The sequence below is a fragment of the Bubalus bubalis genome, chromosome X (genome assembly GCF_019923935.1).
Source record: "Bubalus bubalis isolate 160015118507 breed Murrah chromosome X, NDDB_SH_1, whole genome shotgun sequence".
In the NCBI taxonomy this organism is placed as follows: domain Eukaryota; kingdom Metazoa; phylum Chordata; class Mammalia; order Artiodactyla; family Bovidae; genus Bubalus; species Bubalus bubalis.
This window is the reverse complement of record NC_059181.1, coordinates 92,420,769-92,492,857: the sequence shown is the minus strand read 5'-3', so window position 1 is coordinate 92,492,857 and position 72,089 is coordinate 92,420,769. Positions and strand designations below refer to the sequence as shown.

General features: G+C 41.3%; 3 protein-coding genes and 1 pseudogene across 4 annotated transcripts; 1 reads left to right on the top strand and 3 right to left on the bottom strand.

Annotated features, from left to right (window-relative positions):
• Window positions 1–6,292: 6,292 nt before the first annotated feature.
• Window positions 6,293–6,999, bottom strand: LOC102405240 (annotated as a pseudogene).
• Window positions 7,000–42,992: 35,993 nt separating this feature from the next.
• HNRNPH2 (heterogeneous nuclear ribonucleoprotein H2) lies at window positions 42,993–48,900 on the bottom strand. 2 transcript variants are annotated; one of them, XM_006051849.4, is made up of 2 exons: window positions 48,742–48,900; window positions 42,993–45,256 (listed from the first exon to the last, which is right to left on the bottom strand). In XM_006051849.4, the coding sequence occupies exon 2, from the start codon at window positions 45,201–45,203 to the stop codon at window positions 43,854–43,856; it is 1,350 nt and encodes a 449-aa protein (XP_006051911.1). In that variant the 5' UTR covers window positions 45,204–45,256; window positions 48,742–48,900; the 3' UTR covers window positions 42,993–43,853. The 2 variants fall into 2 exon arrangements, with proteins under 2 accessions (XP_006051911.1, XP_006051912.1); XM_006051850.4 differs by having other exon boundaries at window positions 48,754–48,898.
• A 47-nt stretch (window positions 48,901–48,947) lies between these two features.
• GLA (galactosidase alpha) lies at window positions 48,948–60,575 on the top strand. The gene is made up of 7 exons (XM_006051848.4): window positions 48,948–49,393; window positions 55,530–55,704; window positions 56,733–56,910; window positions 57,471–57,562; window positions 58,982–59,143; window positions 59,639–59,836; window positions 60,188–60,575. Exons 1-7 carry the CDS (start codon window positions 49,185–49,187, stop codon window positions 60,491–60,493), a joined length of 1,320 nt encoding a protein of 439 aa, XP_006051910.3. The 5' UTR covers window positions 48,948–49,184; the 3' UTR covers window positions 60,494–60,575.
• A 5,314-nt stretch (window positions 60,576–65,889) lies between these two features.
• LOC102397921 (60S ribosomal protein L36a) lies at window positions 65,890–69,390 on the bottom strand. The gene is made up of 5 exons (XM_006051847.4): window positions 69,244–69,390; window positions 68,732–68,837; window positions 68,458–68,525; window positions 66,510–66,632; window positions 65,890–65,977 (listed from the first exon to the last, which is right to left on the bottom strand). The coding sequence occupies exons 1-5, from the start codon at window positions 69,352–69,354 to the stop codon at window positions 65,957–65,959; spliced, it is 429 nt and encodes a 142-aa protein (XP_006051909.1). The 5' UTR covers window positions 69,355–69,390; the 3' UTR covers window positions 65,890–65,956.
• Window positions 69,391–72,089: the final 2,699 nt, after the last annotated feature.

Below are 72,089 nucleotides of genomic sequence, written 5' to 3'. Positions count from 1 at the left end.
ACCCAGATAATCACAATGGTGTGATCACTCACCTAGAGCCAGACATCCTGGAATGTGAAGTCAAGTGGGCCTTAGGAGGCATCACTACGAACAAAGCTAGTGAAGGTGATGGCATTCCAGTTGAGCTATTTCAAATCCTGAAAGATGATGCTGTGAAAGTGCTGCACTCAATATGCCAGCAAAGTTGGAAAACTCAGCAGTGGCCACAGGACTGGAAAAGGTCAGTTTTCATTCCAATCCCTAAGAAAGCCAATGCCAAAAATGTTCAAACTATCACACAATTGCACTCATCTCACACGTTAGCAAAGTAATGCTCAAAATTCTCCAAGCCAGGCTTCAACAGTATGTGAACTGTGAACTTCCAGATGTTCAAGCTGGATTTAGAAAAGGCAGAGGAACCAGAGACCAAATTGCCAGCATCTGCTGGATCATCGAAAAAGCAAGAGAGTTCTAGAAAAACATCTATTTCTGCTTTATTGACTATGCGAAAGCCTTTGACTGTGTGGATCATAATAAACTGTGGAAAATTCTGAAAGAGATGGGAATACCAGACCACCTGACCTGCCTCTTGAGAAATCTGTATGCAGGTCAGGAAGCAACTGTTGGAACTGGGCATGGAACAACAGACTGGTTCCAAATAGGAAAAGCAGAACGTCAAGGCTGTATATTGTCACCGTGCTAGAGCCAAGTTCTGTTCAAATCAATCCCCACCCAGTTCAAGAGATACACAGTGAACACAGGAGTCCTTTAGGGAGTAGCCCACAGTGCAGTTTTCCCAGAACACAGAGCGGTTGGGAGACAAAACTGGAAACCTAGTCTGGATTCATGGGATGGAGAGTACAAGCTGGGGAAGGGAGTTTGAAGTTCTCTTTGTAGGTACTAAATTGCTTCTGAGGGCGTTTGTGTAATGATATCAGGGTCCACGTCAGGGAAACTACTGTGGGAAGCTATATGTAAAGTGGCCTGGGGAGAGGCAGGTGGATGGTTTAGGAAGCCATTACAGTGCTATGATACCTGGGGGCTTAAACTACCTGCTTTCTACCCAGGAGACCCTCTCTACAGTGTGGACAGGTCAGCAGACCTTGATGAAAACAGGGGTGGGGGGGAGGGGCAGGGCAAGAGAGGTTGATAGATTTATGAATAACACATATATGAAACTAAATTGATATTCGTTTGGTCTTTTAATTTAAAAAAATCTTTCAAGCCCAATTTCAAGCATATATACAATAAGTATATGAACTGCTTAATAAGCACTTTTAAAAATAACATTTTGTTTACTCTAAAAAATGCCTTTTCATTATAAAAACAGAAAAATATGAAGGTAGATGCCACCTAGTAATCAGAATCAGAGTTGCAATTCTGAATATCTGGGCTTTGAGATCCAGAGGAAGGGGAGGAAAGAATGGAGGGACTTGGCCTTGGCCTTGGCCTTGGCCTCAGCTAGGTCTTTCCAGAATTTACCACCCACTGGCAGCAATCTCTCTGAATATAAGACATTTAGAGTTCTCTAAGCCCTAAAACTAGACATCAACCTCCTTTGTGAGTGCAAGAGAAAGCTGCATGTGTGAAGATGTTTGAGCCATAGAAACAAATACATACACAGATATACTATCAAATCAGATGCTTTATTCTACTATTTTCTTAACAAACCAGAATGTCGTGAACACATTTCCAAAATAAAACCTATGTGTACATAATTTTTGTCAGTTGGGTTACATATTTTGGCTCTTTATTAATTTTTATCTTAATAAATTTTCCTGAATATAAATTTCAAACAGTATAAAAATGTATATGTGTAAATTGAAATCATCCTGTAGTCTCATCTGCCTGAACCTCAGTCCTTGACCCAAAGATATTCACTGAAAATAGATGGATGACTATTCTTCAGGTGTATTTCTCTGTATATAATTTATTAATGCATTAATTACATATAATCAAATATTTACATTAAAATATACTAAAATGCACATATTCTTCAAAATTATAATTGTGTTATGTATATTATTCTGCATTTTGCCTATTTCACTAATATGATTTCTATGATTTGCTAATGTTTATTGGGGCCTCCCTGGTGGCTCACATGGTAAAGAATCCGCCTGCGATGCAGGAAGGAACAGTGAAAGTGTTAGTCACAGAGTCGTGTCCAATTCTTTGTGATCCCATGGACTGTAGCCCACCAGCCTCTACTGTCTATGGAATTCTCCAGGCAAGAATGCCAGAGTGGTAGCCATTCCCTTCTCCAGGGGATCTTCCCGACCCAGGGATCAAACCCGGGTCTCCCACATTGCAGGCAGATTCTTTACAATCTGAGCCACCATCAGGAACCTGGGCACAATTATTGGTTCTTTAGTGAATTTTCTGTTGACATCATTGACTCACCTGTCTGTTGATTAGTAAGTCTACCTAACATACCAGAAATGTAAATCCCACAGAGTTTGAAAATATTTTCTCTCTACTTTTCTCATAACTGTTACTTTTTTCCTACCATTCTGGGTGTTTTAAATTTTTCAATAGTATTAAAATTATACAGTTATGTAATATAAAATTATTCAAAATAAAGTTTATTTTAAAAATAAATAGTAAATCACACCTATTAGTATAGCTATTACATTTCTTAAAACAGAAAATAACAAGTGTTAGTGGAGAAATTGGAACTTTGTGCATCACTGGTGGGAATGTAAAATGGTGCAGCTATTGTAACAGTTTGGAAGTTCCTCAAAAAATGAAAAATAGAATTACAATATGATCTAGAAATCCCACTTATAGGTATACACCCAAAAGAAGTGAAAGCAGGGACTTGAACAAATATTTGTGCACTAATGTTCATAGCAATATTATTCACACCTACAAGACTTACTCCTCACCAAATTTTAATCAGGTTCCTCTGAACCTTTGTCTCAACTAGATCTCAACCTTTGAACTCTTGTTCATCTTTGAATAGCCTAATTTTTAGCAAAAATCCTGCTAGGTCAACTTAGCAAGAATCCCCACCCTCAATATCTGATCAACATGGCCTACCTTCGGCAACAACACTGGTCAGGTCGGTTTAATCAGAATCCGCCCCGCCCCCACCCCCAATCCTTATCCCTGATGTTTCTGCTTTGGTTTTCCATCCACTGACTCCCCCGTCTGCTCCTTAGCTATGAACCCATGTTTTCCCATATTGTACTGAGAACTGAGCTCAGTTATAATCTGAGGTTTCTTTACTCTTATTACAATACTTTCTGAATAAAATCTGTTCTAACACTTTAACTACTGTTAACTAAATACAGCTCTGGTTTTAACAACAGTAGCCAAAAAAGGGAAACAACTCAAATGCCTACCAGTGTATGACTATCTTACAGTGGAATCTTATGCATGTGTGCTAAGTTGATTCAGTCGTGTCCAACTCTTTGTGACCCCATGGACTGTAGTCCTCTAGGCTCCTTTGTCCATGGGATTCTCCAGGCAAGAATATAGGAGTGGGTTGCCATGCCGTCCTCCTGGGGATCATCCCGATCCAGGAATCAAACTCGTGTCTCCTGTAGCTCCTGTGTTGCAGGCAGATTCTTTTACCTCTGAGCCACCATGGAGGCCCCATAGTGGAGTATTATTCAGCCTTAAAAAGAACTGAAAATCTGATACATGCCAAATGAAAGAAGACGCACACACACACCCCAAATACTGTATGAGTCCACTTCCATGAGGCACCTGGAGTATTCAAATTCATAGACAGAAAGTAGAACAGTGATTGCCAAGGCTGACGGAAACAGGAAATTATTGTTTAATGAGCACAGAACAAGATGAAAAGAGTTCTGGAGATGGATGGTGATGATGGTTGTACAATAATCTGAAGGTACTAGATACCACTAAACTGCACTTTAAAAGGATTATAATGGTAAATATTATGTGTATTTTACAAATAAATAATACAGTCCATTGTAATAGAAAGTGTGCAATACACTGGAGAGTATCAAGCTCCAGCCCCTAGGGAGATTAGAGCACTCAGAGCCCTGGCAGCTTCAGAACACACAGGAAAAGCTTTACAGTGATTCAAGGCTTCAGTATTTATCTCTGTTAACCCAGCCCACACTCAAGTATAAGGATTACTCATTCACATGCATGAAAACTGGGAGGCGTGGCTCATTAGTGCCATCTTTTTTTTCACTGTATATATATTATCTTTACCACTGAGCCACCAGAGAAGCCCACCTCTATCCAGAGTCACTATCAAATCTTGTTTTATTTTGAAAATGGTTAACCTAAGTAAGTAGTTCTTTCTCACATTCATGGCCCTTTAATATGTCTTCTTCCTAGGTTCTATGTACTGGACTAGTGGATATATGGGGCTTCCCTGGTGGCTCAGTGGTTAAAGAATCCACCTGCAATGCAGGAGACTCAGGTTTGATCCCTGAGTCAGGAAGAGCCCCTGGAGAAGGAAATGGCAACCCACTCCAGTATTCTTGCCTGGAGAATTCCATGGACAGAGGAGCTTGGTGGGCTACAGTCCACAGGGCCGAAAAGAGTTGGACATGACTTAGTGACTAAACAACAACAGTGGCTATATGGTGCTTCACTTCTACAGACATCATAAGCCAGAGGGGAAGAGGATGGGTAAATGTGAAAGGGATTAAGAGGTACAAACGTATAGCTATAAAATAAATAAATTACTTGAATATAGTGTACACATTGGAGGAGGAAATGGCAACCCACTCCAGTATTCTTGCCTGGAGAATCCCATGGACAGAGCAGCCTGTTGGGCTACAGTCCATGGGGTCACCAAGAGTCAGACATGACTGAGTGACTAAAACAACAACAACAATGTGCACATAGGGAATATAGTCAATAATATTGGTATAAGTTTGTATGGTGACCGACAATAACTGGACTTATGGTGGTGATCACGTCATAATGTATAAACTATTGAATCACTATGCTGTGGTACACCTGAAACTAATATAACATTATACATTAATAACTCAACTTTTATAGAAAACATAGGTTTGCTTTTTTTTAAATTTTATTTTATTTAACTTTACAATATTGTATTGGTTTTGCCATATATCAAAATGAATCTGCCACAGGTATACATGTGTTCCCCATCCTGAACCCTCCTCCCTCCTCCCTCCTCCCTCCTCCCTCCCCATACTATCCCTCTGGGTCGTCCCAGTGCACCAGCCCCAAGCATCCAGTATCGTGCATCGAACCTGGACTGGTGACTCCTTTCATATATGATATTATACATATTTCAATGCCATTCTCCCAAATCATCCCACCCTCTCCCTCTCCCACAGAGTCCAAAAGACGGTTCTATACATCTGTGTCTCTTTTGCTGTCTCGCATACAGGGTTATTGTTACCATCTTTCTAAATTCCATATATATGCATCAGTATTTTGAAAATAACCTAGACTGGAAGAAACAATCATATCAAGTTCATAGAAGGAGATGAAATACAGAATCAAAATGATGATCTTTTTATAGTTGCTCTCGTCTCAGGGCTCATTTTTAAATAGGCTCTTCATAATTTATATTTTTTATTAGAGTCCACAATCTGCTAAGTAAAAGCAGCAATAAGATATTTCATAAAGTATCATACAATTTACATCTTATGAACCTATTTTCATAAAAAATTAAGTGCATATTCATATTGGCTAACCTAAAAATGATATGACTCATCTATGCTCTAAAATAATATATAAGAGATTTAGTTCCATCACTAAAAATGATCCCCTCACTACATTTTTTACATATTTTACAGCATAAAGGTTGTGCTCTTAATAAAAAAGATTCACAGACTAATTTAGAATGTAAAAAATAATTTTATAAAAAGCCCAAGAAAATCTTTCAAGTCCACTTTTATTCTCCTTTTTCCTCTTCACATACAAAACTTCTCCACACACTGCATTTCTTGCAACTATGAAGTCATTTGATGTTGGTCAGGTACCATTTTCTCTCCTAAAACTTTGCTGACATCAAAATATGACAGTTAACCAGTGTTAAATCTATAAAATATTTATATAGGGCAGCACATTAAGCTTTAGATGTTTGGCAATTAAACCACATAAAAATTGGACAAGACCCCCATTCTATATATTCAGAATCAGGTGTTCACAGTCCCTATCGGCTGCCTGTATAAAGCTCAACAGGCAACAGAGGCAACTGGCAGTTACTTTGAAAGACATAGAACACTATGATCTGGAAGCACATTATGAAGTGACCACAGTGTCATGTAGCACCCCCGCCTTTGTCCCAGGTGATCTCATAATTCTAGAATGGCAGGTCCAGCAGATACAAAATAAAGACAGACAACACAACATTTAGTCTGTGGAGACACCCTAACTCATCACTAGGCACGCACTGATTCTGAACACAATTCGTCCTGAAAAATTGTCAAGAACACCCTGATGTTTTAGATTGAGTAAAATCCATCTGCCTTGCACTTCACTGTAACTTTTTTGACAGTACTCCATGGGTCAAAGGTAATCTAGATGGCAACTAATGATTGTAGATGCCTCATATGCAGTTTTTTTCTCATAATATGGAAAATATTTTAATTCCATCGGGAAGATAAGTTAATACAGTTGCTATGTTTTCATCCTTCAAAATATATTCTATAGTTGATTCTCTTTGAAGCTTTAATCCAATTACTCTGCTCATTTTCACATGAATACAAGGGTTTCCTCTGATATAGCCAAACTCAGGATCATCCACAGCACTGCATGCTTGAAGTAAGGCAATAAGAAACATGACATACAACATAAATTGGACTTCTCTGTTCAAAAGGCACTTCATCAGGGCAAACTGTGAGATTCTTTCATTTTTCCAAGTCATATGGCTTTAGGTCTTCAATGTACCCTTTATAGGAGTCTGGATCAGACAAACTAAATGAATATTCCAACACAGTCACTAATTTTGGGAAAAAATGGAAGTCCTGGACTATCTGGTCATGGTATTTTGGAAACTCATGGTTCAGATTCTGCAACAGCCCACATTGTGAATGAGAAACGTGCAGCCAGGAACCCATGGGTAAAAAAAGAGCAAGATCAAACCTTTTTAAAGGGTCTTTTCACTGTTCAAATACAAGAGCATTTTCGTGTATGATGTACTTGTATGACTAACTCACTACTGTACATTCAGGCAAATCACATACTTAAGACTCCTCTGACTGGTTGGGGTGGCAGTGTGAGTCACAAGCCGGCTGCAGTAGTGGAAATTTTCTCTTCCTGGGAGTGGGGCAGGGTCTGGCTTCCTTGAACTGCTTAGTGCCTCCACCAGGACCTCTCAGGACAAAGGCGGGCTGTGTACAAAGGAAGCCCATGGTGCTCCGGTCACAGGCTCCGGGCTCCAGGAAAGGGTTCCCCAGCTTCCCGGCGCCACTCAGGAAGGGAGGCTCAGGTTCACTGGAGCTGTCTTAGAGGCTGCCTACTGCAACATCATTTGCTCATCTCTTTATATTTTGGTTCCTGAGAATGCTTTCATATATCATGAGAATTAGCCCTAAATAATTTCCAAGTATTTAACCATTTCAGACAAGCTTTGCTGGGATGTTGTTGTTTGTCATAGACTGCTTTAAATTTTTCAGTAATAGAATCCTTTAAAAGTAATACAGCTGGGCTTCCCTGGTGGCTCAGTGGTAAAGAATCCACCTGCCAATGAAGGAGTTATGGGTTCCATCTCTAGTTCCAGGAAGATCTCACATGCCTCTGAGCAACTAAGCCCATGCACCACAACTACTGGGCCTATTCTCTGGAGCCCAGGAACCACAACTATGGAAGCTGGAGCACCCTAGAGACTGTGGGAGAAGGCTCTGCAGTAAGAAGAGAAGCCGCCGCAGTGAGAAGCCCATGCACCGCAACTAAAGTAGCCCCCTCTTTCTACAGCTAGAGAAAGCCTGCACGCAGCAATGAAGATCCACTGCAACCAAAATAAACAAATGCAATTATTTCTTAATTAAATAAATAAATAATTTTTAAAGTAATACAGTTCACTATAAAAAATAACAGAAAAGCATTATCCTGGCCACCATTGGTTGCCCAGCGAGATTAGAGTATTCAGAGCTTGTAGCGTTGGGACACAGTGAGAAAGCTTTAGAGTAATTCCAGGTTTCTGGAATTACTGGTTTACTGAGCAGGCATTTATAAGACAGTTTCCTTGATTTACTTAACCTCTCCTAATTTCCCATAGCCTGGTCTGAATTAAGGGTTGAATAAGAAGTAGCTTGACAAAGAGCTCTTAAGATCAACGGAAATCTTGAGAGCCTGGGGCTTAATCCTTCAGCTACAGGGCTCCCCACATGGTGAAATTACAATGCTATACGAACTGTTCTGTGGACCAGTGACTGGTCCCCTCACACTTCAGGAGAGTGGAATAGTGTCCGCCACTCTCCAAGTCTGTGGCCCCAGTCATGGGCCTGGGCACACTGCACACTGTGTCGCCTTGGTTGTGACCCCAGGCCACGTATCTCCACAGTCCTCTCAGCTCGCGGTGATTTTCCAGGTACTCATAAAAGGTAAATGTCACTTTTGTTTATTATTATTCTCATCAGTAGTTCTCCAGCTGTGATCCCCAGACCAGCAGCGTCAGCATCACCTAGGAACTTGTTATAATATTCTTGGCCCTCAACCAGAGTTGAGTGTTTATACAAGCTACAGATGACACAAGGTAGTTTGAGAACCACTGCTCTAAATCTAGAAATGACTGCTAAAGTTGTATATGTTATCACCTCTCTGAACCTCAGTCTTCTCAGTGGATATGACAAAATCCCCCACTTTACCACAGTGGTGTGAGGAATAAAAGGGAAATCCTTTGCAAATGGTATCTGTTGACACTTCTGTGTTTTAAGACAAATTACCTCCTGGAGCTGGGAAAATAATAGAAAATCCTTATACTATTTCCTTTTTAAAAAATGCTGTAACTGTCCTAAAAAAATACAGTCTTTAAAAAATGTGCTTTCTTTTCCTCCTGACTTTATCTTCCAGGAGACTATAATAGTGAGAAGATCTATTTTTAAATGTCTGGCACACAATAGGACTTCAACAAACATTAGTCCTGGCCTGCCCTGCTTTCTCTCTCACATAAAACTAACATAGAATAAGCTATATTGACATACACTACATAGAATATAGATATCAGAGACAGCATCTGGAAATGTAAGCAATAGGTAAAGTATACATAAACTTGCATAATGTATGAAACTTTGGTGTAAGTGACTTCATTGTAGGAGGAGTCCTAAGAGAAGAAAATACTCCCACCATTTCCTTTTATTCCTGGTGGTTACTTGGCCATATTAGTTTAGCTAAAGTTTAACACTGGAGAGGAAGCATTTCTGCCTGATCAGTGTGGCTAGAGGTTTCACTTGAGCCATAGGCTTAATACAAACATTGCCATCTTGCCTAGAACATTGTCTATAACATACCACCCACTCAGTACATTAGAATGAATGAATGAATGAATGAATGACAGTGACTTGAGCTCAGTCTCTGGATGATCACCCATCTCTTCATACAGAGGGCTGCAATCATGACCTCTGGTAAATGGAAAGAAGCGGGAGTTTTTTAATATTATTATTTTTTTTATTTTTGGCCTCTTGACATGTGGCATCTTAATTTTCAGACCAGGGATTGAACCCATACCCCCTTCAGATGAAGCATAGAAATCTTAACCACTGGACCACCAGGGAAGCCCATGAAGCAGGTTTTGACGACCTCTGTGTATCAGGCTTTGTTCTAGGTGTTCGAGATACATTAGTGAACAAAACAAAATGTTTTCCCTCTATGCAGCTTACATACTAAATTCTAAAGGTGTAGAGGATGAAGCAGACAATATACACCATAATGTCAGGTAATGATAAGTGCTATGAATGTGTATGTGGTTATGAGGCTTAGCAAATAGAATTATCATTCTGTCAGCAGCTTAGAGAAATGACTGATGCCAGTTCTGAGGTATTTAATGTACAATATAAGTCTAGAATATCTTGTCATATCATTTAGCAAAGAAAGTGAAAGTGAAAGGGAAGTTGCTCAGTTGTGTCCGACTCTTTGCGACCCCATGGACTGTAGCCTATCAGGGTCCTCTGTCCATGGGATTCTCCAGGCAAGAATACTGGAATGGGTTGCCATTTCCTTCTCCAGGGAATCTTCCCAACCCAGGGATTGAACCTGGGTCTCCTGCATTGCAGGCGGGCACTTTAGCCTCTGAGCCACCAGGGAAGCCCATCGTTTAGTGAAGAAGCTGTCAAAGATTACTGGGGAAAAAATAAAAGAATACAGAGGTCATGTCAAAAGGACACAAGATATAACCTGACAAGTCTTCCACTGCCTAAGATAGAGCTTGAGCATAGAAAAAGACCATAAGAGGGACTTCTCTGGTGGTCCAGTGGCTAAGACTCCACACTCCTGATGCAAGGGACCTGGGTTTGGTCTTTGGTCAAGGAACTAGATCCCATATGCTGCAACTAAAGATTTCACACCCTGCATGCCACAACTAAGACCCAGCACAGTCAATAAATAAATATTTTTAAAAGACTGTAAGAGATTGAAACATATTGAATATATTTTCTAAACTGTCAAGACACTTCTCAGAAAAAAAGATATAAATGACTTAAATATATGAAAGAATATTCAACCTCACTCATAATAAGAAAAGTATAAATTAAAACAAAAATGAGATATAATCTCTCACTTATCAGATTGGCAAAAAGTCAAAGGTTTGACCACATAGTATTTGGTGATGCTGTGAACAGGAACTCCCATGCTTTGATCATGGGAATGTAAAATAGTACCACCCCAGTGGAGGAAAGAAAGTGAAAGAAAGTGAAGTCGCTCAGTTGTATTCAACTTTTTGCGACCCCATGGACTGTAGCCTATCAGGGTCCTCTGTCCATGGGATTCTCCAGGCAAGAATACTGGAGTGGGTTGCCATTTCCTTCTCCAGGGGATCTTCCCAACCCAGGGATCAAACCTGGGTCTCCTGCATTGCAGGCGGGCGCTTTATCGTCTGAGCCACCAGGGAAGCCCAGTGGAGGGGAAGTTGTCAAATCTTGCAAAATTACATATGGCATTTTCCCCTTTACCCAGTAATCCCACTTCAAGGAATGTATCCCAAGGATACACTGGCAAAAATACAATAAGGAACATGAAGTAGACTATTCACTGCAGTTCTATATATAATGGCAGAAAGTTACCCAAAAAATTCATCAGTAAAGGACTGAGAGTATTATGAAGCTGTAAAAAGAATGAGGAATATATACTCTATATTCTACTTTGGAATGACTCCTTGGTATATTGTTAAGGTGGAAAAAAAATAGGTGGAGAAAAGCAAGTATTACTATAATATGCTACCATTTATCTAAAAAGGAAGAGAGGGATAAGTACTGTCGTCTAAAAAAAGATGTACAACTTGAGAGTTGTGAGTTAAGTTTTATTTGGGGCAAAATGAGGACTGCAGCCTGGGAGGCAGCATCTCAGATAGCTCTGAGAGACTGCTCCAAAGCAGCAGTGGGGGAAAGTCAATATACAAGGTTTTGGTGAAGGGGGAGTTCAGTACCATGAAGTATTCATTTTACAAAAGGATTTTTGTTAGTCATGAGGGTCTGATGGCACCATGAAGGGATTTAGTGCTTCTCTAGATATGAGGAGATGTAAGGATTGAGATCATAAAATCTGTTCCTAAAAACATCCAACTATCTAAAGACCTGTCCCACCAGATTCCCTGGAGCACAGACTGCCTCACTCCACCCTGAACTCCCTCAGGGATTGTTGAAGGTCAACAGCTACAGCAGCCAGGCCTCCCTGTCCATCACCAACTCCTGGAGTCCACCCAAACCCATGTCCATTGAGTCGGTGATGCCATCCAACCATCTCATCCTCTGTCGTCCCCTTCTCCTCCTGCCCTCAATCTTTCCCAGCATCAGGGTCTTTTCAAATGAGTCGGCTCTCTGCATCAGGTGGCCAAAGTATTGGAGTTTCAGCTTCAGCATCAGTCCTTCCAATGAACACTCAGAACTGATCTCTTTTAGGATGGACTGGTTGGATCTCCTTGCAGTCCAAGGGACTCTCAAGGGTCTTCTCCAACACCACAGTTCAAAAGCATCAATTCTTCGGCGCTCAGCTTTCTTCATAGTCCAACTCTCACATCCATACATGACCAGAGGAAAAACCATAGCCTTGACTAGATGGACCTTTGTTGGCAAAGTAATGTCTCTGCTTTTGAATATGCTATCTAGGTTGGTCATAACTTTCCTTCCAAGGAGTAAGCGTCTTTTAATTTCATGGCTGCAATCACCATCTGCAGTGATTTGGGAGCCCAACAAAATAAAGTCTGAAACTGTTTCCCCTGTTTCCCCATCTATTTGCCATGAAGTGATGGGACCAGATGCCGTGATCTTCATTTTCTGAATGTTGAGCTTTAAGCCAACTTTTTCACTCTCCTCTTTCACTTTCATCAAGAGGCTTTTTAGCTCCTCTTCACTTTGTGCCATAAGGGTGGTGTTATCTGCGTATCTGAGGTTATTGATATTTATCCCAGCAATCTTGATTCCAGCTTGTGCTTCTTGCAGCCCAGCGTTTCTCATGATGTACCCTGCATATAAGTTAAATAAGCAGGGTGACAATATACAGCCTTGACGTACTCCTTTTCCTATTTGGAACCAGTCTGTTGTTCCACGTCCAGTTCTAACTGTTGCTTCCTGACCTGCATACAGGTTTCTCAAGAGGCAGGTCAGGTGGTCTGCTCTTCCCATCTCTTTAAGAATTTTCCACAGTTTATTGTGATCCACACAGTCAAAGGCTTTGGCAATGCTCTTGGTAAGTGCCAATTTGTGGTTGACAGTAAGTAGATGACAGAGATAGACAATGATAGATAGATAGATTCCTGACATTAAATTAAAATGATGGGCAGACTTCTCATCCAATTTCATCTGGTTCTCCCATTGCTCCCATCTTGGGCCCCTGGAGTTCAGGCTATGGGATTGGCAGCAGCAAAGTATCCCAGCCTTGCTAAGACCCCTAGGCACCCAGCCATACATCTTCCCCATTGAAGCCACCACCTAGATTTCTAAGAGGGTCAGTTTAGCTGAAGAGGCAATAAGGAAAGAGGCCAAGAGGAGATTCACAGATTATAGCCAAACCTGTCCCTTCCAACATTGAAACTAAGCCAAAAACAAAAGGCAACAAGAAAATGTGCAAGCAAGAGGCAAAGGAGGAGAAAAATGGAAATCTACTAGGACGGGGGTGGTTAACCAAGACACTAAAGACTGCAGGAAAGAAAAAACAACAAAAAAAGGAGAGCATGGCCTCTGATGCAGCAGGATGTAAAGAAGTCAAGTCAGTCTGGCATACTTAAACCGAGTCTTAAGGGTGGTCCCAGCACCTTCTTCCTTCAACAATATGGAGGAAAGGTTGTTTTTTTTTTTCTTTAATCACCTATTTAGAATATGTAAATATTTGGTAGTTCCAGAAACATATTTTTAATATAAATTTATTTATTTTAATTGAAGAAGGAAGAAATTCCACTTCATCTTATTTAAAAAGTGTGTTTATATAAGTATAAATGCTTCTTTTTGGAGGTGAAGTCATGAACTGGCTGTTTGTTTTTCTGTAAAGCCATAAATTAGTGAGATATTGAATTAAAGGAAGCTTTGACTGCCTGTGTGTCAGCTTAGCATTCCATAGACTGAAGGCAAGGGTAGTGTTTACATCCTGTTACACAAAGTCTATCTAAATGGTAATTTAGAGCCACAATTAGGCAGTTAACTTTGTCATAAATAATTAAAACCATTTATTTATGTTGTTTCATCAATTATCATATCAGAAAGCAAAGAAAGCTGTCAAAGACAATTTGGATAATGTCAAAAGCATTCGGAAACTAACTTGAAAAGGGCCACAATGCCAATTAGAATATCATTAAGAATAAAAACTGCAATCACCTCATGAATTGAAACACATCAAAAATGTTAAAAACCAATGAGTTGATAACGATTCCAAAAAATATATCCATTGGTCACCTTTACAGGATGATGCTAAGGGAATCCAAGCTGCCCCTCAGAGTGACAAAATAGTTTTCGAGAGGAATTTTTCCTTTATAGACATATCCCAACTGGTAAATGAAGAATTATAGAACTGGAACATCACCATCTTATAAACCCCTAATGAAATAATGAATCTGGGTAATGATTATCAATGGCCACTAATATCCTAGAAAAGAGACTCAGCAAGATATTCTGCACCTCGTGATAGAAACATACACAAAATTTATGAAATATTCCTGCTCCCCCAAAAATCAATCTTGAATCAGATCAAAGCTCTAGGTCTACCAGCTTACAGGAAGTATAAGGAACAAAAGAATATGCTAATCAACATTTCAGAGATATGATCAGCAAAATCCAAAATGTGAGAAACTTTACAGGATAAACGACCTTTTTCTTCAACAAATAAATTGAAATAATAATTTAAAAATAAAAACAGAGACAGGGAACCAATGAATTGAGAGACCTATGAGACATCAACGAAATACAACATATGGAGCTTATTTGATTCCTGTTTCAAACAAACTATAAAAGAAAAATTAGTCATTCAGGAAAATCGGAATACTAAATGGAAATATCATAATATTAAGAAATATTGTTAATTGTTTTATGTTACTCATATCCAATTTTTTCTTTAAAGTCTATACTGTTTGGATGGATTAAATATGATTGACTATAAATTGATAATTATTGAAGTTGGTTGGTGAGAATATGGTAATCCATTACTATCTACCTTTATGTATATATGTTTGAAAAGATCCATAAGAAAAAATAAGAAGCATACATCTATAGTGTCCCTACTATAAATAAATTCATGTCCTTACTAAGAGTTGAACTCATCCTGAACATAATAGCACCATTGCTCTAGTTTGGTAGAAATGCAATAACAAGATCAGAAAAAGAAGTATAATTAAATGAATTATGAAGGTCAAGCACAGTAAAAAAAAAAAAAACAAAACAAAAAAAAAACCATAAGCTAAACCCTTTGGCCTTCCATAGGCACTAAAGATATTAACACGATAAAAGGAATACTAGAACTTTTTGGGCTTCCCTAGTAGCTCAGATGGTAAGGAATCTGTCTGCAATGCAGGAGACCTGGGCTTGCTCCCTGGGTGGGGAAGATCCTCTGGAGAAGGGAATGGCTCCTCACTCCAGTATTCTTGCCTGGAGAATTCCATGGACAGAGGAGCCTGTTGGGCTACAGCTGTGGTGTTGGAGAAAACTCTTGAGAGTCCCTTGGACTGCAGGGAGATCAAACCACTCAATCCTAAAGGAAATAAACCCTGAATATTCATTGGAAGGACTGATGCTGAAGCTGAAGCTCCAATAAATTGGCCACCTGATGCCGACTCCTTGGAATAGACCCTGATGCTGGGAAAGATTGAAAGCAGGAGGAGAAGGGGACAACAAAGGACGAGGTAGTTGGATGGCCCCACTGACTCAATGGACATAAGTTTGAGCAACTTCCAGGAGATGGTGAAAGACAGGGAAGCCTGGCATGCTGCAGTCCTGCAGTGGGGTCACAAAGAGTAGGACACAACTGAGTGACTGAACAACAACAGAACTTTTCAGATATTTTTGCAATTGTATTTGGAGATTTACCAGATGCAGTGGTAAGAGAATGATGACAGCAAGTTAATTCTTCTAAAAACCAAATTTGATCATCTGTAGTCTCTACCATCACCCCTAGTCGCCTCCTCTGCCTTTCTTCTCTCAATAACAGCTGCCGTTGTCTCATCTTGAACCAGTCATTCAAGCCAAAAACCTGAGAATCATTGACTCCTTCTCCCTCATTCTCCACATCCAATTCTTTACCAAGAGCTGTTAATTTGCAAATAATTCTAAAATACTTCTACTTCTCTCCATCTCTACTTCTATAATCCTAGCAAATGCCACCATAATTTCTCATCCACACTACTGCAATGGCCTCTCAATTCTTTTAGCCATCCCTCCACTCTTGCCCCCTCCAATCAATTCTCAGCAGTGCAGCTAGAATGTTTGCAAAATGTAAATCCTGTCAGGCTCATTTCCCTGCCTAAATCCCTTCTATGTCTTCCGCTGCGTCTTGAGATAAATACCAGAATCTTAAACATAGTATGGCTTCCCAGATGGCTCAGTGGTAAAGAATCTGCCTGCAATGCAGGAGACACAGGAAATGTGGGTTTGATCCCTGGGTCAGAAAGACCCCTGGAGGAGGGCATGGCAACCCACTCCAGTATTCTTGCTGGGAAAATCCCATGGACAGAGGAGCTTGGTGAGCTATAGTCCATAGGGTTGCAAAAAGTTGGACGTGACTGAGCACGCATGCAAACATAGTATATAAGGCCTGCATAATCTGGTTCCTATTACCTCTCCAGCCTCATCTCCCACCATTTTACCTCCCACTCTCTGCAGTCCAGTCACAATGACTTTCTGTTCTTCAACTGCATCACACTCCATCTATGTCAAAGTCTTCATGCATATGGTTACCTCTGCCTGGAACTCCTGCTCACACCCTACTTTCTGACCCTATTCTTCTGGATAACTCTTATTTATCTTTCAGATGGCAACCTAATATCTCTTTCTAGAAGTCCTCTAATCCTAACTCCTCTGCTCCCAGATAAGGTAAACTACCCTTCCTATGTGTTAGCGGAGTACTTCTCCCATCATAGCCCTTATCACATTGCATTACAATTATTTTTTAATTTAAATAAAGTTTAATATAATTTTCTCCCATTAGACTCTAAGCTCTATTAGGGAAATACTCAAGTATAATTTGTTCACTATTTTATTTCCAGCATTTAGAGCATTGAATGGTAAAATTTACTCAAAAAAATTGTTGAAAAAAAAGAAAAATATGTTCTTTGTTGTTTTGAGGGGTTCCCTGTTCTGAAAGTGACCCAACTGCTTTATTATTAATAATGAAGAGAATGGGGATATTGGTTTAAAAAACACCAGAAGTGCCTAAGTGTTACAATATTTTCATGTCCTGATGGTCCACCTATCCACAGACTGTGAGGCGTTCTATCGATAAGGTCTATGCTAAGAGTAAGTTTACACATTATGAGTGTCTGCTGTTTAAGGCCAATTGTACTCTGCATCCATTCCTGTCCAGTATCTTAGAGACTTTGCTACATCCCTAATCTCTCTCTAATAGATCATAGTGCATGCCCAGCGACCCCACAAACTTTAGCCCTCCAGGCTCCTCTGTCCATGGGATTATACTGGAAAAAATATTGGAGTAAGTTGCCATTTCCTTCTCCAGGATATCTTCCTGACCCAGGGATTGAACCCAGGTCTCCTGCGTCTCCTGCATTGGCAGGAAGATTTTTACCACTGAGCCACCTGGGAAGCCCAATAGATCATAGTAGCATCTAAGAATGCTCTAGTATCACTCACCTTTGAAAGCTCTCCCTTGACCCATATTCTTCTCCACTCAATTTCTCAAAGTTCTTGAGAGCAAAATTTTTCTAAAGAATTATCTATTTTCATTGATTCCTCTTCATAATCTCCCATTCACTGTTCAGTGCACTCTGGAATGGCTCCTGTCTATATCACACCACTGAGCCTGCTCTTGTCAAGGGTACTGAAGACCTCTATGTTGCCAAATCCGATGGACATATCTCTGTTGTCTTCTTACTTGATGCCCTAAGAGCTGATGAAGCCCTTTTTGAAACAGTTACCTCTCTTGAATTCTGGGATATCACTGACTACTAATTTACCTCTTATCCCACTTGTCCTTATCAGTCTCCTTTGCTGGATTCTTCTATATGTTGGGGTTCCTCAGGGATCTTTTCTTGACCCTCTTCTTATGTCCCACTCTATATATTTTCCTTAAAAGTCATTCTCATGATACTGCTATTGCTAAGTCACTTCAGTCGTGTCTGACTCTGTGCGACCCCATAGACGGCAGCCCACCAGGCTCCCCCATCCCTGGGATTTTCCAGGCAAGAACACTGGAGTGGGTTGCCATTTCCTTCTCCAATGCATGAAAGTGAAAAGTGAAAGTGAAGTCGCTCAGTCGTGTCCAACTCTTAGCGACCCCATGGACTGCAGCCTACCAGGCTCCTCTGTCCATGGGATTTTCCAGGCAAGAGTACTGGAGTGGGGTGCCATTGCCTTCTCCTTCTCATGATACTGGTGACTCCCAAAACCATAACTCCAGCCCAGTCCTCTCTGCTGAGCTTTAAATTCATATACCTGACTGCCTACTGGACATCTCCACTTAATGTTCTCTGAGTACTTCAAATTCAAACATGTCTTATGGTAGAGTCATTATCTTCTTTCCAAATGTATGCTCCTTTTCAAATGTTACCTATCTCATGGGTACTACCATCCAATCACTTGCAGAAGCTAGAAAACCGAAGTAATTCTTGATTTATTCTTCTCCTTTATCCCTAATCAGCCACAAAACTATTTCTATAGCATTAATATCTTTTGACTCTCTCCAAATATCTTTTCCCCATCCCCGGAACCAGAAGCCATAAGAATTAAAAAATATTGTGGTACTCTCATTTCTACTATAATTCAATAGTACGAAACTCACATGTATGTCAAAATTAAAATAGCTTCTGACAAAGACTCCCTCCTTGACCAAACTTTAATTAGGCTTCCCTGAGCTCTCTTCTCGACTAAGACTCAACCCCAGCCTACCTTTAGCAAAGAATCCTGTTAAGATAGTTTGCATGTCCTGGCTATTATAAACAGTGCTGCGATGAACATTGGGGTAAATACAATTATGTAAAGTTTAAAAATAAAATAAAATTTAAAAAAAAAGATAGTTTGCAAAGAATATCCATACCCTTGATGTCTCCTCTTAGTAATTTTCTATCCAGTGACCCCCCTCACTGTGCTCATAGGCTATAAATTCCCAGTTGTCATTGTTGTATTTGGAGTTGAGATCAGTCTCTCTCTCTTACTGCAATAGTCTTTCCTCTCTTGCAATAATTTTGAATAAAGTCTTCCTTACCATTTTAACAAGTGTTAAAATAATTTTTAACATTCCTTCAAAATTTATTGATTTCAAGCTTAATAACTGCATCATAACTAATTTTTTTCTTTTTCTTGGTTCTCCTACATTGCTAGTGTCCTAAATATGTGCTTAGTCCGCCTACTAGGAAATTTAACACTATTCACTCCTACACTTAAATTCAGACTATCAACACTTAATTCCAAAGCAACATATTTCCTATGACATTGATTCATTTGTATTTGCTGTTTCTTCTACCTGGAATCCCTTGGTCTGTCCTGTGCATTTGATAGACTAGCTTCAGCTTTCCTTTAAATTTCTTCTTAGACATAATTCACTTTGGGATGACTTCTAACCCAATAATGTGCTAGAATTAACTTGCCCTGACTTTTAACAGCCTATTATGTTCAGTGACATCATTTGGTGGCTTGAAACTGGTGATAATGGAAGCATTTACACCATAAAAATCAGCATGCACTAACAAATCAGGGTATTTCCCCCCCCAGAGAACTGATTGTTAAACATTAACCAGTACCTTTAACTGCCCTGCCTCCTCCAAATTTGGTTTTATGGCTCTGCTATGGGCTCTGATGATAACCCTAATACCCATCACTATGCACTGCAGGTTACTTATCTGTGTATTCCTCCAGGCTGAAATTTTCTTGGTGGTAGAGATACTATACATCTAGAATCTTATCCAGTATTTGGCTCACAGAAGTTACTAATTAGTATTATTCAGTTCAGTTCAGTTCAGTCACTCAATCGTGTCCGACTCTTTGCAATCCCATGAATCGCAGCACGCCAGGCCTCCCTGTCCATTACCAACTCCCAGAGTTCACTCAAACTCATGTCCATCGAGTCGGTGATGCCATCCAGCCATCTCATCCTCTGTCGTCCCCTTCTCCTCCTGCTCCCAATCCCTCCCAGCATCAGGGTCTTTTCCAATGAGTCAACCCTTCGCATGAGGTTGCCAAAGTATTGGAGTTTCAGCTTCAGCATCAGTCCTTCCAATGAATACCCAAGACTGATCTCCTTTAGGATGGACTGGTTGGATCTCCTTGCAGTCCAAGGGACTCTCAAGAGTCTTCTCCAACACCACAGTTCAAAAGCATCAATTCTTCGGCACTCAGCTTTCTTCACAGTCCAACTCTCACATCCATACATGACCACTGGAAAAACCATAGCCTTGACTAGATGGACCTTTGTTGGCAAAGTAATGTCTCTGCTTTTGAATATGCTATCTAAGTTGGTCATAACTTTCCTTCCAAGGAGTAAGCGTCTTTTAATTTCATGGCTGCAATCACCATCTGTAGTGATTTGGGAGCCCAACAAAATAAAGTCTGAAACTGTTTCCCCTGTTTCCCCATCTATTTGCCATGAAGTGACGGGACCAGATGCCATGATCTTCGTTTTCTGAATGTTGAGCTTTAAGCCAACTTTTTCACTCTCCTCTTTCACTTTCATCAAGAGGCTTTTTAGTTCCTCTTCACTTTCTGCCATAAGGGTGGTGTCATCTGCGTATCTGAGGTTATTGATATTTCTCCTGGAAATCTTGATTCCAACTTGTGCTTCTTCCAGCCCAGTGTTTCTCATGATGTACTCTGCATATAAGTTAAATAAGCAGGGTGACAATATACAGTCTTGACGTACTCCTTTTCCTATTTGGAACCAGTCTGTTGTTCTATGTCCGGTTCTAACTGTTGCTTCCTGACCTGCATATAGGTTTCTCAAGAGGCAGGTCAGGTGGTCTGGTAGTCCCATCTCTTTCAGAATTTTCCACAGTTTATTGTGATCCACACAGTCAAAGGCTTTGGCATAGTCAATAAAGCAGAAGTATATGTTTTTCTGGAACTCTCTTGCTTTTTTGATGATCCAGCCAAGAGGAGCAACCCCACGTCCAAGAAGTGGTGGCTGTGCGGGTGCAAGAGGGCCTAGAGGAGCTATCCCACGTTGAAGGTCAGGAAGGGTGGTGGTGAGGAGATACCCCTCGTCCAAGGTAAGAAGCAGCGGCTGTGCTTTGCTGGAGCAGCCATGAAGAGATACCCCACATCCAAGGTAAGAGAAACCCAAGTAAGATGGTAGGTGTTGCCAGAGGGCATCAGAGGGCAGACACACTGAAACCATAATCACAGAAAACTAGCCAATCTGATCATATGGACCACAGCCTTGTCTAACTCAATGAAACTAAGCCAGGCCGTGTGGGCCCACCCAAGACGGGAGGGTCATGGTGGAGAGGTCTGACAGAATGTGGTCCACTGGAGAAGGGAATGGCAAACCACTTCAGTATTCTTGCCTTGAGAACCCATGAACAGTATGAAAATTAATATTATTAGTCTTTGCTTATCTGAATGAATGACTAGAAGGCATGTTTGTTAAGCACTTACCAACCCTGGAAGAAACATTAGCAGAGATGATGGTTCTTGACTGCCATCTTCAGTGATCACTTATTTGCCTAAAAAGCATGGAATCAGAGCAAGGGGACTGAGTTGGATATTTTCCATGGCCTGTGCCATCAAGCTGTGAGTTGATGCAGTTATTTCATTTATACTGCAGGTGTATGTTTGCCCTACAGAATGGACCATGCTAGCCACAGTCCAGGGGTCCCTCTCTCCCCTGCCTCTCAAGCAGCAGAAAAGACTGTAGTGTTTGCCTCTCTGATTCCCTCTCTTCTTGGCCTCCATTGCTCATCAGACAGCACTTGTTAACATCAAGGGACTGCAGTAGCTTGCAGATCCAGTAATATCTGACATGGCAGATTTCAAAATCCACTCATATAATGATACAGAAATGATACCATAAGCAGAGTTCTGGTGTAGAGGAGAACCTCTCTAAAAATAGCTATGATCAGAAACTTAAGAGTTCTAACTCCTTTATATGGGACTACAAACTCCCAGATAGCTAGAAGCACTCCCTGGGGATTCCAAAAATAGTTATAGCAGAATAATCCATACTCTAGCTATTCAAAGTATGATCTGAGAGACTTTTCTGGTGGTCCAGTGGCTAGGACTCCATACTCCCAGTTCAGGGGCCTTGGGTTCAATCCCTGATCAGGGAACTAGATCCAATATGCCACAACTAACACCCAGCACAGCCAAATAATTTTTTTTTCAAAGCATAATCTGAGATCAAGAAGCATCAGCACCACCTGAAAGCTTGTTAGAAATGCAGAATCTTAGGCTCCAATCTGTACCTATTGGTTGGATTAGAGTCTGCATTTTAAACAGATTCCCCCAGGTGATCTGTATGCATATTTAAGTTCGAAAGGCATTGATCTATAGAACACTGAATTTTTTATAACCAAGCAGTTACAGAAACCATGGAGTTTCTGTACTTCAAGCAGTTACCCTAAACCATGGAGTTTAGGGTGTTAATGCTAATGGCACTTTATAATAATAAATACTATTTATGTACAATAGAGATATTTACATTCATTCTGTCATTGAATGAAAAAATAACTCTACTACTTAGCCAATTAAAATCAACCTGATGCTCAAGCTTGAAAGCTCACCATCTAAAAAAGAAGTGGAAGAATCAATATAATGAAAATGAGTATACTACCCAGAGCAATCTATAGATTCAATGCAACCCCTATCAAGCTACCAACAGTATTTTTCACAGAACTAGAGCAAATAATTTAACAATTTGTATGGAAATACAAAAAACCTTGAATAGCCAAAGCAATCTTGAGAAAGAATGGAACTGGAGGAATCAACCTGCCTGACTTCAGACTATACTACAAAGCCACAGTCATCAAGACAGTATATAATGGCACAAAGACAGAAATATAGATCCATGGAACAAAGTAGAAAGACAAGAGAGAAATCCACGCACCTATGGACACCTTATCTTTGACAAAGGAAGCAAAATACACAATGGAGAAAAGACAATCTCTTTAACAAGTGGTGCTGGGAAAACTGGTCAACCACCTGTAAAAGAATGAAACTAGAACACTTTCTAACACCATACACAAAAATAAACTCAAATGGATTAAAGATCTAAACGTTAACACCAGAAACTATAAAACTCCTAGGGGAAATCATAGGCAAAACACTTTCTGATATAAATCACACTAAGACCCTCTATGACCCACCTCCCAGAGTAATGGAAATAAAAGCAAAAATATACAAATGGGACCTAATTAAATTTAAAAGCTTTTGCACAACAAAGGAAACTATAAGCAAGGTTTTGAAAAGACAACCTTCAGAGTGGGAGAAAATAATAGCAAATGAAGCAACTGGCAAAGAATTTATCTCAAAAATATACAAATAGCTCATGCACCTCAATATCAGAAAAATAAATGACCCAATCAAAAACTGGCCCAAAGAACCAAACAGACATTTCTCCAAAGAAGACATACAGATGGCTAACAAACACATAAAAGATGCTCAACATCACTTATTATCAGAGAAATGCAAATCAAAACCACAATGAGGTACCATCTTACGCCGGTCAGAATGGTTGCTATCCAAAAGTCTGCTGCTGCTGCTAAGTCGCTTCAGTCGTGTCTGACTCTGTGCAACCCCATAGACGGCAGCCCACCAGGATCCCCTGTCCCTGGGATTCTCCAGGCAAGAACACTGGAGTGGGTTGCCATTTCTTTCTCCAATGCATGAAAGTGAAAAGTGAAAGTGAAGTCGCTCAGTCATGTCCGACCCTCAGCAACCCCATGGACTGCAGCCTTCCAGGTTCCTCCATCCATGGGATTTGCCAGGCAAGAGTACTAGAGTGGGGTGCCATTGCCTTCTCCGATCCAAAAGTCTACAAACAATAAATGCTGGAGAGGGTGTGGAGAAAAGGGCACCCTCTTGCACTGTTGGTAGGGATGCAAAGTAGTACAACCAGTAAGGAGAACAGTGTGGAGATTCCTTTAAAAACTGGAAATAGAACTGCCATACAACCCAGCAATCCCACTGCTGGGCATACACACTGAGGAAACCAGAATTGAAAGAGATCTGTGTACCCCAGTGTTCATCACAGCACTGTTTACAATAGCTAGGATGTGGAAGCAACCTAGATGTCCATCGGCAGATGAATGGATAAGAAAACTGTGGTACCTATACACAGTGGAATATTATTCAGCTATTAAAAAGAACACACTTGAATTAGTTCTAATGAGGTGGATGAAACTGGAGCCTATTGTACAGAGTGAAGTAAGTCAGAAAGAGAAACACCAATACAGTATATTAATGCATATATATGGAATTTAGAAAGATGGTAATGATAACCCTATATGCGAGACAGCAAAAGAGACACAGATGTAAAGAACAGACTTTTGGACTCTGTGGGAGAAGGTGAGAGTGGGATGATTTGAGAGAATAGCATTGAAACATGTGCATTGGGATTCCCTGGTGGCTCAGAGGATAAAGCATCTGCCTGCAATACAGGAGACCCAGGTTCAATCCCTGGGTTGGGAAGATCCCCTGGAGAAGGAAATAGCAGCCCACTCCAGTATTCTTGCCTGGAGAATCCCATGGAGAGAGGAGCTTGGTGGGCTACAGTTCACAGGGTCACAAAGAGTCGGACACGACTGAGCGAGAGTGGGATGATTTGAGAGAATAGGATTGAAACATGTATATTACCATATGTTAAATAGATGACCAGTCCAAGTTCGATGCATGAAACAGGGCACTCAAAGCCAGTGTACTGGGACAACCCAGAGGGATGGGGTGGGGAGGGAGGTTGGAAGAGGGTTTGGAATGGGGGACATATGTACACTCGTGGCTGATTCATGTCAATGTATGGCAAAAACCACAATATTGTAAAGTAATTAGCTTCCAATTAAAATAAACTAATTAATTTTAAAACAAACAAACAAAGCACCCTAATAAATACCACAGGCTTGGGAGTTAAAGCCTGGATGTGAGTCCTGCTTATTTGACTCAGTGGTAGAGTGATCGTGAAAGAACTACTTAACTTCTTTAAATATTTATTTTTTCAACTGTAAAATGGTGATAATAATAGTACTTTATTTTCAGAGCTGTAGTGAGAATTAAATGAGAAAGCATATATAAAGTGTCTGGCATATGGTAGTTGCTCATTAAATGTGAGTTTCCTCCCTCCTCAGAACCTCCCTTCTGAAAAGAAATTAATTCAGAATAAAACAAGCATCCATTTTGATATTTGGCAAATCTAATACAGTTATGTAAAGTTTAAAAATAAAATAAAATTAAAAAAAATAATAAAATAAAATCATATTTGAGCAGTAAAAAAAAAAAAAAAAAAAAAACAAGCATCCCAATGATGCTCTGGAGAGCCTTCAGAAATTTAAGAGCAAAAAGGAAAATAAGTTCTATTTTGTACATGATATGATAAATTCAATACCAATTCTGGAGAATGGCATTAAAACATGTATAATATCATATAGGAAAAAAATACCAATTCTGTGTGGCACAATGAATTGGTCTGATTCAACTAGGGTTGAAAGAAAGACTGTTAACATTCTTTTCAAATGCATTGGTGGGATTTCCTCTCAGTTTTTTTGATTTCCTTGGTTATCATCAGAAATGCATATTATATTCATCCATGCTATATGTATGGGAAGCATATTTTGGCCTGATATCCTTACCTATCAAACCCAGACACAAGCATAGACAGACAGAACAGAGTAAATACTGAATACGGAGTGGACAACCCAGGTCCCACATAGTCTTTCCCAATCCAGGGCCACCACCATTAGAGCTTCTTCTCTTTACATTTGTTTCATCATCTGATTATTCTCTGATACCCTTGTTCCCACATCCTACCCTGTTCTATAAATATCAGGAACAAGTTCTTCAGGGTTTTGTTGTTTTTGCTTCTGCTGCAAGGAAACAACATGATGATGACAGCAGCAGCTTCTCCTCTCAAGTGTGGGCTGGACTCACTCCTGTGCCTCCCAGGTGGTGCTAGTGGTAAAGAATCTGCCTGCCGATGCAGGAGGCATAAGAGACACAGGTTCAGTCTCTAGGTCGGGAAGATCCCCTGGAGGAGGGCTTGGCAACCCACTCCAGTATTCTTGCTTGGAGAATCTCATGGACAGAGGAATCTGGCGGGCTACAGTCCATAGGGGCACAAAGAGTCGGACATGACTGAAGCAACTTAGCAGGCATGCATGGACTCACTTCTAACTGAAAGACTATGGCATAAGTAAGGGTGTGTGTCTAGGTCACAAAAGGTCTCACAGCTTCCTGCTTGATCTCTTTCAGGTCATTCGCTCTGGAAAAAGTCAGTAGCCATGTTATAAGGACACACAACCAACTCTGTGAAGAGAGTACATGGTGAGGGACTGAGACATCTTGTAAGCCCCGTGAACCATCTTGGAAGTAGAGCCTTCAAATGCAGTCAAACCTTCAAATAGCTGCAGTCCTGATTAACATCTTATCTGCAACCTCATGAGAGACCTGGTGTCAACATAGCCACTCCCAGATTCCTGACCCTCAGAAATATGTGAAATAATATATTTTTGTTGTTTTAAGCTGGTACATTTGGAAACAAGTAGTTATGCAGCCATAGATAACTAATAAGACTTCATGATAATTTGCTCCCTTCAAAAGGCAAACATATATATTAGTGGAAATGATATATGAAGTTGCCACTTTTTGTCCCCTGATTTTGTTTAACAATTCTCCCCATAAGAGACATCACATATCTGCTCTTCTTCGTGTACTACTCAATCAGTTTTTTGTGGAAGCCATAGCATTTGCTTAGGGGTAAAACTGAATGAACAAGATGAGTACACCTGAAACTATAAGACCCAACCAAGGGGGACTTAAAACCTGCCCCCAAAGAACCAAGAGATAAGAAATCAGCGTGGCTGGAGAAGGAAAAAGTGGCTTCAAAGAGGAGGTAAAATATTTTCAGTATATTCTTCATAGAATAAAAATGTTTTTCTAACCAAAAATAAAAAAGTAAACTAATATCAATTGAGAAATACTGAACTGGAAACAAATGGAAGACTGGACATTTTATGTAGCAAATTTTCCTATCCAGTTCACATACACTTCTATAAATTTGAAGAGCATGCTGTAACAGTTTGTGAACTATTTGTCCTTGGTCTAGTCAACAAAGAAACCTTATAGAACAGAAGGAAAGTGTGTCATCACAATCAATAAACAATAAAGCCAACTTGTCAACTGAGAATAAACATATACTGAGCACCTACTGTGTGCCAGGGAAGGGACTCTGCATGGAGAAAGGTGACTTGCCTTAACCACCCCTACTTGGTAGCTGCAACCCAAGTATAGACTCTTCTCCCCAGGGTTGGCACATTTCCTATTCTTGCTCTTTGACACTCTTCCTCCACAAAATAGATACGAGCAGGGGCAAGGAATCTGGAAATTGAGCTAAATGGGAAGGGGCAAATTCCTTTCACTGCCAAAGACTTCATAATAAACATCAATTATGTAACATGAGTATAAACTAAAGATCGTATTCATTTTGTCATTTAATCTAAGAACAACTTCATTTTCTCCAGCAATCTGTTTCTTTACCAAACTAAGACTGGTCCTCCCCCCTCCTTGATACTTGGTTTCTACTTCTTTGAAATGAGAGTAACAGTGTCCCCTCCTGGGGTTGATCTGAAAATGAAATGGCATCATACGTGTGGGAGAGCAAAACCCTGTGAAAATTGAACTCTAGCATCTTAAAAGGGTGTGGAGAAGGCAGGAGTCTCTTGAGGGAAACAGACAATGGTGTTGTTTACCAAGAGCACAGAGGACTTGGAAGAGAGGACTGGAAATGTAGTTGGGATCCATGGAGTGGGAAGCATTGAATGCCAGCTCAGGACTCTACAAATAACGTCAGGAAATCCAGCCTGGATAATGTGCTTTTGGTTGGAGCAGGGGTAGGAATATTTTGGCATAAGAATGCCAAAAAGAATATTATTTCAAGTGATAACAGCATACAAGTGTTATCTTTTGTCTCCTTCCACTTATTTCAAGATCTTATTTGTTGTGGTTAATATGCATCATGCTTTATTTTCTAGACTTTTAAGTCCTAAATTTCATCTCAAATGAAGCTGTACACTTATATAACATTTTTATTTTACTCACAACTTTCTGACAACAGTATTATTCCAAGACCTTGGGAGATGGAGGGAGGTGACAGCTAGGTAAACAGTATGTCCTTCTGTTGATAGGCAGCGGCATGTCTCTGAGAGTGTCTAGGTGATGAGATCACACCAACTTCAGGAATCCTCTTGGGGTTTAATGTGCTTCCCAGGATCCCATGGAAGTGACACAACCCATGCTCAAGAAATATGACTTTTCTTCCATCTGAGACTCCAACCCCACTTCTTACCTTAACCCCAAACCTGTTCACTCCTAACTTAGGCCCCTGTAGGGTCCATGCTTTGTGGAAAATAAATGGTTCCACTTTGGGGTCAAAATCACACCTCACATGAGGTTTAGCACATGATCAATGCTCAGTAGATATTTTTTGAATGAATGAACAGTGGATGGATAGACAGATGGGAATTGGCCCCAGTGCCCTCTCACTGTCTCTTGCCTCCAGCCGTATTGGCATTCTCTCAGTCTCTTTTACTGCCTGCTCTCTCTGAACACACAGCCTTAAGCCTTCTCCTCAACCTCCAGCTCCAATCCAATTAGTCTCTATTCTTCTGTGACTTCTCAGCTCAATAAACACATTCTTAGAACAACATTCCTGACAACCTTGACTAGTCAAATCTCCCCATTTCACAGGCCCTCATGGCATCATGGACCCCCTCTTCCCTGTACTTATCCTAACTGCAAGTGCACAGTTGTATAGATATTTGCATGCTATTTGGCTCCCCTACTAAGCTACGAGCTCCATGAAGACAGAGACCTTGTAGATGATTTTTGCTCACATCTGTTTCCTCAGCATCCAACATGCTTGGCAGTAAGTTGGCCCTCAATAAGTATTTTGTGAATGCATGAGTAGGCATTTTTAGCTGGTCTTTAAAAAATATTTCCCCCTGTCCAGCAGGTTAGACTGATATATACTACTAGAAGCACTGTCTGAGAATGCCTTCTGTCAAAGAGGAACAGATCCAGCCAACAGATAAAAGCAGTAAAGACAGATTTTATTCCTTACCTTGCAATAGGGGAAAAGAGACTTCAGTATAGAACTGGGCTCAACTCTGAATATAATAGGACAAGTGGGGGTTTATAGCCAAAGAACAGAGTGAGAGAATCAGAGGATAGAAAAACTACTGAGAGGAGACATGAAAGGGAGAGAGATTCTTGCTAAACTGACAATGAAATTCTTGCTAGAAGCAGGCCAAGATGATCAAATATCAAGGATGGGGGGTGATTTTGCAGGATTCTTGCTCAAACTATGAGAGCCATGCTGAGGATATGACCACAGGATAGGGTCCCAGAACCAGGCCTAATTGTAAAGGAGACTTAGAAGAGCCTGGTTAAAGTTTGGTCAAGGAGAGAGTCTTTGTCAATTCTTCAGGCAGTTGTATTTTTATCATTATGACCTACCTTTCCTGTTAGTCTCCCCTCAAAACATACCATATCTCCACTATACTTATTACTCCATAAGCATTTTAAATATTTATTTCAGATATAATTTATATTCATAAAGTTCACCTGTTTTGTCTATAATTCAGTGGTTTTTAGTAAATTTACAGAGTCATACAAACCATCACCACAATCTAAGCTTAGGACATTTAATGAAATGTCTCTAAAAGACCTTTCATGCCCATTTGCAGTCACTTTCTCATCCCCACCCCATAGGCACTTTGAAGACCCTCATGTTTGCCTAAGGATAAAAAATGCAGCCTAACTAGCAAGCAAAAATCAAAACTACCAATGTGAAATAATTTGAGAACCACCAAGTATGAACTGTATTTCATTATTTGCTCAAAAAGATTTAGGAGACAACAAAAAAATATGAACTGAGGAATGAAAGAATATTTCAGGAAAGATGTAGAATATCTTAAGGCTTTCTTGCAGAGAAAAAAATGCAAAAAAAAGAGGACAATAATATGAGTTGAGGAATACTAAAGCAGAAGATCCAAGATGTTTTCAGAACTTTTTAAAGTTCCAGTGTGGTGCTATGACACCTGGCCAGTCAACAGTGGGAGCTTCTAGAACAGAAGAAAGAGGGTTAATCACAAGCCATAAAAGTTGAATCAACACTCAACTGAAAATAAGCATATTTTGAATGCCTACTGTGTCCCAGGCCGGCTTCCCTGGTGTCTCAGTTGATAAAGAATCCACCTGCAATGCAGGAGATTAAGGAGGCCCATGTTCAATCCCTGGATCAGGAAGATCCCCTGGAGGAGGAAATGGCAACTCATTCCAGTATTTTTGCCTGGGAAATCCCATGGACTGAGGAGCCTGGGGAGGCTACAGTCCATGGGGCTACAAAGAGTCAGACATAACTGAACCACCACCACCACCATCGTGTCCCGGGCAAGGGGCTCTGCATACAGAAAAATAGATCACCACCTGCTCTCTGGGCTGCCCTGGGGTGGGGGAATGCTGGGCACGAGAAGCACAACTCCCCAGAGGATCAGCCCAAGATGACCCATGGAGGAGGCTCCAAGGAGGCTCCAGGGCCATTCCTTCCCTGGCCAGTATCCTGGTTTGGCCTTGGGCCTCCTACTTCTAGTGCCCAGCAGGACCAAAGGGAGCCAGTGGGGCTTGGGAGGGGAAGTGAGGTTCCCAGGTGATGAAATTAAAATTTATATTTTAAGTTAAGATCTTAAAATTCATATTTTAAGTTAAGTTAAAATCTTTTCTTTTTCATTTGGCCTCCTCCCTGCCCTCCAGTATATATCTGCTTTCCACGTTAACCAGATATTGCCAGTGGCAGAAATACCTGCCCAGTCATAAAGATCAATTTTTTTTACTTCTGATGCCAGCCATGTAACTCCTTAGAAAATAGCATTCCTTTTTCAATCCTGTAAAGGGTCGCAATGACCCACCACTCACCTTGTATGTGTAGTCATCTTTGCTGAATGTTATGTACAGTATACATGCTAATATATCATTTTCCTTAAAGATAGTACAGAACAGACTGGTCATAGGACCTGGAGAGATACTGGGCCATATTTATGGCAAGTTCTTAAGTTAAATATTTACTTATTAACTTATTAATCTTACTAGCTATATTCAGTTCAGTTCAGTTCAGTTGCTCAGTTGTGTCCGACTCTTTGCGACCCCATGAACGGCAGCACGCCAGGCCTCCCTTTCCATCACCAACTCCCGGAGTTCACTCAGACTCATGTCCATCGAGTCAGTGATGCCGTCCAGCCATCTCATCCTCTGTCGTCCCCTTCTCCCCCTGCCCCCAATCCCTCCCAGCATCAGAGTCTTTTCCAATGAGTCAACTCTTTGCATGAGGTGGCCAAAGTACTGGAGTTTCAGCTTTAGCATCATTCTGTCCAAAGAAATCCCAGGGCTGATCTCCTTCAGAATGGACTGGTTGGATCTCCTTGCAGTCCAAGGGACTCTCAAGAGTCTTCTCCAACGCCACAGTTCAAAAGCATCAATTCTTCGGCGCTCAGCTTTCTTCACAGTCCAACTCTCACATCCATACATGACCACTGGAAAAACCATAGCCTTGACTAGCTACATTACTTACATGCTATTTTACAAGATTATTGTTTCTTACATTACCAAATGTATGACTGAGCCTCCAATAGAAATAATGATGACTAGGCTACTTGAAAAAATTGACCAAATATAATTCTGTAAGATTAATGGTTGTAATAGTGTAACTCTAGATATGGGAAGAAACAACAAGAGAGAATCTTTTCCTGGATGATAGCTGTCTAGTAAGACAGGTGGTCCAGAGATTTTGGCTACTGTTAACAGGGCCTAGTCTAGGAATAGCACATTGAGAGACCTAACAATGAAATCCTGGTCTGACCTAGGAATGAGCATTCCTAGTTCTGTGGGACAAAATGAAATGCCTCCCAAACTTTGGTCAAAATGAAGACCAAAGGGGAGGGTAATCATAAAACAATGTTGTCCACTATTCAGTTCTACAAGAATCAAGTTATTAGCCACTGAAGTCACTGACCTACAGTACACCCTGAAGTGAATTCAGGACAAATCTCAGGATGAGGCACATTGTTCACTGGGACAACTGGCAAAACTGGCCCTTAGAGAGTTACATATTTCCAAGAGAAAATTTTATGAACCCAATTTATTGCATCTTCCTATATTTAGAAAAGCACACATGCATGCGTGCATGCATGCTCACTTCAGTAGTGTTCAAGTCCGTGACCCCATGGACTGTAGTCTGCTGGGTTCCTCAGTCCATGGGATTCTCCAGGCAAGAATACTGGGGTGGTTGTCCAGCTTTGCCAACACTACTTACCGAAGAGACTATCTTTTCTCCACTGCATATTTTTGCTTCCTTTGTTGAATAATAATAATCAGGTCCTTAACTGTGTCATTCATTGACAGTTATTGTCTACTCTGATGCCTTTGCAAAAAAGCTTCATCTTCAAGAAGATTCATAGAAAGGACTTTTTGACAAGTATGTTCCAACAAATTTCAGATCATACCACTAAATTGGGTAAGAAATTAAATAATTCTAATGGAAACCCATTAGAATTTAATGGAAGCAAAGAAGAACTAAAGAGCCTCTTAATGAAAGTGAAAGAGGAGAGTGAAAAAGTTGGCTTAAAATCCAACATTCTGAAAACTAAGGTCATGGCATCTGGTCCCATCACTTCATGACAAATAGATGGGGAAACAATGGAAACAGTGAAAGACTTTATTTTGGGGGGCTCCAAAATTACTGCAGATGGTGACTGCCACCATGAAATTAAAAGACACTTGCTCTTTGGAAGGAAAGCTATGATCAACCTAGACAGCATATTAAAAAGCAGAAACATTACTTTGCCAAAAAAGGTCTGTCTAGTCAAAGCTATGGTTTTTCCAGTAGTCATGTATGGATATGAGAGTTGGACTATAAAGAAAGCTGAGCACCGAAGAATTGATGCTTTTGAACTGTGATATTAGAGAAGACTCTTGAAAGTTCCTTGGACTGCAAGGACACACAACCAGTCCATCCTAAAGGAGATTAGTCCTGAGTATTCATTGGAAGGACTGATGCTGAAGCTGAAGCTCCAATACTTTGGCCACCTGATGTGAAGAACTGACTCACTAGAAAAGACCCTGATGCTGGGCAAGATTGAAGGAGGGAGGAGAAGGGGATGACAGAGGATGAGATGGTTGGATGGCATCACCGACTCGATGGACATGAGTTTGAGTAAACTCTGGGAGTTGGTGGTGGACAGGGAAGCCTGGCATGCTGAAGTCCATGGGGTTGCAAAGAATTGGACATGACTGAGCGACTGAACTGACTCAATGGAAACCTGATGGTTTCATAAAACTGTTAACAAAAGATCAAGAATTAGCTGCATGTGACTGAGTGAACTGATAAATATGGTTATAACTTTATGGGATTTTTTGGTCTGAAATATTATTGGCTTCTAATCTGTGTTCTCCAGACATAAGGAAACCTTTCTCCTTAAGCTAATTACGAAAAAAAGTGAAAGCACTAGTCACTCAATCATGTCCGACTCTTTGCAACCCCATGGACTGTAGCCCACCAGGGTCCTCTGTCTATGGAATTTCCCAGACAAGAATACTGGAGTGTGTTGCCATTCCCTTCTCCAGAGGACCTTCCCAACCCATGGGTTGAACCCAGGTCTCCTGCATTGCAGGTGGATTCTTTACTGTCTGAGCCATCAGGGTAGCCCTATATTAATACCTTTGTAAGCAGAATTGATTCCCAGGTAGCACTAATGATAAAGAATATGCCTGCCAATACAGGAGACACAAGAGACTCGGGTTTGATCCCTGGGTAGGGAAGATCCCATGGAGAAGGAAACGGCACCCACTCCAGTATTCTTGCCTGGGAAATTCCAAGGACAGAGGAGCCTGGCAGAGTACAGTCCACAGGGTTGCAAAAAGTCAGACATGACTGAGCACACATACACACAAAAGCAGAATTGTAAAATTTATCTTTTCTCTCTGAATGATCCCTCCATAAATTGGAAATTCTTAGGTTTCCAACTGCCTTAACAGGCTGTTATCAGGCTTAAGTAGGCCACCTCCTGACAGATGAAAGAATTTCAAGATATCTTGGGGACCTCAAAAAGAGAGGAAGTCATCCAAGTCTATAGATACAGAAGGTGATAACTGATCACAAGTCCATGCCATGGCTTTCCTGGCCTGAAGGCCTGTTGAAATTTGAATCTAAGATTATGAAAAGTTTCAGCAAAGCCAGGTTTTTGAAAAACTCTGTATGCTCAATCACTTATGTAAATAATCAAGCCAAGTTTATCGAAATCAGACTTATTTTACACACAAAATAGTCTTAATTTAGCTATAGTTAGTAGAAATAAGGGTAATTTTAGACAAAGAAAATTATGTTTCAATAATACAGCTTTGTAAACATTCTTTGACATAAATCATACCAATGTTTTCTTAGGTTAGTCTCCTGAGGCAATAGAAAAAAATAAAATAAAATAAACAAATGGTACCTAATCGAACTTACAAGCTTTTACACAGCAAAGAAAACCATTAAAAATGGAAAGACAACCCTATGGAATTGGAGAAAATATTTGCAAATGATGTGACAGACAAGGAGTTACAACTCGTACAACTCAACAACAAAAACCAAACAACCCAATTGAAAAATGGGCAGAAGACCTTAATAGACATTTCTCCAAAGAAGGCATACAAATGGCCAGTAGGCACATGAAAAGATGCTCAACATCGCAAATTATAAGAGAAATGCAAATCAAAACTACAGTGAGGTACTACCTCACACCAGTCAGAATGGCCATCAATAAGAAGTTTACAAATAACATGGACTTCCCTCATGGTCCAGTAGTTAAGACTTCACCTTCCAAAGCAGGGAGTACAGGTTTGATCCCTGGCCAAGGATCTAAGATCCCACATGCCCGCCAAAAAAAAAAAAAAAACAAAAAAACATAAAACAGAAACAATATTGTAACAAGTTCAATAGACTTTAAAAATGGTCCACATCAAAAAGTCTACAAATAACAAATGCTGGAGAGGATGTAGTGGAAATGTAAGTTGGTACATCCACTATGGAAAAAACAGTATGGAGGTTCCTCATAAAACTAAAAATAAAATTACCATATTATCCAGCAATCTCACTCCTAGGAATATACTCGGCCAAAACTATAATTCAAAAAGATACATGCACCCCTGTGTTCACAGCAGCACTGTTCACAATAGCCAAAACATGGAAACAATCTATATGTCTATAGACAGATGAGTGGATAAAGATATATATACATAATGGAATACTACTCAGCCATAAAAAAGAATGAAATACTGCCATTTGCAGCAACATGGATGCAACTAGAAATTATCATACTAAGTGAAGTAAGTCAGAAAAAGAAAAATACTATATGATATCACATATGTGTAATCTAAAATATGACACAAATGAACTTATCCACAAAACAGTAATAGACATGGAGAACAGACTGATGATTGCCAAGAAAGGGGTGAGGGAGAAGGATGGACTGCAAGTTTGGGAGTTTGGGGTGGGTACATGAGAATCCCAGGGACGGGGGAGCCTGGTAGGCTGCCGTCTATGGGGTTGCACAGAGTTGGACACGACTGAAGCGACTTAGCAACAGCAGCAGCAGCAGATGAGAACTATTACATTTTGAATGGATAAACAACAAAGTCTTAATGTATAGAACAGGGAACTGTATTGAATATTCTGTGATAAACCATAATGGAAAAGAATATTAAGAAAAGAATGTATATATGTGTATAACTGAGTCATTTTGCTGTACAGCAGAGATAGGTACAACATTGTAAATGACTACACTTCAATTTTTTTTTAATTTTAAAAATAATACACTTTTGTGGATATTAAGTTCTAGTGCTGAGGTTTGGTTGTTGTTGCTGTTTTAGTCGCTAAGTCATGTCTCTTTTGTGACCGCATAGACTGTAGCCCACCAGGCTCCTCTGTCCATGGGATTTCCCAGGCAAGAATACTGGAGTGGGTTGCCATTTCCTTCTCCAGGGGAATCTTCCCAACCCAGGGATCAAATCCAAGTCTTCTGCACTGGCAGACGGATTGTTTACTACTGAGCCATCGGGGAGGCCCCTGAGGTTTGGCATTCACTGACTAAGACTCACTTCCTAGATGACTCCTTATTGCAGTGTTATACTATTATAAAGTTTAATTAAATTACTAAAAGGATATCCTATAATAAGTTTCTTTCTGAACTTATCATAGTAATCTATCTTGGAATAAAGATCAGATGCCTCATGACCTGCAACTAGGATATTATGCATACTGGAAAAGATACCATTTAAAGGACTGCCTCCAACCTAGAAGGAAGGACCCTTATCAGGTTCTCTTAACTAGCTCATACACAGCAAAACTGAATGGAATTTACTCTGGATTCATATTTCTCACTTAGAAAGTGCTCCTGCATTGGACTGGTCTATACAGAAGACTGCTGATCTCAAAATCACCTTAAACCAATGCTCCAACATAGGAGGAACTACACCCATATCATGATGAGAAGATGATATCAGAATCAGAAAACTATCCCAAGGTACTGGACCTGACCTGTATATTTACAGTGCTTTCTTAATTTCTTGGTTGTTGCTGCTTTGTCACTAAGTTGTGTCCAACTCTTTTGCCCCCATGGACTCTAGCACGCCAGGCCTCCCTGTCCCTCACTATCTCCCAGAGTTTGCCCAAGTTCTATTTCTTGGACTTTTGCATAAACCAATGTTTTTTCTAGCTGTTCTTCTATTGCTCCTCAGACTTCAGTCCCCTTTCCCCACAGCTAGCCCACTGAGTGGTGGGGAGAGGGTCAGGTAGGGGTGCCTCTGGAGGACAAAGAAAGAATCTGATAAGAATTCATTCTTCCCTCTCCTTGCCTGTTTTCCATAGATCCTCGATCCCACACTTACCTACATCCAATACTTTTGGGTTACCTTGATGGATTTCTCCTCTCCAAGGCTCTAATTGGACGGCCCTTAGGAAATTCTAGAAGAGAGAAGTTATAGTTCTGTTTTGGCCAGTATTGATAATTAGTAGATGGGATTCCCTCACTTGGCCAATCAATCATACTTGCTCTGAGCATGACCATAAATGACTTTTCTTTTAAAGTTACTCAAGCTCAGTCAGAGAAACTAGCTAAATTTCAATCAAAGAATATAACCTTCTTCAGTTATGGAATAGATTAATATGATTAACATCAGGCTATGATCATCTAAGTTTACAGCCCCCAATGTTAGGAACAAATGAATCATACTAAGGATAATCAGCCTAATGACACTAGGTAATTGAGCTGGGTGCCTTATGGGCAATGCCAAAATAATCATTACCTTGAAGATAGAGATTGGTATGGAACAGACCTGGGGATATACTGGGCCACACTTAATCAAAGTTCTTATATAAGTATGTACTTACAACCCTATTAATGTTACTAGCTAGGAATTCCCTGGTAGTCTAGGGGTTCCGAATCCATGATTTCATTGCTGAGTTTGCAGGTTCAATACCTGGTCAGGGAACTAAGATTTGGCCACATGGTATGGCCAAAAAATAAACAAGCAGAAAAACACAATGTTATTAGTTATATTACTTGTAGTCTGCCTATTTTACAAAACTATTGTTTTCTACATTACCAAAGTATGATTGAACCTCCAATAAAAATAATGATGGCTAGGTAACTTGGAACATTTGACCAAATATAGTTCTATAAGATCAATGATTGTAATAGTGTAACTCTAGTGTAACTCTAGATATGAGACTAAGCAACAAGAGGGAACCATTTCCTGGACCAGAACAGACTAGTACATTGCATGGCTTATCAATGAAATCCTCGCCTGACCTGGGAATTAACATTCCTAATAGTGTGGAATGCTAAATGGTCATAAAATGCCTGCACTTAATATGCCAGCAAATTTGGAAAACTCAGCAGTGGCCACAGGACTGGAAAAGGTCAGTTTTCATTCTAATCCCAAAGAAAGGCAATGCCAAAGAATGCTCAAACTACCGCACAATTGCTCTCATCTCACACGCTAGTAAAGTAATGCTCAAAATTCTCCAAGCCAGGCTTCAGCAATATGTGAACCATGAACTTCTAGATGTTCAAGCTGGTTTTAGAAAAGGCAGAGGAACCAGAGATCAAATTGCCAACATCTGCTGGATCATCAAAAAAGCAAGAGAGTTCCAGAAAAACATCTATTTCTGCTTTATTGACTATGCCAAAGCCTTTGACTGTGTGGATCACAATAAACTGCGGAAAATTCTGAAAGAGATGGGAATAACAGACCACCTGATCTGCCTCTTGAGAAATTTGCATGCAGGTCAGGAAGCAACAGTTAGAACTGGACAGGGAACAACAGACTGGTTCCAAATAGGAAAAGGAGTACATCAAGGCTGTATACTGTCACCCTGTTTATTTAACTTATATGCACAGTACATCATGAGAAACGCTGGACTGGAGAAAACACAAGCTGGACTCAAGATTGCCGGGAGAAATATCAATAACCTCAGATACACAGATGACACCACCCTTACGGCAGAAAGTGAAGAGGAACTAAAAAGCCTCTTGATGAAAGTGAAAGTAGAGAGTGAAAAAGTTGGCTTAAAGCTCAACATTCAGAAAACGAAGATCATGGCATCCAGTCCCATCACTTCATGGGGAATAGATGGGGAAACAGTGGAAACAGTGTCAGACTTTATTTTTCTGGGCTCCAAAATCACGGCAGATGGTGACTGCAGCCATGAAATTAAAAGACGCTTACTCCTTGGAAGGAAAGTTATGACCAACCTAGATAGCATATTCAAAAGCAGAGACATCACTTTGCCAACAAAGGTTCGTCTACTCAAGGCTATGTTTTTTCCAGTGGTCATGTATGGATGTGAGAGTTGGACTGTGAAGAAGGCTGAGTGCCGAAGAATTGATGCTTTTGAACTGTGGTGTTGGAGAAGACTCTTGAGAGTCCCTTGGACTGCAAGGAGATCCAGCCAGTCCATTCTGAAGGAGATCAGCCCTGGGTGTTCTTTGGAAGGAATGATGCTAAAGCTGAAACTCCAGTACTTTGGCCACCTCATGCGAAGAGTTGACTCATTGGAAAAGACTCTGATGCTGGGGGGGGATTGGGGGCAAGAGGAGAAAGGGACGACAGAGGATGAGATGGCTGGATGGCATCACTGAGTCGATGGACGTGAGTCTCAGTGAACTCCAGGAGTTGGTGAGGGACAGGGAGACCTGGCGTGCTGCGATTCATGGGGTTGCAAAGAGTTGGACATGACTGAGCGACTGATCTGATCTGAAACTTTGTGCATATGCTGACAATAATGGAGCACTGCCAACTAAAGAAGGGCTTCCCTTGTGGCTCAGTTTGTAAAGATCCCCTGGAGAAAGAAATGGCTACCACTCCAGTATTCTTGCCTGGAGAATTCCATGGACAGAGGAAGCTGGTGGGCCACAGTCCATGGGGTCTCAAAGAGTCGGACAGAACTGAGTGACTAATACTTTCACTTTCATGCCAACTAAAGAAGGTCATTCACCACCTGCTTCTACAAGAATTGAGTCATTAGCCACTGAGGTCACTAACCTTTGTTGTGCTGTGTTGTGCTTATACATATTGACCTCCCCCCTTACCTCGTGGGAGCAGTTCCTCAGAACTTTCTGAGAAGCCATCTCCAGAGCTATAGTCTTCAATGTCTCCAAATAAACCTGAAACTCAACAGCTCTCGCTCTTTGTTTCTCTGAAATCTTCCCCTTCACCTCTTTGGAGCAGTGCTCAAAATTCTTTAAGAGGTGGTCATCCAGGTTATAACCCTCGGGTTGGTTCAATAAAAACTCCCATTTCTTTCTTAAATTGACTATGATTTAATTTTTTTATCTACGGGGGTCTGGATTTAGCATGCCCTAGAATGGCAATCCACTCCAGTGTTCTTGCCTGGAGAATCCCAGGGACCGGGGAGCCTGATGGGCTGCCGTCTATGGGGTCGCACAGAGTCAGACACGACTGAAGTGACTTAGTAGCAGCAGCAGCAGCAGATGGTTACCAAAGTAGTTTTCACCTCTCTCAGAGATGGGCAGGGAGACTCCAGAAGTCCCTTCCCCCTGGAAGCCACCAACTGTCAGTCATCGCGGTAACCACGCCCCCTCGTACAAGGCCCGTGCTTATCCCAGAACGGCCAGGGCCAGACTTCTTCCTTATACCTCTTGGGAAAGGAAATACACTAGGGGGTTGGATGGGGAGTGTCGAGGGTCTCTGGAAAGCGGACGGTGAGAGGGAACAATGAATTCTTTCCAAATTCTTTCTTTGTCTTCCAGAGGGGCTCCTACCTGATCCTCTCACCGTCACTCGGCGGGCTAAGCCGTGTGGAAAGGGGACTGCAGTCTGGGGAGATATAGAGGAGCCGCTGGACCCAGCGCTGGTCAGCGCCACCCTCCTGACTCACGTCCCAGGGCAAGACCACCCTTACATCATCCCCTGAGGATCCGAGACATTTCCTTCTCTTTCCCTGGCCAGACGTCATTTCCTCTCCCTCCAGCATCCTGCTTCTTCATTAAAGACAAGGTTGATTCTTACTCTCCTAGAGACTCAGTTTTCTCATCTCTAAAGTGGGGATGGCCTTGACGTGATGACATGAGTGCTTGACAAATGAGCCCTGTGCAAAGGAGGGAGGGAGGGAGAAAAAGGACTCTTGGAAAAAGCATTTCTACAGAAGCTCCAGGCGCAAACAAACACCCTCTTTTCCCAAACGAGGTCTTGCACCACGCTAAGCTTGTGACCCCAGGCACATGTGTGGGGTTTTTTTTTTTTTTTGCCTTCACAAGACCGAATTTTGATCAATGTGGGAGCAAGTTGTGAAATGGCCCTTGTGACAATCTCACCCTGGTATCACACACAGCAAATGGAATTTCATTCCATCAGCAGCTGTTTTGCAACAGTCCTCAAGGCTCAGCTTGGAGAAATCCTCATTTTTGCTGACAGAATTTTCCCTGAAGGAAAAGACCTTGATTTGTAGATAAAACTTACAGTGCAATTGTGTATCAATTCACAGGGTGGTTGGGGTGGGGTGGGCCGGGATCAGCCAAGGCTATCCTGGGGTTTGGTGACATCTAGTGGCTAACTGAAGAATCTTTGCTTATACTGAGAGAATGTTCTGGAAAATTAACTGAGCAGCCTGGAAAGCAAAAACTCCTACTTGTGAACCCTCTGAAAAAAGCCTCCTGAAAGCCTTAGGAGGGCAAAGTAAATAACTGGCTTGGTATGACATGAGTTGAAATGGTATCTTGCTTTCTTAGCAACTTTGACAGAAATTAGAAGTCATTGAGAAGACAATGGCAGAAGGCAATGGCACCCCACTCCAGTACTCTTACCTGGAAAATTCCATGGATGGAGGAGCCTGGTAGGCTGTAGTCCATGGGGTCGCTAAGAGTCGGGCATGACTGAGCTACTTCCCTTTCACTTTTCACTTTCATGCCCTGGAGAAGGAAATGGCAACCCACTCCAGTGTTCTTGCCTGGAGAATCCCAGGGATGGGGGAGCCTGGTGGGCTGCCGTCTATGGGGTCGCACAGAGTTGGACACGACTGAAGCAACTTAGCAGCAGTAGCAGCAGAAGTCATTGAAGAATTTCAAATCACTACCCACTGTATCCTCAGCATGGTTTTCAATAAAAAGTGTCCTTGAATAGAATGGAATCAGGTAATACCAATTTGGTAGTTGCTTCCGACTTCAGAGCGTTTCTCTGGGCTCAAGCTCTAAACAGACCAAGGATTTCCAGGCTAGGCAGGAAATCTACAAAAACATCTATCAAAGTTCAGGTGCAACTGGTATTGGCCTGAGGGCATCTAGAAGTGTAATGGTTAATGACCACTATGATATGGGCAGAAGTGTAAGGTAACCTCAGATGTCACAGGTTTTCAAAGTCCTCACGGGAGATGCAAAGTATTATAAATAGCCATACACAATTTATACTTTCATAGAAAGTTTAAACTACTTGATACAGGATAGTGGGGGAGGCAATCAAAAATCAGGGAGCAAGCAGCTTCTTAGAGTTGCATTTTAGGGTTTATAGGCTTGTAGCCATTACAGAACTATGATGAAGCACAAAACATGGTCTTGAGACCAGCCACATCAGCAGATTCTCGAGCACCACCCCCGAACTACTGAATTTCAGAAACTCTTAAGAGTGGGCCCCAGTAACCAACGTTTTAACAAGCCCCATAAGATGATTCTGGCGCATACTAAAGTTTGAGAACGAATGATTTAAAACAAGCTTTAAATGCCCCCTTAAAAACCTTAAACAGCTGATTCATCTCATTGTACAGCAGAAATCAACACAATTTGTAAAGCAATTATCCTCCAATTAAAAAAAATACCTTAAAGAGTGTTCAGAGACTATTAACGAATTCATGGAGGACACCGAATTGTTTCTGTAACATAGGTTTACTTCTTCTTTTAAACATATAAAGGTGTCTCAGATCTTCTGAACTGACAGTTAAATGAAAGAGGATTATTTATTGGTCTTTACTTCTTTGGATTTTGGAGCATGCTGCCCTGAAAAAGTACAATGTCTCCAGAGTAGCTCAATAGTCCTGTGGATGTGATGAGGATAAACATAGAAACAAACACAAAGATGCTCCATCTCAATATTAGTCTAAGGAAGACAAAAGTAAAATAATAATGGGATACAACTTTCAACTAACAAACTGGCCAAGATCAAGGAGAAAAATGTGCTTCATTGAGGATGCTATGGGGATCCTATGAGGATTCATTCATATGAGGATGCTAAATTTTTTAAAATACACTCCTAGTGGAAACACAAAGTACCATAATCTTTCTGGCAATATAAATCAGAAGTCTCAAAAATGTGTGGACCTTTGACTAAGCAATTCCACTTCTAGGAATATATCTTAGAAATAAATAATGTGCAATGATGTATGTATAAAGATTTGAAGATACATTTATACTAATTAAAATTAAAACCAATTTAAATTCCACCAGCAGAGGACTGTATAAAAGAAATGGCTTCTAAGACAGAACGTAATAAAAATGAAGCTGTACAAGATTTTTCCAGTTTTTAAAAGGAAGATTTATTTAACAAGTTTCACTTAGTACAATACATCTAATGGAAATCACAATACAAGGAAAGATTTAAATCAAAGCCTCAGAATTTCATACAAACAACATGACCAAACTCCTAAAGTATTGGTATTACATCTCAAAATTGTCCCAGAGCTTTTTTTAAAAAAAAAATTAAAAGTGTACACTCACGTGCCTTACAGGATATTAAACCAAAAAGCTAGAATTAACAAACATGCCAAATGTTTTCACTTGAAATCGTAGACACAGCTCCTATATTTGAGTTTTTACAGAAAAGCATGTTTCTCAACATGCATCCAAAGTTTTCAATGTATCATGGTATAAGAGCAACATTTAACATAAGTGAAATTGCTTTAACCTAAATACGCTTACTGCTTAAGTACACTCCTATAACATAACTAACTTGAAGAAAGCTGAAAGTTGTTTTAACAGTTATGGTCAATACTGAACTTTGTTATTACATCCTAAGTGAATGTTTCAGTGTTCAAAATTACTGAGCTTGAAGTTTTAAAACAATCCCGACTTCCACTTTACAGTAAGCATGAATTACAAGCCTGTAATGCAAAACTGTTAAACTTAATTTTTGTTTCTTAAAAAAAAAAAAGAGAAAAAAGAAACAAAGAAAGAGGGAGGGAGGGTAAGAGGGAGGGAAGGAGAAAGGAATGAAAGGAAAAAAAAAGGAAGCTAGCTGACCAAAAGTGATCAGAATCAATGATAATTCCCATGTACCAATCATACTGGATATGCCTGACACCATTCCTATTCTAGTTAACTCCCATAAATGCACGGCTGTTATTTCTGTTGTTGTTCGGTACTCCTTCTCTGCCTAAGCGAGGTTTGATTGATAGTCACTGGAGTTTTCCTGCAGAACTTGGTCATATCCACTCATACTACTCTGACCACCATATCCACCTCCGTAACCACCACTCAACTGCTGACTGGCAGGACCTCCATAACTAGACTGGTTGGATATGCCCATGCCTCCCATCATTTGGCTACCATAAGCTCCACCACTTGCCCCGGCTGTAGAATTCAAAAAGAGTTCTACGTAGCTGTGATCATAGGCTCCCCCACTCGTGCCTGCAGTAGAATTCAAGAAGAGCTCCACGTATCTGTGTTGCATGTTAGCTTTGTCTTTTGCCATAGCTGCCACAGCATCTTCATGAGTAGCAAATTCAACATCTGCCTCACCAGTAACTCTGCCATCAGGTCCAATTTCAATGTGTACTCTCATGGGATTAAGAGGTGAGAAGAAATTGTAAATATCATTCTCAGTGGCTCTGTAAGGTAATCCCCTCATGTGTACACAGTGCCCTGTGGTGCTCTGAAAACTGGACCCACCATCTCCGTATCTATGATCAGACATTCCTGAAAAACAGTAATTGAGGTCTCTTCCAAATCTATCAGATCCAAAGCCATATCCATCATTATAGCCACCATAGTCGTCATAGCCTCCATACCCTCCACCATAGGCACCCCTCCTCATCCTTTCAAAACCAGCCCCTCTGCCAATGCTATTATACCCTCTGCCAGCCCCTGGCCTGTCATAGGGACCTGGCCGCTGCATAGCCATGAGCTTTCGAGGGGGGTCATAATGGGTTCGGACTTCAGCTCGGCTACTCTTGAAGATCTCAATGTACCGGTGCCCTATTCTTTCCTTGTGTTTCTTTAAGGCCTTTTCAGCTATCTCCTGCGAAGCAAATTGCACAAAGGCCTCCCCTGTGCTCCGCCCCTGAAAGTCCACCGGCAGTGTCATCCCATTTGGCACAATTTCCAACCCTGAAAAGAACTGAACAATCTCTTCCTTGCTACAGCCAAATGGGAGTCCTCTAAGCCGGACGAAGCCATCATTGGCAGTATCAGGACTATTCGGACCTGTGTGCTTCAACACCCAATCCATTTCAACACTGTTGGACTTGAATACTTCAACATATCTGTGTCCCATGGTTTCTCTGTCCTTCTTCAGAGCCAATTTCACTTCATCTTCAGACTCAAGTTCGACAAATGCTTCACCACTTGGTCTGCCTTCTCTGGTGTAGATGAAACGAATACCTGATGTGCCGTTTTGGATTTTACAATCGGAGAAGAAGCGCATCACTTCATCAGCTGAGCAGGACCAGGGCAGGCCCCTGACCTTCACCACGAACCCCTCCCTGCCTTCTGTGCTCAGCATCATGGTGGCTGTTGAATTCTTGCTGGCAGGTTCGGTTCAATGCAATTTTGGTATAGCTGAAAAAAAATTAAGACTACTGTCATGGAAAAATGTTCATAATATGGTTAAGAGAGAAAAAGAAAACTATTAATAGAAAATTACACTGATAGCTTTTAATTAAGACACTTGTATATAACAGAAAGACTTCACCAAATTTCTAACTCATTCATTCATTCAACAACTATTTGATACCTATTTTATGTGCTGGATACCATTAATGGTGGCTATTTCTGGGTGGTAAGATTATGGGAACTTTGTTTCAGGGAATGTTTTCTTTGGCTACTTCTGTATGTTCTAAGTTTTCCACATTCATCATATATAAACACAAAGTCAGGAAAGATATACAAAAGATGAAAAGATACACAACATGAATGGCAACTAAATCAGTGAGAGACATCAAGACATAAAAGACAGCTACATCTGATTATATAAAAATGGAAAACTTCATTACATCAAAAGATTAAACATAAAAAACAAACAACAAACAAGATAACTACAACAAATACATTACTATCTTTATTATATTGAAAAACTCATATAAATTAAAAAAAATCAAGTAAATATTAAGGCCAAAGAGATAAATGGAAAAAAGACACTACAGAGAATTTACATCTTCATTTTACGTTGTTCAGTTGCCAGATCCAGTACCAGGTTCTGGCATATAAGGATCAATAAGCCCAGAAATGACTCATGGTCCTACAGAGGCACTGTACATCTGTACTGAAGACAAAATGGGCAAATAAACATTTCTCTACTATGACATAATTATGGACAGGGTGAAAGGGTGTTATAAAGCAGGGATTGACTGGTCAATTCTATCAGCGTAGAATAGTTAAGTGAAAAGGACTAACCGGCTCAGGGATCCACAAATTCTAAAAATTATGATGGAGCATAAAATAGGAGGAGGCAAGGCAGGAGATACGGCTGGCAAGGTATTCATCCAGGAGGTCTTATCAGACAGACAAGGGCTAGAGGCCTTTTAAGGGTTTTACATGGGGCACTGAGGGGAGGAGAGAGGCAGGGAGGGAGGTAAGGAGAGAGAAGTGAGGGGAGGAAGGAGAAGAAGGAAAGTGAGGGGAGGAGAGTCAAGTAATCAGAACCTTTCAGAAAGATCACCATGGCAACAGTGTGACGCTCAAACAGAGGGGGTGGGGGTGACACTACCAAGAGCAGCTAGAGCTCTGTTAGAGATATGTTAAGGTATTTATATAAGGCAATGGCACTTTTAAAAGGGGGGGGGAGGCAAGATACTTTTTAAAAGGCGGGAGAGGCAAGATAATGATCTATGCATTCAAAGCAGTGGACTCTGGGAGACTTGGTAACAGATTAAATGTATGGGAAATACAGATGTGAAGATACAGAAGAGTCTGGGAAATGTTCAATCCTCATCAATCATCAGAAATACAAGTTAAAACTACAATTAATTGCCATTTTTTATCCATCACCACAGTGAAAGTAAAATAGGAAGGATAAGTTGACACTGATATTCAGGGTTCCCAAATTAGTTTCTAATATACTCCCAGAGCAGTGAAAGTTGATGCAGTATCTCTGGAAAGCAGTTTGGAAATATGTCATGCCTTTTGCTACATGTAACTTCTGGTTATATGCCCTAAGAAGATCTGAAATTCAGACAAAGGTTTATGGAGCTAAATATTTTTTGAAAGATATTTTACTAAGAAAGATGAAATATTACCCACTTTAAAAATTGGAAATCGAATAACATAAGAAGCTACTTATGCTATAATCTTAAGTGACCTAAGATCATAACTGTTTTATAACCACAACTGTGAGAAAGATATATGTTCACATATCCTTCGACCATGCTAGAATTCCTTCCAGGAACCTGGTCAACAGAAATACTCACAAATGTTCACTGTTGCATTGTTAGTGATGGCAGAAAATTAGAAACCTAATTATCCATTAATAGGGGAATGACAGTGAATTATACTTTAGCCTTAAAACAGAAAGCCATGTAGCTGTATTTTTTTTTAAATCTTCCCTGACCCTGGAAGATTTCCCAATTAAATTAAATGAAGGAATAATGTACAGTATGAACCTACTTATTTTAAAATATAAGCAGGCACATCTATATGTATGTAAATGCAGAGAAGTTCTGGAAGCACGTAAGTTGTTTTTTGAGAAAAGGAGCACTATAGGGTAGCAAGAATGTAGAGGAATTTCACTTTTTACCCTATATACTTCTAAATAGTTTAATTTTTAAAAATCATTGTAATTGGAATTCTTTTAAAAGTTAGGAAAGTACATGCATGGGGAATTTGTCACATGTTAATAGAGGCTACTCTGAGTAGTAAGTTTATGGTTTTTTCAACTTTTTTCAATTCTTTTGTGCATTCCTAATTTTCTATAGAGAGAAATTTTATTTCAGCAAAAAAAAAAAAAAAAAAACCAGAAAACAAATTAAAATGTTTACTTTTGTGATATTTCGTATAACAAATTTGATAAAAATTTCTATTTTTGTATGTGTATGGCTTATCTGACATGGTCTGGGAACAGTGGGCCTCTTGGAAAGAAAGTACAAAGTGTACTAACGTCCCTAATACTACACCAAAGATTAAAGTCAACATTCACTAACTCCCTAAGATGTGCCTGGAACAATGCATGTGCAGTGCTGTCTTCCTATAGATCATTTTCAGGTCTGAGTGACAGATTTACACACTGGTTTTTTGCTTGCCTTAACTCTTGGACGACCCATTCCATTTAATGTCCCTACAGCCCTCTAGGCCTTAACATCCCGTGTGGGGACACGGAGGTTCTGCTTCATCACTGTGTCTCCTGGGAAGGCCACGAGGACTCTGTTGCCTGAAGTAGAAACCCGGATTCCATTCATGAGTTAAGAATTTGTGCATTTATGTGCGTGTTATATACAGACGTTTTACAGACCGAAATGCTGAGTAGTTATCTGCGAGTGATGAATTACGTGTATTTTTTTTTTCAATTTATAGCATACCGTTATTTTTCCAAAGTCCAAAAATTGAACATGTAGCTTGTTAAAAGCCGGAAAAATAAACGTTATTTAAATATTTAATTCAGTAAAAACATTCATTGGGCGCCGCGGTCAGGCACGCAGTATTTGCCTAGATGTGACTCTACAGATCAAATTCGCTTGGTGCCTCTCCCTACAAACAATCAGGCACTGGAAACTGGGTGCCTGAATGGGTGGACTAGCATTCAGACCACTGGACTCAAGATCTGTTTTTCCTAATCCGGGGACGTGGTTTTCCAATGTTTTTCAGCTTACGGTTTCTCTTAAGGGTCCTTTGAGACCCGCCCAGACAGACAGATATACAAAAACACAGACAGTCACGAGCGTCCACCATTTCCCCACCAGGCGCAGCAAAGGCGGCTTCCCGGCACTGAGATGGGGGAAGGGGGAGCGGGGGAGGGGAAAGCAGGAACGAAAAAGGCGGAGGCGGCCCGCGGACCCCGCTTTGGTCTGCATCATCACCACCCCCGGGTCCCCGGTTCCCACCCACACACCAACCTCTAACGATACCGGATAATTTTCCTCTTTCTTCCCTCAAACGGCTTATAGCGAGACGGTAGACGACGACCAGAACTACTTCTGCTCACGTAAGCGATAGGTCACGTGAGGATCTACGTCATGTGAGATCTCGATCACGTGAGCACCGCTAGGCTCTAACCCCGGATCATTAAAGTGCTGCACTTCCTTCTGGTATAAAAATAGGGCGGGTCGACATTCAGAAAGAGAGAGGGTGGTTGGTGGCGGTGCGTCTTCTGTGACTGGTCATTGGTCAGCCTCTGGGGATAACCATCCCAGTTGCTGGAGAAACAGTCACGTCACGGCTTAATTACTCACCAGTGATTGGTGATGGGGACCAAAGCGGGTTCTGCGGACCGTCTCCGACTTTTTACCCCCGTAGGTTAAATTTAAAACCCCAGGTGACTCTTGGAAATCTGTGCTGTATGATGACAGCGACGATGAAACCGGTGAGCAGAGTCCTGCGGCTGGGCTGCGTGCTGGCCTTTTGCTTCCAGGCCCTGGTTCCCTACGGGCTCCCTAGGGCTTGGGGCCTGGACAACGGCTTGGCGATGACCCCTACCATGGGCTGGCTGCACTGGGAGCGCTTCATGTGCAACGTGAACTGCCAAGAAGAGCCGGATTCCTGTATCAGGTATCAGAGATATTGGGTACCTTCTTCTCTTCGCCTTTCCATATATTTGCCTGGATGTGTTTGGAAGGATGGAGGGTCTCAGCAAGAAAATTTTGAGCCGGAGGGAGAGCTCCCCTATCACTGCTGCTTTTTTATCCCCAGCAAACTGCCCTGGATGGGGACTAGCTCTAGATTTTCTCCATGGGACCCCTTGGGGTGGGAGTCTGGCCAGCGACCTCTGCTTCTCCACTTCTTTCTGCCTGTTCACCCACCTAAGGTCTTTCTTCATTTACCATCCAGTTGGTTCAGACCCTTATTGAAAGCTACTGCTCTGTCTTTGGAGAAGGCAGTGGCACGCCACTCCAGTACTCTTGCCCGGAAAATCCCATGGATGGAGGAGCCTGGTAGGCTGCAGTCCATGGGGTCGCTAAGAGTCCGACACGACTGAGCGACTTCACTTTCACTTTTCACTTGCATGCATTGGAGAAGGAAATGGCAACCCACTCCAGTGTTCTTGTCTGGAGAATCCCAGGGACGGGGGAGCCTGGTGGGCTGCCGTCTATGGGGTCGCACAGAGTCGGACACGACTGAAGTGACTTAGCAGCAGCAGCTCTGTCTCTGCTGGGACTAGTACTGAGAACAGCTGTGGTGAGTAGGAGAGACAGGACTAAGACGTGTGTCATTTCTTCCCCTTTTGGGGTCACGGGTTCCTTGGCTCTAATTTGAGGGAATTTAGAGAGACCATAGTGTCTCCTAGATCTCCACACCCCATAGCCCTTGGGTATGGCCTCTGGTTGGAAGGTTATGCAGAGGATCTTTAGTGGATAAGACAAGTATTGATCCTATCAGACCCACACATCCTTTGTCTGCAGATTGGGAAAGCAACTCTTACCTCAGGGAACCAACTCTGGTGATCTGCAAAACAGTTCTTATCTCACACAGGTTGACTTTCAACTAGATAACCCATCTGAAGGGTTATTGCACAGTGCAATACCAAACCCCCTCAATTAGGCATATGGAAGGAATGTTCTTATCCCATGCTCATGCTCAGCCCACGTGTCTGACTCTCTGCGAGCCGGTAGACTGAAGCCTGCCAGGCTCCTCTGCCCATGGAATTTTCCATGCAAGAATACTGGAGTGGGGTGCCCTTTCCTCCTCCAGGGGATCTTTCTGACTCAGGGATGTAACCTGCATCTGTTGCGTCTCCTAATTGGCAGGCGGATTCTTTACCATGGCTTCCTAGGTGGCACTAGTGATAAAGAACAGAGACACGGGTTCAATCCCTGGGTCAGAAAGATCCCCTGGAGGAGGAAAGTGCAACCCACTCCAGTATTCTTGCCTGGAGAATCGCATGGACAGAGGAGCTTGTTGGGCTACAGTCCATAGGGTCACGAAGAGTCGGACACGACTGAATGAGGGCACAGGCAAGGAATGTTCTTAGCCTGGAATCTATGGGGAAATTAATGCAAATCTGCAAATGTGAGTATATGTGTTTTTCTGGAGAGAGGATCTTGAGCTTTGTTCAGATTCTCAAATAGATCTCCATCTAGAAAAGGTTAAGAATCACTGATAGATATTGTTTAAAAACATAATAAAGACACCCTTGGTGCAGAGGCCCCTCTATAAGCAGTGGTCATGGTACATCCCAGTGGCCATAAGTTATTCCTTTGAATGTCTTTACAGATGTTGGTCAAACATGACAGAGTTAATTGGCTTTCTAAGTTTCAGACTAAATCCATCATGACCCTGGAGTAAATTACGGCCATCCCATATTTCTTTCTATCTTTTCCTTTTTTTCCTGAGTGGTGGTTGTCTTATTTTTGTATCTGATTATGAAATTAATGCACGATTATGGCAAAAAATGTGGATAGTAAAGAAGAGTATAAAGAAAATAGATTCCCCTCATTTCACCACCCAGAAATAATCATGATTAAAGTGTTAATATGCAACCTTTCCTTTTTTTTCTATGTAAATAAAAACACAAATTTCTTTTTAAAGTGTTTTTCAATAAAAATGAGATTACGTTTATGTCGCGAGCAGTTAACAAGACTCTGAAGTCTGCCTGCCTGGGTTCAAATTCTAGCTTATTATTACTTTGCCAGGTGATCTTGGGCAAACTGATGATCCCTTTGTAAATTGAAGAGTGAGTGCCTGGCACAGAATGGGAGCTTCATAAGTGCAGATTGTATGTATTCGCCATACTTTATTTAAACAATCTCCTGTTCATGACTACTCATCTTCAATTTTTCATTATTATGAACAAAGCTTACTAATAACCACCCTTGTACATCATCTGATTTTTTTCCTTAGAAGTCTAAATCCTGGGTTCAAGGGTATGCTCATTTTGTTTCATATCAAACTGTCCTCCCCCAAAAGTTTTGCAAATGCACCTTCCCAACAACCATGTGGGCTTCTGTGGTGGCTCAGAAGGTAAACAATCTGCCTGCAATGCAGAAGACCTGGGTTTCAATCCCTGGGTTGGGAAGATCCCTCCGGGAAGGGAATGACTACCCACTCCAGTATTCTTGCCTGGAGAATTCCATGGACAGAGGAACCTGGTGGGCTACAGTCCATGGGGTTACAAAGAGGTAGGACTGAATGACTCACACTTGTGTATGAGTTCCTGTTTTCCCCCACAGTCTGGCCAACACTGCATTTTTGTTATTCTTCTGAAATTTGCCAGTCTGGTAGGTGTTTTTATTTTCATTTATTTGATTACTGATAAAGTTGAACATCTTTTAATAAGTTAAATTGGCTGTTTGTTTGCATGATTTCTTTTCTGCGCTGCTTGTTTGTTCATATTTTTCAATTGGAGTGTTTGGGGTTATTTTGTTTACTTTTTGGTTTTTATTTGTTTGGGGTCTACCATAAGTTGTGAATTCAGTGGTTCTTTTTTTTTTTTTGGACAATTTCGCACAGCTTGTGGGATCTTAGTTCCCCAACCAGAGATCCAACCTAGGCCCTTGGCAGTGAAAGCTCAGAGCCCTAACGACTGGACCACTAAGGAATTCCCAAAACAGTGATTCTTGCTATATGTTGGTTTTGATATTTATGTATCAAACACTAGGTTTTTCCTTTATGATTTCTGTCTCTGGCATCATGCAAAGAAAGTTCTTTCCTATCTGAATATAAAATGGAATACAAAATTTATATTTTCTACTAGCATTTTTTATGGGTTTTTTAAGTATTTAAATCTTTAATCCAGCTGGACTTTGTTCTCCTATAAGCAATATTATATTTAATATGTACTAAATTTTATGATATCAAATGGCTTGAAGGATCTCTTTTTTGAACTTCCTCTTTGATTCTATTTATCTGTGTATTCTAATGCTAATAGTACAGCACCAGCTTCATTTATCTTTGGTAGACTATTCATGTATATAACTTTTGAGGTGATGTTTTTGAGTCATGTTGCAAACTTCCTTAAAAAGTCCTTTGGCGATTAGTTAAAGGTTTTAGTAAATGTCTAGAAGTGTACAGGGAGAGTTTGCTTTTTTTTAATACTGAGTTTTCCTATTCAAGAACAAAATAATGTGTCTCCATTTATTCTCATAAATTGGAACATCATCAGTCAGTCAGTTCAGTCGCTCATTTGCGTCCGACTCTTTGTGACCCCATGGACTCCAGCACGCTAGGCCTCCCTGTCCATCACCAACTCCCAAAGTTTACTCAAATTCATGTCCATTGACTGGGTGATGCCATCCAACCATCTCATCCTCTGTCATCCCCTTCTCCTCCCGCCTTCAATCTTTCTCAGCATCAGGGTCTTTTCAAATGAGTCTGTTCTTCGCATCAGGTGGCCAAAGTATTGGAGCTTCAGCTTCAGCATTAGTCCTTCCAATGAATATTCAGGACTGATTTCCTTTAGGATGTACTGGTCGGATCTCCTTGCAGTCCAAGGGACTCTCAAGAGTCTTCTCCAACCCCACAGTTCAAAAGCATCAATTCTTCAGCGCTCAGCTTTCTTTATAGTCCAACTCTCACATCCATACATGACTACTGGAAAAACCATAGCTTTGACTAGACTTTGTTGGCAAAGTAATGTCTCTGCTTTTTCTTTTTTTTTTTTTCTCTGCTTTTTAATATGCTATCTAGGTAGGTCATAGCTTTTCTTCCAGAGCAAGCGTCTTTTAATTTCATGGCTGCAGTCACCATCTGCAGTGATTTTGGAGCCAAAAATAAAGTCTGTCACTGTTTCCACTGTTTCCCTATCTATTTGCCATGAAGTGATGGGACCAGATGCCATGATCTTGGTTTTCTGAACATTGAGTTTTAAGCCAACTTTTTCACTCTCCTCTTTCACTTTCATCCAGAGGCTGTTTAGGTTTTCTTTGCTTTCTGCCATAAAGGTGGTGTCATCTGCATATTCAGATATTCTGCATATTCAGAGGTTGTTGATATTTCTCCCAGCAATCTTGATTCCATCTTGTGCTTCATCCAGCCCAGCATTTCACATGATGTACTCTGCATGTAAGTTAAATAAGCAAGGTGACAACATACAGCCTTGACGTACTCCTTTTCTGATTTGGAACCAGTCTGTTGTTCCATGTCCAGTTCTAACTGTTGCTTCCTGACCTGCATACAGATTTCTCAGGAGGCAGATCAGGTGGTATGGTATTCCCATCTCTGTAAGAATTTCCCCCAGTTTGTGGTGATCCACACAGTCAAAGGCTTTGGTATAGTCAATAAAGCAGAAGTATTTTTCTGGAACTCTCTTGCTTTTTCCATGATCCAGCAGATGTTGGCAATTTGATTTCTGGTTGCTCTGCCTTTTCTAAATCCAGCTTGAACAACTGCAGGTTCACGGATCACAAACTGTTGAAGCCTGGCTTGGAGGATTCTGAGCATCATTTTGCTGGTGTGTGAGATGAGTGCAACTGTGCTGTAGTTTGAGCATTCTTTGGCATTGGCTTTCTTTGGGACTGGAATGAAAACTGACCTTTTCCAATCCTGTGGCCACTGCTGAGTTTTCCAAATTTACTGGCAAATTGAGTGCAGCACTTTCACAGCATCATCTTTTAGGATTTGAAATAGCTTAACTGGAATTCCATCACCTCCACTAGCTTTGTTCATAGTGATGCTTCCTAAGGCCCACTTGACTTCACATTCCAGGATGTCTGGCTCTAGGTGAGCAATCACAGCATCATGATTATCTGGGTTGTGAAGACCTTTTCTTGTGTAGTTCTTCTGTGTATTTTTGCCACCTCTTCTTAATATCTTCTGCTTCTGTTAGGTCCATACCATTTCTGTCCTTTATTGATCCCATCTTTGCATGAAATGTTCCCTTGTTATCTCTCATTTTCTTTTTTTTTGTATTTTTTTTAATTTTATTTTATTTAACTTTACAATATTGTATTGGTTTTGCCATGTATCAAAATGAATCTGCCACAGGAATACATGTGTTCGCCATCCTGAACCCTCCTCCTTCCTCCCTCCCCGTACCATCCCCCTGGGTCATCCCAGTGCACCAGCCCCAAGCATCCAGTATCATGCATCGAACCTGGACTGGCGACTCGTTTCATATATGATATTATACATATTTCAAATTCTTGAAGAAATCTCTAGTCTTTCCCATTCTATTGTTTTCTTCTATTTCTTTGCATTGATCACTGAGGAAGGCTTTCTTATCTCTCCTTGCTATTCTTTGGAACTCTGCATTCAAATGGGTGTATCTTTCCTTTTCTCCTTTGCCTTTTGCTTCTCTTCTTAGCTATTTGTAAACATCATAGTTTATTCATATGAGCCCTGCACTTAGTTTTAAAATTACTTCTGGGTATTTTAGGTTTTGTCTGTTGGTTTTTTGGTTGCTCTTGTGAATGGTGTCTTTTTCTCTGAATAGGTTATTGTTAATATCTAAAGAAGCTACTGATTATGTTAACTTTGTAGTTTTACTTTACTGAACTGTCGTCTTAGTTCTAATAGCCTTTTCAGTTTCATGTATTTCTCATTCCTCTTTTAATTGTTTGGGGTTCTTAGGGGTAGAAGGGGAAGGCGTGAGAAGAAAAAGGGCCAGTCCATTTTACCCTCATTGGTTGTAATTACTACCAAATTATTACCGGTTGAAAAATAAATTGCAAAACCTTGAGATGCCTAATAAATCGGAGTACCCAAGCATTTGTCTAATGAATTGTAATGATTCTTGGAATTTGTCTTTCAGCGAGAAGCTCTTCCTGCAGATAGCTGAGATCATGGCCTCAGATGGCTGGAAGGATGTAGGTTATGAGTACCTCTGCATTGATGACTGTTGGATGGCTCCAGAAAGAGATTCAAAAGGCAGACTTCAGGCAGACCCTAAACGCTTTCCTGGTGGGATCCGCCGCCTAGCTGATTATGTGAGTGTATGGGTAATTCTCTTTTTCATTCAGGTGACTATAAGCATTTCTGTACATAATCTTGCTCAAAACACTTGGAAAGTAAAATAGCTGTTACTATCCAAATTGTAAGGCTTATTGGGTGGAATTTTCATCCCATCAGCAGATCTGTGTTTCACAACAGTTCTTGAGGCCCATCTTGGAGAAGTTCTCTTTTTGCTGAAACTACTGAATTCTCTAGGAGAAAAAAGGAACTTGGTTCTTGACATGCGTGCATATATTTCCATATAAATTTTGAGCAGTTATCACAATTGTACTATAGATTACAACTTTAGAAGTAGAAGGAATATGTTCTAGAGATTGTTAAAGAGTAATGGAGCCGAACACTAGTTAAAGGCAGTGAAGACGGATACTGAGTACAATTCAGTACTGTTGTAATAGGGGAAAGAGCCAAGTTCAATCCAGAATACACCAAAGATGAGTGGGGTTTTAAATAGCCAGATTGTGGGGGTCAGTGGATGAACAGTTACTAAGAGAAGATATCAGGAGGAGGGGAAGCAAGCCAAGGACTTAGACATCAAGGGTGGGGCATAAGGAATTTGATCAGATATTAAAAGGTGGAGGGGGGAGGGTGACTTTGCAGGATTCTTACTAAAACTAGACAGGGTAAGCTAAGGTAGAGGCCTGCTTGAGAGGGGGTTTAGAGGTACCTAAGGTTCAGTCAAGGAAAGAGTCTTTGTCCAGATAAATCTATCATTGCCCTGAAAATGTAACTTTTAAGATCCCGTCAAACGAAGATCAGAGCAACTGACAGCTTTCCCATCAGTTCTATGCTATTGTTACATGTAGAGTTTGAACTCAGCAGAACTGGGGTCTTTGTTCTTTATCTCCTGACAAACTAATCTGGATGATTTTATGGGCCGGGGGGCAGGGGAAAGCCCCCCAGTATCTACCTGGTGAAGGGTACTGGTCTCTGCCTCCAGCCTGAAGTGGTTCTCTCTATTTCATGATTGCCCTTCTAGCAAGGTGACTCTTTTCTCTCATTTCAGGTTCATAGCAAAGGACTGAAGCTAGGGATTTATGCAGATGTTGGAAATAAAACCTGCGCAGGCTTCCCTGGGAGTTTTGGATACTATGACATTGATGCCCAGACCTTCGCTGAGTGGGGAGTAGATCTGCTAAAATTTGATGGTTGTTACTGTGACAGTATACAACATTTGGCAGAGGGTATGTTTCATCCACAAGATCTAGCCAAGAGCAAAAAGCAGAACTTTGAGGACAGGGTAGCTAAGCATCCAAAGAACTACTCCTCACTTTGGAAATATCCAGTCACGACACTGGAAATAATGATTCTCTGTGTGCCAGAGTTCCTGCCTCTTCTTTCAGCTTGTCCATGCATTTATTCATTGATGCATGTAAAAGCCACATGTGCCTAACCACAGCTAATGGCGTGAACTTTTCATGTAAGAGAGCTCTGAGTTGACTCCAGATAATTGTTAACTCTCTGTCCATCACTGGGAAAAGAATCCCAGATGTCAGGCACAGTCACAGAGAGAAGAACATCTCCCTTCCTGCCCTTCTTCAATATAGCCACCATCCTGCACTCTCTCCTCAGAACAATCCCAGCAGTCTGGGTGGCACTCCACACAGTGTAAGCACAGAACAGTCACCTCTCTGTACTGCTGGTTTAAAATAGAAACGTGGCCCTTCCAGGCAGCTTCTATTAAAAATATACAGTCCCAGCTGGAAATCCCTTTCTTTATTTTACACGTTGTTTTCTCATACAGGTTATAAGCAAATGTCCTTGGCCCTGAACAGGACTGGCAGAAGCATTGTGTATTCCTGTGAGTGGCCCCTTTATGTGTGGCCCATCTTTAAGGTGAGCTAGTGAGCCCAGAATCCAGTAGAGCCTTGCTGATAGATTTTCAGAACTCAAGAGCAAAGGAGACGAAGGTCCCTGTCAAAGTCCAGCCTTACTTAACAGTCTCATCCTGCCATTCCTCCCAGGATCCATCCACTTCTCACCATCCCCACTGCTGTAATTGGAGACTAAGTCGCCATGAACTGAGAAGCCAGTCATCTTTGATTGTTCATTTTTGTCTCACGGTTCACAACCTATCTGCAGCAATCCTTTTAGTACTGCCTACAAAATATATCCTGAATCAGCCCACTTCATTATCATGTTAACCTATTCAATTTCCTTCTATGAGCTTAACATTATATGGAATTATTTGTTGATTTACGTATTGTCTGTCTCCTCCATTAAAATGTAAGCTTCAGGAGGGCAGGGACCTTTTCTGACTTTATCAGTGTATCCCTACCTTATGGTAAGTGGTGAATAATTACTTACAGAATGAATCCGTTACCTCCTTCTAATCTCTGCAAAATTCTCTAACTTCTTTCTAAACATCTTAAACCTCAGATAGCCCACCTGCCTATCTACAAATTTTTATTTCTAATTAAACATAACAAATTATATGCCTGGGATTCAAATTGCCTTATCATCTGCTGGCTGAGTCCTGTGTAATTTGGAACTTTTACTTATTAAGATTATTTTAGTTATTTTTTAATTGAAGTATAATTGATTTATAGTATCATATTAGGAAATCACTGTATTTTCTTCTGATTATAAAAGTAATACATGTGCATTTTGGAAAAATTTGACCGTGAACTATAGAAAAAATTAAAATCCTCCATAATCCCAATACAGTAGTCCCCCCATCCCACAGTTTTGCTTTCCACAGCTTTGGTTACCAAAGGTCAACCACAGTCCAAAGTATTAAATGGAAAATTCCAGAAATAAACAATTAATAAGTTTTAAATTGCACACATTCTGAGTATTGTGATAAAATCTTACACCATCTCACTGTATCCCACCTGGAACATGCATCATCCTTTTTGTCTGGCATATGCATGCTGTGTACACTACCCACCCATTGGTACCTGTATAGGAAAAAAAGGTAGTACATATAATAGTACTATCTGTGGTTTCAGGCATCCACTTGGAGTCTTAGAATGCATCCCCCACACATAAGGGGGGACTGCTGCACCTAGTTACTGTTTGCTAAATTTCCAGCAAAAACACTGTTAGAACCATTTTAAGTTATATAGCCTACTTCTGAAGCAAACGTCTTATAATGAAATTCCATTATATTAATGATAAGGATTTAGCTCTCCTCATAGAGACCTTTAATCTGTAAACTAAGGAAGCTACAAGTGCCTTTTAAAAACATGATTGTTTTCCTATCACAAGAATGTTAGTAGAAAGTAAACAGAAGAGTTCTCTCTGTTTTCACAGCCCAATTACACAGAAATCCGAGAGTACTGCAATCACTGGAGAAATTTTGCTGACATTTATGATTCTTGGGAAAGTATAAGGAAAACCTTGGACTGGACATCTTCTAACCAGAAGATAATTGTTCCTGTTGCAGGACCAGGAGGTTGGAATGACCCAGATATGGTAAGAACCTGAGCCCTCTGGTTCAAGCTCCTCAGGTGGACCTGTTTCCTTCCTACTTGACACCCAGGATAAATCAGAAGGGAGAAGTTCCTGGGAGGAGGCTTTATGTGAGAGTAATCAGAGCAGGATGCCCTGGAAGATGACTTGTCTTTATGCTGCTGCTGCTGCTGCTAAGTCGCTTCAGTCGTGTCCGACTCTGTGCAACCTCATAGACAGCAGCCCACCAGGCTCCCCCATCCCTGGGATTCTCCAGGCAAGAACACTGGAGTGGGTTGCCATTTCCTTTTCCAATGCATGAAAGTGAAAAGTGAAAGTGAAGTCGCTCAGTCGTGTCCGACTCTTAGCGACCCCATGGACTGCAGCCCACCAGGCTCCTCCGTCCATGGGATTTTCCAGGCAAGAGTACTGGAGTGGGGTGCCATTGCCTTCTCTGTGTCTAGGTAACTTTAAGAATGTTTTATCTCCCTTGAATTCTTACTTCATTCTTTGTCCCAGTTGGTGATTGGCAACTTTGGCCTCAGCCGGGATCAGCAAATAACTCAGATGGCCCTCTGGGCTATCATGGCGGCTCCGTTACTCATGTCCAATGATCTCCGACACATCAGCCCTGAAGCCAAAGCCCTTCTTCAGGATAAGGATGTAATTGCCATCAACCAGGACCGCTTAGGCAAGCAGGGTTACTGGCTTAGAAAGGTATAGTAAATAATGTTCTATGGGAGAAAGTAGGAATTGGCCAGGAACATCTTCTCTTGCTTTATCATTTACAATTCATCCAAATGTTTATTTGGGGTGTGTATTTTAAGATGGTTTAATACTCAAGTACCAAGTTTGTCTTGGACTGAAATGTGTTACTTTATGGAGGATATGCACTGATCTTTTAAGAAGGCATTTTTTAATCTTGATATCATAATCGGTAATGAGGCTCCTTTGTGCTACTTTTCTCTAGAAGTGCTCGATAATTCTAAGACATAATGCCACAAATAATATGGCAGCTTATTGCTAGTTACCAAACTATCACAACTCTTTTCCTGGCTTGCTTTTCAGGAGGACAACTTTGAGATGTGGGAACGCCCTCTCTTGAACTTAGCATGGGCTGTGGCTATAGTAAACCTGCAGGAGATTGGTGGACCTCGTTCTTACACCATCTCTGTTACTTCCTTGGGTCGAGGACTGGCCTGCAATCCCAACTGCCTGATCACAGAGCTCCTGCCTAAGAAGAGGAAGCTTGGGATTTATGAATGGACTTCAAGTTTAAAAACTCAAATAAATCCCACAGGCACGGTTTTGCTTAGGCTAGAAACAACAAGCTCAGCTCAGTTCAGTCACTCAGTTGTGTCTGACTTTTTGTGATCCCATGGACTGCAGCATGCCAGGCTTCCCTGTCCATCACCAACTCCAGGAGCTTACTCAAACTCATGTCCATTGAGTGGGTGATACCATCCAACCATCTCATCCTCTGTCGTCCCCTTCTCCTCTCTCCTTAATCTTTCCTAGCATCAGGGTCTTTTCCAATGAGTCAGCTCTTCGCATCAGGTGGCCAAAGTATTGGAGCTTCAGCATCAGTCTTTCCAATGAATATTCAGGACTGATTTCCTTTAGGATGTACTGGTTGGATCTCCTTGCAGTCCAAGGGACTCCCAAGAGTCTTCTCCAACCCCACAGTTCAAAGCATCAATTCTTCAGCGCTCAGCTTTCTTTATATTCCAACTCTCACATCCATACATGACTACTGGAAAAACCACAGCTCTGACTAGACTTCGTTGGCAAAGTAATGTCTCTGCTTTTTAATATGCTATCTAGGTTGGTCATAGCTTTTCTTCCAGAGCAAGTGTCTTTTAATTTCATGGCTGCAGTCACCATCTGCAGTGATTTTGGAGCCCCCCAAAATAAAAGTCTGTCACTGTTTCCATTGTTTCCCCATCTATTTGCCATGAGGTGATGGGACCAGATGCCATCTTAGTTTTCTGAATGTTGAGTTTTAAGCCAACTTTTTCACTCTCCTCTTTCACTTTCATCCAGGGGCTCTTCAGGTTTTTTTTGCTTTCTGCCATAAGGGTAGTGTCATCTGCATATCTGAGGTTATTGATATTTCTCCCAGCAATCTTGATTCCAGTTTATGCTTCATCCAGCCCAACGTTTCTCATGATGTACTCATGCATATAAGTTAAATAAGCAAGGTGACAACATACAGCCTTGACGTACTCCTTTCCCAATTTGGGACCAGTCTGTTGTTCCATGTCTAGTTCTAACTGTTACTTCTTGACCTGCATACAGATTTCTCAGGAGGCAGATCAGATGGTCTGGTATTCCCATCTCTTTCAGAATTTTCCACAGTTTATTGTGATCCACACAGTCAAAGGCTTGGTATAGTCAATAGAACAGAAGTAGATGTTTTTCTGGAACTCCCTTGCTTTTCTGATGATCCAGCAGATGTTGGCAATTTGATCTCTGGTTGCTCTAGCTTTTCTAAATCCAGCTTGAACACCTGGAAGTTCATGGTTCACATACTGTTGAAGCCTGGCTTGGAGGATTTTGAGCATCATTTTGCTGGCATGTGAGATGAGTGCAACTGTGCTGTAGTTTGAACATTCTTTGGCATTGGCTTTCTTTGGGATTGGAATGAAAACTGACCTTTTCCAGTCCTGTGGCCATTGCTGAGTTTTTCACATTTGCTGGCAAATTGAGTGCAGCACTTTCACAGCATCATCTTTTAGGATTTGAAATAGCTCAACTGGAATTCCATCACCTCCACTAGCTTTGTTCGTAGTGTTGCTTCCTAAGGCCCTGTTGACTTCTCATTCCAGGATGTCTGGCTCTAGGTGAGTGATTACATCATCATGATTATCTGGGTCGTGAAGATCTTTTTTGTATAGTTCTTCTGTGTATTCTTGCCACCTCTTCTTAATATCTTCTGCTTCTGTTAGGTCCATACCATTTCTGTCCTTTATTGATCCCATCTTTGCATGAAATGTTCTCTTTGTATCTCTAATTTTCTTGAAGAGATCTCTAGTCTTTCCCATTCTGTTGTTTTCCTCTATTTCTTTGCATTGATCGCTGAGGAAGGCTTTATCTCTCCTTGCTATTCTTTGGAATTTTGCATTCAATTGGGTATATCTTTCCTTTTCTCCTTTGCCTTTAGCTTCTTTTCTTTTCTCAGATATTTGTAAGTCCTCCTCAGACAACCATTTTGCTTTTTATGTTTTTTTTTTCTTGGAGATGGTCTTGATCACTGCCTCCTGTACAATATCACAAACCTCCATCCATACTTCTTCTGGCACTCTATCAGGTATAATCCCTTGAATCTATTTGTCACTTCCACTGTATAATTGTAAAAAATTTGATTTAGGTCATACCTGAATGGTCTAGTGGTTTTCCTTACTTTCTTCAACTTAAGTCTAAATTTGTCAATAAGGTGTTCATGATCTGAGCCAGTCAGCTCCCGTCTTGTTTTTGCTGACTGTATAGAGCCTCTCCATCTTTGGCTGTAAAGAATATAATCAGTCTGATTTCTGTACTGACCATCTGGTTATGTCCATGTGTAGAGTCTTTTCTTGTGTTGTTGGAAGAGGGTGTTTGTTATGACCAGTGTGTTCTCTTGGCAAAACTGTTAGCCTTTGCCCTGCTTCATTCTGTAAGGCCAAATTTGCCTGTTACTCCAGGTATCTCTTGACTTCCTACTTTTGCATTCCAGTCCCATATAATGAAAGGGACATCTTTTGGGTGTGTTAATTCTAGAAGGTCTTGTAGGTCTTCATAGAACCATTCAACTTCAGCCTCTTCAGCATTGTTGGTTGGGGCACAGACTTGGATTATTACTGTGATATTGAATGGTTTGCCTTGGAAATGAACAGAGGTCATTCTGTCCTTTTTGAGATTGCAAGCTAGACTGCATTAAAAAGCTTCCTTTACAAGTGACTACCCTGCTTTTGTCCATCTTCAGCTGTTTTTATTTCCTTGAGTAAGATTTTCCACATTTGAGCCATCTGAAAACATTTTGGGGAAAAGCCTTTGAACCAGATATGAATAGCTGAGAAAGAATAGCTTAGTAATAAGTAAAATAATAATTAACAGACATACCTCATTTTGTTGTATTTAACAAATACTGTGGGGGTTTGGGTTTTTTTTTGTTTTTGTTTTTCACAAATTTAAGGTTTGTGGCAACCCTGCATCTGTCACAAGTCTGTCGACCCTGTTTTTCCAACAGCATTTACTCACTTCATGTCTCTGTGTCACATTTTGGTAATTCCCGCAATATTTCAACCTTTTTCACTATTATTGTATTTATCATGGTGATTGTGATTTACTATGGCAAAAAATATTGACTCACTGAAGATTTAGATGCTAGCTAGCAATAAAGTATTTTTAATGCATCCATTGTTTTACGCATGATATTGCTAATATTTAATAATTACAGTATAAATGTTAAGTTCTATATGCACTGGAAAACCAAAAAACTGGTGACTACCTTTTTATCTGTTGCCTGTATTGGAACTACAGACCAGGCACTATTCTAGATGCACAAGGTGTACTGACCTCACAGCAACCCTGATGCAGGTGCTTAATCACTGTAAATTATAGCCAGGAATTTAAACCAAGGCTGGTGGCTCAACTGGTGAAGAATCCACCTACAATGCGGGGAGACCCCAGTTCAATTCCTGGGTCGGAAGATCCCCTGGGGAAGGGATAGGCTGCCCACTCCAGCATTCTTGGACTTCCCAGGTGGCTCAGCTGGTAAAGAATCCACCTGCAGTGCAGGAGACCTGGGTTCAATCCCTGGGCTGGGAAGATCTCCTGGAGAAGGGAACAGCTATCCACTCCAGTACTCTGGCCTGGAGAACCCCATGGACTGTATAGTCCACGGAGTGCCAAAACGGACACAACTGAGCGACTTTCACTTTTTAACCCTTACACCGCTACTTACTTGGATGACACTAATTTTTAGCCTAAAGGCCAGTACTTTGGCCACCTGATGCAAAGAAAGAGCCAACTCATTGGAAAATACCCTGACGCTGGGAAAGACTGAAGGCAGGAGAAGGGGGCGATAGAGGATGAGATGGTAGGATGGCATCACCAACTCAATGGACATGAGTTTGAGCAAACTCTGGGAATAGTGAAGGGCAGGAAAACCTGGCATGCTGCAGTCCATGGGGTCGCAGGGTCAGACACAACTGAGTGATTGAAATGAACTGAAAGGGAATATAAAAAGAAAACTACTTTCTCAGTTGAAGGGGAAAAAAAAAAAACCTAGCAGGAATACCCTTCATAATGGATGATTTAGAGGCAACCCATGCATGTGTACTCATTTGCTTCAGTTGTGTACTACTCTTTGCAACCCTGTGGACTGTACCCCACCAGGCTCCTCTGTCCTTGGGATTCTCCAGGCAAGAATACTGGAATGGGTTGCTATGCCCTCCTCCAGGGGATACTCCCATCCCAAGGATCGAACCAGTGTCTGTCTCCTGCAAAGGTGGGTTCTTTACCACTCACTATGCCATCTGGGAGGCAATCCAACAGACCACATTACTGAATTTTTATGGAAGAATCTTGTCAGGAAACACCCCTACACACACACTTAACTTTCTAAATCTAGAAACAGTTGTTTTTATAATCTAGGTCCAACAAATGCAAATGGCTTGCTTTCACCAACAACAGTTGGTACATTATGACCTAAAATACCAAACATCTGGACAGAAGACCTCCTCCACTCTAAGATGAATTGCCTTGAGGTCCCACAGTGAGTCAATGAACTTCAAATTGGAGTATGGAGGAATGAGTCATTGGAGGATTTCCAACCTTCCTTTTCCTCATTGGTTTACCTAAAGACCAACCTGTAGCTAATGCTTCAGGCCTGCCCCTTCTCCACTTCCCCTTTTACCATTACCCTTTTCCCACATAAGCAAAAAAGCTATTCAGCTCACCCATCATGAATGCAGGACAGTACAAAAGGCCCACTCAAAACACAGTGTGCATGCTGTAACAATTCTTAGGCTGTCAGGTGATAACCAATTTTTTTTTCATAAAACTGGAGGACTATTAACTGACTAAAATTGTCAGTTAATAAAACTGGAATAGAATTTGCAAATCCAGACTTAGTTCATCCACAGAAACTAATTTGGAAGGAAACACCTCCATCTCCAGTTACCAAAATGCATAGCTTATTTGCTTCACCTCCAGTTCTGCTGCACAAGAATGAAGAATACAAAAGCATACAGAGGATTCCAACTGCTAGGCATTTTACAACGTGAATAGGTCATTCCCCATAGATTCCACTGATTAAAATAACTTTTTTATCTACTTTAAAATTTGAGCAAGTTTAGGTGGGATGAGAGTAAGTCTAATACATATAAGGGCTTCCCCAGTGGTGCAGTGGTAACGAATCCACCTGCCAAGCAGGAGACTGGGATTCAATCCCTGGGTTGGAAAGATTCCCTGGGAAGGAAACGGCAACCCATTCCAGTTTTCTTGCCTGGAGAATCCCATGGACAGAGAGAGGAGCCTAGCAGGCTACTTATTAGTAAACATGTGAGACAAATTATGTCATGCCTGGTGAACCCCATATTCAATATGGACATAATTGGTACTAATCTTGTCCTATTAGCAAAGTTTCAGGTCTCTACTTATATTCCATGATAACCAGTAACAGCTTTTTAACAATAAGTACTGAAAGTACCAAACCCATCACAGTATCTGATGTGAGTTCAACCAGTCAGATTGAACTCCTAATGAGTCAAGAATCCAAAACCATCAAGCATAAATAAGAGGATTTTATTGATGGCATTTTTATTGTCTTCATAATAAAACAAAATATGAAGCTCAAAACTGGATCACTTGGCCCTGCAATAGAACAGGAAAAAAAAAGTGAGTTTTTATATTTTGTGACGAATCTTTACTCCATCAAGAATAGTGTCTGTTCCTAAAAGGATCACCATCCCTAATTAAAAACCAGTCTTTTCATTTCCCCCTTCTTATGTCAAAACTCCAAAATCTATGGATCTTAGTTATATTGAGAGGAATGACTGCCCCTGATCTTAATGAGGGGCCACAAAAAATGAGTAGGCAGGAATCTTCACCTCTCAACATTCCAATACCTCTCAACATCTTCCCTGGTAGCTCAGATGGTAAAGCATCTGCCTACAATACGGGAGACCCAGGTTCAATCTCGGGGTCAGGAAGATCTCCTGGAAAAGGAAATGGCAACCCACTCCAGTATTCTTGCCTGGAAAATCCCATGAATGGAGGAGCCTGCTAGGCTACAGTCCATGGGGTTGCAAAGAGTTGGACACGACTGAGTGACTTCACTTTCTTTTCTTTAAACATTACAAAACCATATAGAAAAGATTGTACCTTTCACCCCATAATTACATACCTTTCTCTTCTTATCACCTCCCAGCTCAAAATGCTTGCATCTCTTAATAGCCAGCATTCTCTTTGATCTACAGTTGGGCTCAACACATTCAAGCCTCAGTACAATCTTCTTTGTAGTTTTAGCCTGGAAAAAGAACTCAAAGCCTTTGTAAATCACTGCAGAAAATCCTTCTTCAAAAATATGACTATGCTGGGTCAAGTACTACGTAAAGCAAAGCTCTGCAAATTTTAAGAGTTGTGACAATTGTGAAAGTAAGTAGATGCTGTGGTGACCCAAGGAGGGTCTTGGAACGCAGGAACAGAAAAACAAGACCCTCATCATCCTTCCCTCCATGTTGTTACTATTAATGGATTTCAGTTCCTCCTGAGCAGTATAAACTGTCTCCCTTCCTACCCCATAGGGAGAAGGTATTTGCCTTACTCTTCCCCCTACCCAGTATACATGCCTCATCCAATCAGCAAATGACCCACAAGACCCCTATCCCACTCCTTGTACCCTGAGTATAAAAGTGGACTAAGGACCCCTGTTCAACGTCGGTTCTCCCTTGAGCTAGCCTGCTATTCTAACAGTGTCTCCCATTCTAATAAACTTTATTTCCCACTCATTCTGTCTCATGTCTTGAAATTCTTTTCCAACCCACACCTGAACCACGACAGATGTAAGAGAAAATAGTGGCACTATCTACTTGAAATCAAGTTCTCCATTCAAATCAAATATCATAGAGGTTTTCTTATCAAATAGGCCCTCATCACACCACCTTGGCCTTTTAGCAGTTAAGTATTCTCCACAGGCAAAAATGGGTCAACTGAGTCCATGCAACTATACTTCAGACAGCGTTTGCAACCCATTAAACAAGGTTAATAAGTATTACTTTGGGACTTCCCTGGTGGCTCAGATGGTTAAGCGTCTGTCTACAATGTGGGAGACCCGGATTCGATCCCTGGGTCGGGAAGGTCCCTCCACTCCAGTACTATTGCCTGGAAAATCCCATGGACAGAGGAGCCTGGTAGGCTACAGTCCATGGGGTCACAAAGAGACACAACTGAGCAATCTTCACCTTAAATCTACTCTTCAGAGACTACTAACAATTACATCGAGATTTTATGTGATATTATGTAACTCAGAAAGTACACTTCCCACAAATACTCAACTTTTAAAGCCTGCTCCTGTAGTCAGAATTCTATTGTTACTCGTTTGCAGTTCTCAAAAGGGCAAAAACATAGATATAATGTCCCCATCTTCTAAACAAGCTATCCAAATGTGGAAATGGAAATTACCACCTTGGGATCAAACCATTTACTCTATCTAAATGAACACTGAAATCATTCCTGAATACTTTCTGAAAGCAGGCTGAATGAGGAGCTAAGTGCCAAAAGAAATACTGTTTGTGGGAAGGCTATGCTCCAAGCATTGTGTACTTTAAGGGGTAGACAAATCAGAACAGAAACTCAGAAATTCAGACTGAGAACCACAGGTTATTCAGGAAGTCAGTGGCAGACCTAAATGGCTATTTTAAAGAACTTTTAAGACTTCGTCAGGTAAGTAGCTGACTTCAGGCTTCTGAACAGAACTGAAACACAAAATAAGATTCTTACTGCAAGCATGAGGACTCCTTAGGACATGACAACAGATAAGAACAGGGCAAAGGAAAGGATTTATAGTTGTACTCAAACTTCAGTCCTTAGGAAAGCAGGTCTCATTCCTTGATGTTTGCCTCTTCACAAAGAGGACAAAAAATATAAAAAACAGTGAGGCAGTGCAGTACTGTACACTGCAGTAAGACCTGGACTGCACTCCCAGCTACTAGATGTCTCCACCGGTAATTGAGGTAACCACTGAAACTATAAAAACACACACCTATACTGTAGACGTGTGTGGGCTAAAAACAAATGTAAAGTCTCTGCCGCGGTCAGTGAGAAAAGCATATCAAACAGTAATTATTACGAACCTTTTTCCGGAAAATCGGCTTAGTCTGCCCACCATAGCCACTCTGTTTCCTGTCATAACGCCGCTTTCCTGGGAGAATGCAAGGTATTTGTCAGGGTTTATCAAACATAACCAATCAGAACAGACATGTGAAAAAGTCTTCTCATCGATTGTATCTTGGACTTTCCAGCAGAAATATCAATGCCCAAGTGGGAAAGGGAAGGGAGACTGGGCTCGCGTATTCTATTACTACACAAATACCGCATTAAAACCAAATCACGTACAAACCATCTTACCCTGGGCATACAGAGAATCCTTGCCCTTCTTGTACTGTGTCACTTTGTGGGGCTGGTGCTTCCCACACTTCTTACAGAAAGTCCGGCGGGTTTTTGGAACGTTCACCTAGTAAATAAACCGTTCAGAACATACAGTGTTATCATGGGCACAAAGCCCAACCCGACCCAGCTGAAGCTAAGGTATCCCACGAGGACTCTCAAACTCCTCGCCAACATACAACACTGACTATAAGGTGGTCTAGCCCCATGTACGTGAAGTATAGCGGCCTCTACCGAGTCCCAAACTAAAACAAGAACATATTCCCTCTACCGCTGCCTAAGTCTACCCCTTAGATCTCATCACTTCAATTCCTGGCCCCGAAGCTCAGTCCCTTTGGGATCGATCCTGCCAACACTGTGTTCCTTTGGTACAACGAGTCCACGCAGGAGCCTGGACGCATCCCGAGACAACACCATCAACAGAGAGGCAAAGATTAAACTGGATGTTACCAGACCCCACTCCAAGGTCCTACCATGTTTGCGAGAGCGATACCAGCACAGAAAGAAAGAGAGCGGGCCGGAAACGGAAGTATATAGGAGGTTTCTTTTCGCGCTTCCTCATGGGAGTCGGTGGGAACAACCATAGAGTCTCAGGCTCTGTGCGCATCTCCCTCTGGCGTCTGAGAGGACTCACTCAACTCAGAGCTGCAGGCGCAAGCTTAAAGAAGGGCTCCGGTTGAGGCTGATCCACTCTCTTCAACTTCCTCTCGCCCCGCTCCAGCTTTGCAACTTTTCCTCACTTCCTCACTTTTGGCGGATACTGCTGCGTAGCAGCGTTAAGTGAAGGAAGCAGTGCTTCCAGATCGTCTGGCTTCCATGTGCCTATCCCCGAGGGAAGCCAGGACCAGAGTGAACTGGACGAGCCTTCCACCTCCATGTCCGATTCCTGTTCCACTTCGAGGTCACTGGGAACAACATGTTTCAGTGAACTGTCGGTTCACTGAAGGCTTACAGGGAACCAGTGCTCTAGTTCATCTATCACATCGCTAGTTGTTGCATTCAACAAATGTTTATTGAATGCCTATTCTGTGTTGGGCACCATTCTAGCGGAGGGTGGGCAGGCTTAGTTGCTTCAGGTGTCCCACTCTTTGCCACCCTATGTACTGTAGCCTGCCAGGTTCCTCTGTCCATGACATTCTCCAAGCAAGAATACTGGAATAGGTTTCCATGCACCACTCCAGGGCATCTTCCCAACCCAGGGATCAAACAGGCAGTCTCTTAGGTCTCTGCATTGGCAGGTGGGTTCTTTACCACTGAGCCACGTGGGAAGCCCTCATAAATGTATAATCACAGACTAAATACTTTGTAAGAAAGGAACAGTGCTCAGCATTAAACAGCCCCCGTTTGTTTAGGGAGCAAGTTGGCTGCCATAGGTTCTGCAAAGTGAGGATGAAATTGTTCAGCTCCAACAACAGCAATAACCAGGCCAAAAGATAGAACATATCCAGCAGCTCACTTCTCTGCACACCTGGCAGAAGGCATGTGCCAGGTTTCAAGAGAGTGCATCAGAGAAAGACTGAAGGGTTCTGGGCATTTTAAGTGAATTGTCCCATAAAATTCTCACAGTAATTCTAGGAGGTATTTGATACTATTATTCCCATTTTACAGTAGAGGAAAATGAGGCCATAGGGTGTTAAACAATTTGCTTGATGCTGATAGTATTTAGTCTGGAGGAGGAAATGGCAACCCACTCCAGTATTCTTGCCTGGAGAATCCCACTGACAGAGGAGCCTGGCAGGGGTCTCTAACAGTCCATGGGATCTCAAAGAGTTGGACACGACTGAAGGGACTTAGCACATACAATAGTATTTAGTAGAACCAAGGTACAAACACAGGTGATCTGACTCCAGAGCTTGGGTTCCTTTACCATAATATAATATGATTGTTGTGGCCTGGTAATTATAATCAATCCATCAATCAATTCAGTCACTCAGTTGTGTCCAACTCTTTGTGACCCCATGAACCGCAGCATGTCAGGCCTACCTGTCCATCACCAACTCCTGGAGTCCACCCAAACCCATGTCCATTGAGTCCATGATGCCATCCAACCATCTCATCCTTTGCCATCCCCTTCTCCTCCTGCCCTCAATCTTTCCCAGCATCAGGGTCTTTTCCAATGAGTCAGCTCTTCGAATCAGGTGGCCAAAGTATTGGAGTTTCAGCTTCAGCATCAGTCCTTCCAATGAACACCCAGGACTGATCTCCTTTAGGATGGACTGGTTGGATCTCCTTGCAGTCCAAGGGACTCTCAAGAGTCTTCTCCAACCCCACAGTTCAAAAGCATCAATTCTTCAGTGCTCAGCTTTCTTTATAGTCCAACTCTCACATCCATACATGACCACTGGAAAAACCATAGCCTTGACTAGATGGACCTTTGTTACAAAGTAATGTCTCTGCTTTTTAATATGCTGTCTAGGTTGGTCATAATTATAATAGCTAACATCTATTGAACACTTATTATACACCAGGCATTTTCCTAACTACGTCACATACTACCTGCTTTTATCCTAACAACCCAGGTGATATATACCTTTATTAGTATTTAACAGGTGAGAAAAACAGGCATGAGACATTAAAGTTGATTTAATGGTATGACATTACCTAAAGTCACACCAGTGGTTATTATATGGAGCTGGAATTTGATCCTGGGTAGTTTCAAGACCACAGCTTTGTACCTCACCATGGCATCACAAGGCGCAGCAGGAGCATCTACAGAGAATGATGAAGAGACAGAATTGGCAGGGACCCAGGAGGAGGTGTCGCTAGATTAGAGGCTAAGGAACCTTGACAGCCTGGCGTCTCATGCTTGCATTACCCTCCAGGAACACCCATGAGTCTAGAGCTGACTCTCTGATCAGCTCTATTTTGTTGAACAGTGTCTGGGAATGAGATAAAAACATTACCACTGCCTACCACATTTCCCAAAAGTTTCTTTGCCCAACAGCCAGTCTATAGGCTCAGAGCATTTCCTTCTTCTCCTCAGGCTCTTAGGCAGTGTTACTGGCCTTCAAGGTGTTTCTAGAGATTTCTGACGTTAGCAACATGGAAATATGAAGACAATGGACATGGCCCCTCTTAGTCTAATGGACTTTAGTTCTTTCTATCACACCTCATGTGGCATAGCTTTGGTTTAGATTCCTTCACCAATCCTGGTCTCTGGTTTGAACATGATTCTGCTCATTGATTTCCCTTAAGATGAGGAACTCAGAATTGAACACAGGACTCCTAGACGTAGCCTGGCCTCACAGTGTATGCGACTTGTTCACTTACCTACATCTAGACATTGGCACTGTTTGGGTGCACTCCTTCTGTCACCTGG

Coding starts and splice junctions, on each gene's coding strand:
- GLA (XM_006051848.4), top strand. CDS start 49,185: ATGATGACAGCGACGATGAAACCGGTGAGCAGAGTCCTGCGGCTGGGC. Junction 49,394..55,529: donor GAGCCGGATTCCTGTATCAG/GTATCAGAGATA, acceptor TTTGTCTTTCAG/CGAGAAGCTCTTCCTGCAGA. Junction 55,705..56,732: donor TCCGCCGCCTAGCTGATTAT/GTGAGTGTATGG, acceptor CTCTCATTTCAG/GTTCATAGCAAAGGACTGAA.
- LOC102397921 (XM_006051847.4), bottom strand. CDS start 69,354: ATGGTTGTTCCCACCGACTCCCATGAGGAAGCGCGAAAAGAAACCTCC. Junction 68,838..69,243: donor GTATCGCTCTCGCAAACATG/GTAGGACCTTGG, acceptor TTTATTTACTAG/GTGAACGTTCCAAAAACCCG. Junction 66,633..68,457: donor AGCCGATTTTCCGGAAAAAG/GTTCGTAATAAT, acceptor TTCTTTTTCCAG/GCTAAAACTACAAAGAAGAT.
- HNRNPH2 (XM_006051849.4), bottom strand. CDS start 45,203: ATGATGCTGAGCACAGAAGGCAGGGAGGGGTTCGTGGTGAAGGTCAGG.